Source organism: Podarcis cretensis (genome assembly GCF_951804945.1).
Source record: "Podarcis cretensis genome assembly, chromosome: 6".
In the NCBI taxonomy this organism is placed as follows: domain Eukaryota; kingdom Metazoa; phylum Chordata; class Lepidosauria; order Squamata; family Lacertidae; genus Podarcis; species Podarcis cretensis.
In genome coordinates, this window is record NC_137175.1 from 77113793 (window position 1) to 77185881 (window position 72089).

The following is a 72089-nucleotide window of genomic DNA, read 5'->3' on the forward strand; positions in this document are numbered from 1 at the left end:
CTTATGATGTTTAGATATACCCTGAGGGGTTTTGTGGGGGCTTTGTCAGTCTGATTTACTTCTATTTATTTGCTCTTTTATCTTTGTTAACTGTTTTGACAGTAAAGATATGTGTGTTTAAGAAGATTTGTGTTATTGCAGATCACATTGAGTGGAAGAATGGTAGAGTACAAATTTGTGTACAAATGGTAGAGTACAAATTTGAAGAAGAAAAGGTTAAAGACAATAATTTTTAACTGAATCAATGTTGGCATGACAGCATTCCTCTTGCTGGACACTCTCATACCTTTTGTTCTGCTCTAAGCCTTGTGGGTTTGCTGCTGCTGCTGCTGCTGCTTCAGCACAACAAAAGTATTTTGTGATAATAGGAGGAGTGTGACTTGTAATAATGCTTTAGTCATGCCACACCTTCAACAATACCTTGGAAAACTTTGAGATTCTGACAAGAAGCATTAAGGAGCATCTGAATCTACCTTCTGTTGAGTCAGATCATTGGTTCATTTACCACAGTTGTCCACCCTGACTGGCAGCGGCAGCCAAGGGATTCAGACAGCAAAACTTCACATTGAGCTTGTGACCTTCTGCATCTAAAGGAGATTCTCTACCACTGAGTTATGGCCTTCTGTTAAATAGGATACATCAGTATCAACACTCTAGAACAGCTGCTTTTATGTGTTACATGTGCGCAAGTCACTCACATGTAGTCATAGGATTGGGACTGTGCTATTGGCCCCACCCCCACAATTATGTGCACAAGCAAGCCCTACTCCATCATCCATGCTCAACATGTGTACATTGGAGGGTGGGGTTAGCCCCAAATGTGATGTCAGGGGCAGGTCTCTCCTACTAAAACAAGTGAGTACATTCCAAGCATATAATCCTTCAATAAGTAATGTTTGTTCTTTTTTTGTGCATTTATTTTACACACTAATGGAACTTACATGTGCTTAAATTTGAGTCGGATTTTGGCCGTGCTGTTTACAAGGCCTAGTGTTGGGAGAGCCAAAAATGAAGCAGGAAAACATTACCTGCGAGCCAACATTGACAAGGGCCTCCTGAGACCCTTTTTACGGAGCTGTGAGGAGAAAAAATGCTATAATGAACACAAGTAAGGATAAAGTGCCAGAAGACAAGAAACCTTGGAGAGTATGAGCAAAACGTCCAACCCTCTCCGTCCCCCAACTCCAGCTTCTAATTTGCAAGAAACCAGGCCAGTGCTCAGGTGAGACAACTGGATCCACGAGGCCTCCGAGAGAAAGGAGAGATTTAGAAAGTCCACTCCAGGGCCATTATATTGCTTTGAGCCAGAGAATTGCAAGTTAAGAATTTTAAAGTGTTATGGCACCTTTCCTAGGAATGTAGAGAAACCAGGCAGGAAGGCATCAGGGGAGAGAGAAGGAAGAAGCCTGTTTGATCCAGCGTACTTACAGCCAGGAAAAAGATGTGCTTTACAGCCACGGAAACAGAAGTTAAGGACTGGGTTGGAGTCCCAGCAGGATACGAGCTGTTGCTGCTGCTGCACACTGATTTAACTGGTGCGGGAACGGAGGTGTAAAACACAAGATTGGTTGTGTTAGCGATTCCTATTTAAAGTTCAAATCCTTATGGGGAAAAGTAAGAAAACCATTGGGAAGCAACTGAACTTTGTGTCACTGCCAGCCATTGCTTAAGCACCAGCATTCTTAAAATGGCCGGAGTGCCTTTTGCCTTTAAAGGTAAAGGTAAAGGTACCCCTGCCCGTACGGGCCAGTCGTGTCCGACTCTAGGGTTGTGCACCCATCTCACTTAAGAGGCCGGGAGCCAGCGCTGTCCGAAGACACCTCCGGGTCACGTGGCCAGCGTGACGAAGCTGCTCTGGCGAGCCGGCACCAGCACAGCACATGGAAATGCCGTTTACCTTCCCACTATAAAGCGGTACCTATTTATCTACTTGTACTTAGGGGTGCATTTGAACTGCTAGGTGGGCAGGAGCTGGGACCGAAAGACGGGAGCTCACCCCGCCGTGGGAATTCGAACCGCCAACCATGCGATCGTCAAGCCCTAGGCGCTGAGGTTTTACCCACAGCGCCACCCGCATGCGTCCCTTTTGCCTTTAGGAGGGGCAAAAAATGATTTATTTATTTTTGGTCAATTTTTTTATTAATTTTTAAATCTTTACATATAAATTCCAGATTCCACATTGGTTGTACATTTCTCTTTAAACTTTGACTTCCCATCTTTCCCGCCATGCTGTTCTTAGTTCCATCCCATGAATACACTGCATTGTTATAAACATTTCACCTAATACATATACTTCTATTTCATATATTATCAATTTTCTACTGCTGCTCCTATTTCAAATCCTGCTCGTGATTTCATCGGATTATGATATTTTTTCAGATATCTCAAAAACGGCTTCCATTCTTCCATGGACAGTCTGTTATGTTGGTCTCTTATTTTTGGTGTTAGTTTCGCCAGCTCCACATAGTCCATTAGCTATAAAATCCATTTGTCTTCTGTTGGTGTTTTCTCTTCTTTCCACTTCTGTGCGTACAAGATTCTAGCTGCTGCTGTTAATCATCTTTTGGGGGTGTCTCTGAGAAGGAGCGAAAATGATTTCGCTTTGCCTGGCCTTTGAGGACATGGCAAATGAGGGACAGGCCAATCAACAGCTTTCAACACAAACAAAACAAATGACTCTGCCCTGCTAGGACAGGACCCTGGTCAGGGTGAGCAGTAGCTCTTCAAAGTACTGCCGCCATTATGGCCCACTCACAATGCAGAAGGCCACATGGCAGATAACGTAAGCAACCATGTGAGGGCTGGCTGCCATATACATGGGCCAGTAGTGCGACTCATACAACACATTGGCAACTAATATGCACACAATAATTACCAAAATGATTATACATTCTTTATCAATCTTCTGAGAAAAATACAAAACCTTCTGCAAAGCCACAGAGACTTGCAAACTACCCAGCCTAAGATGAACTTACAGTATAATGTCTGATTTCAATGGATTTTTCAAGTCTTTTGTTTTCTTTATCTTTTTAGGTAAGTTCATGAAGATACCAACAAAAGGTAAGTTCGGTTTTGTCCACAATACCGAGAGATGCTAGTGAAGTTGTAGATGGATGTTAATGAAGTTGTAGACAGGGTGCTGGCGTTTTGCACCTGTTTCGCCCTGGCAGTCCAAGTAATCAAGAGACTGCTGTTTGCCCCCGATGGGGCCCTTTTACTGGGGCCTGCAGGTAGCACACTCCCAAGGTAGTTTTCTGGGCTTCTTCAGTGGTCTAATCGCAAAGCCTTGATACGTATATTGATACTCAATTTCATAGAGAATACTATTTCTTGGCTTAAGCTTAAGAGACTGATTTGCTTGCCTCTGACTTGTCATGGAAAGGATTTAAATACACCAGCATATCCACTCGTCTCTCACATCAGTCAAGTTAGTATCTCTTCCAGAGACATTTTGTTGCTTGGGGAAGAAAATTCAGGTTAACTTTTTGGGGGGTGGGGGTGGAGAAATGATAGTTCGTTACTTTTAATTGTATCCTGAAAGCTACTGCCTGAAGGAGGCGGTACCTATCTCCTGCCTGGTGGAAGGACTAGTCCTCTCCACATAATACGATTGGGCAGAGTGGGGCGCCAATTTGGACCCCACACTGTGGGTGCCCAATGTCGGTGTGCACCGCACACTGTCACGTCATGACAGCATGGCATGCACACACTTGGGCGCCACAGCGGCAACTGGACCAGGGCCTTCGCCCCCACGCACTGCCCACTGAATGGCAATGATGCCCACCTGAGAGATGCTGGAACTGAGATCCTGTGAGTTCCTCCTGAAAAACAAACCAACCCTGGTTGTGAGGATAAAATGGAGAGGCGGTGAACCAGGGTTTTTTTTTTCAGTCAGAACTCAATGTGGGCGCCATTGCCATTATGAAAGAACCAGGGAGACATTCATGGTGAGTTCCAGCACCTCTTTTTCTAGAAAAACAGCGCTTAGGAGGCCTGTGTAAAAAATAAAATATTGGCATTATAAAGAGGCCTGGAGGGGCACTTTTGGACCCAAAGGCCTGAGGTTCCCTACCCTTGGCATGTGAGAAAAAAATTTCCTGCACTGCCTCAGATAACAAAATGTCTTGGACAGGCTTGAAGAAAGCCAGTAAGCTTACTCTTGTCCTGTTTTACCCTCCCTTCATTTATTTTGCAGGAGAGGCCTGATGGGAAGGAAGCCTAGCTTAGAAGTTCTCTACACCTCCGAAAACTGAGGGTAGAAGCAGGAACGACACAAACGGTGGAATGAAATGAACTGAAATTGCCAGTGACAACAAAATAGGAAGCAGTGATAGACAGTAAAGGCTGTCCCTGAAATCTTTACAGCCTCTCTGGTGCTGGAGGGAACAGTGATTTTAAAGACAGTTATGGATCTGGAAAGGGGGGAAAGGGGAGGGAGAGAAACAATAATGCTGAAGGCAGCCATTGGTTGTACAGAAGGGTTATTATTATTATTTGACTTTAACTGCACACAGTACCTTTATGACTTGTAAGTGCTTTGGAAATGGAAAGTGGTTGGTGGTTTGTTTGGGGTTTTTTTTTGCTGCTGCGAAATTTCAAAATGGAACCAAAGATTCCATTCCTTTTTGGCAAGAAGGGGGCAGGCAGGTGACTAATGTTAATGGTAAATGCACCGTGGTAGAGGGGTGAAGATGGAAGCGAGAAAAAGCAAAGCCCTCACACACCAACTTAGCCGACATAACTCCAGAACCCAGTCAAGAATTGCATAAATTATCCCAATAGCTTGTCTGCCAGGCTATTTATGTTCAGATTATGAAGAAGCACAGCTAGCGCCTGTCAACAGGGCAATGATTAGAAGCTAGCAAATAATGGGCACTAAAAAGAAATGGCTTTTTCACATCCATAGCATGGGCTCCGACGAAGTCACATTTGCACCGTGACAGAGAGTTCAGTCGAATGAGGCGGCCTGAGTCAATCTGAGGTGCAGTGACAGTGCCTGTGGGTGTATTTGTGAAAGCACTACAGGTATGGATACTGAGTTGTGTCTGAGGTAATGTGGGAGAGGGGCCTGTGATTACTGAGGGGGAGAAATACTTGGTGATGGAGGGAACAGCAGCAGAGGTGGGTCTGCACCGGCACAAGGGCTAAACCTGTGGCGTGGTGAGGTGGCCTTGCAGTTGAGTCACTAGAGTTTACAGGCAGCAGAAGGCCAAGGTGGTGGAGAGGTTAGTGTGATGCAAATGCACATGTGGAGCCAAGCTGGTGTTCCTGCTAGTTCATTGGAACTGAGAAAAGATCAGGTAGCCACCTTCAAATATGTCTGTCACATAGAACCGGGAACAAGCTTGTTTTCTCCTACACAGGGGGTGGGGGGTGGGGCAGGGGTAGGACTCAACCCTAGGCTTCAAGATATAAGAAAGGAGATTCCAACTAAACATCAGAAAGAACTTTCTGACAGTAGGAGCTGTTTGACAGTGGAACAGTCTCCCTCAGGAGGTTGTGGGCTCTCCTTCCTTGGAGGTTTTCAAGCAGAGGTTGGATGGCCATCTGTCATGGATACTTTAGCTGAGATTCCTGCATTGCGGGGGGTTGGACTAGATGACCCTTGGGATCCCTTGTATCTCCACAATTCTTTGATTCTTTCATTTCCACCATGTTAACCTCCCCACTGCCTCACCCAGCCCTCTCCTTCCTAGTAAGTAGGGAGGTTAGTAGTAGTACCCAAAGAATAAGAGTGTGTGGTATCTGAACTTCAGCTTTTTACATCTGTATAGCTCTTCCCATTCCTTCCCCTTTCTGGCCTTTTATAGGGTTGCTGGTGGGGGGGGGGACACTTTCGTCTCAGTGTCCATTATTTAATCACATTTGCTTTTGTTGCTCGGATTGGTGTTGTTATGTTCTTGTTTGGTTTTTTTAAAAAAAAATTGTCACTTTCTGTAGTGGTGGCTGCCATTTTATTTCCCCAGAAGGTCACACACTTTGTTCCAGAACATTCTCAGAGAGCGGAGGAATAGTGACCACCAAAAAATAAGGCCACCAACCCTACCAGCTGCCACCATTTTTGTGGCAACTGTTACCTTTCTACTTGAATGCCCTGGAATGAGCCACCATCACAGGCATTCTAGGAAAACAAAATGGCAGTGCTGAAGACTGTAAAGAATGTTCTCTCCTCCTTTCTGCAGTTGATCTTGAGCTTGTCCCATATTGATTTCAATAATAATAATAATAATAATAATAATAATAATAATTTATTATTTTTAGCCCACCCATCTGGCTGGGTTTCCCAGCAGAAGATTAAAAGTACATTAAAAGTACATTAAAACATCAAAACGTTATCAGGGTGGAACATCACTCACACTCTCTAGGTACTATCATTTCTCTCAGCTGGTGGACAACATACAGAAGACCGACCATAGCTTGTCCACCACAAAGCTGTAAGTATTTTCCCATGCATTATTTACAAATTTTGCAGGTTTTGGTCCATTCTGCAGCTCCCAAAAACCATTTCAATACTTCATTGAGCTTTTTACAGTCAGTTTTTAGCCCTCTTCAGCCCCAATTCATAAAAAAGTGTGGAACGTACAGTTCCTAACTATGCACTGTATTTCATGAAGATAGCTTCATTTCAGAGGTTTTCATTGGTGGCTGCATTGGTGGAAGGACACCCACCCCTTATCCCAACACAAGGGAGATGGCGTTGGATTGGCCTGCCCAGAACCTTTACACTTTCTTCTAATGTCTTAAGTTTCTTCACATGGCTTTTGTAGGTGAACTGCTTTAAATGCATGTGGTTTTCCTACTCCATGCTATAAACGTTGCTCCATGAAATACATGCACCCGTATGCTAACCAGTTTTCTGCAGATGTGATATGATAAGTTGCAAGTACTTCCTTCCTTGCATTCTTCTGTTTGCCTCTTTTTAAAACCAGCAAGTGGCCAGAACCCTTTGGATCAAAGGCTTGACCAGAGGCAGTCAAGAGGCTGTCCTCCTGTGACATAAGGGGACTTCACTGAATTACACAACCAGCATTACAAAAAAATACACTGCCAAACCCGATAGATGATTTATGCCTGTGATCTTGATGGGTTTATCTGCAGATGTAATTCTTCATCAGGAAATTAGGTTTTTTGTTAACTGATGCTGAGACGCATTGCCCACAAGATACAACCACATTGGTTCAAAATCAGGAGTCCTGAGAAAAGCTCAGCATGAGAATAGTATGCTAATAGCATTACATGACATCTATTTTAGTTGTAGCTTTCCTTGAACATGGGCAGCTAAGGAAATGCCAACAAGCAAATATAGAATCTAAAGAGACTCTTATTATTGATAGCGCTGGAAACACAAATGACATATCCTGCTGTATTATACTGAGTGGATAATGGATATAGAAAAGATCACCTCTGTCACTCCCCGGCAATTCAAAGAGATTTGATGAGGTTGGGGGACCATTTATGGTGAAAAACGCTTTTGATCCATCATGCTGCTAGCCTTCTTCTTCTTTAAGAAACAGTGAGCGAACCTGTCAAATACCACAAGCATAAAGCCACTCCATTATCTACTAAGATTAGAGCTGAAACAATTTTTTGTTGTTGCAAATAGCCATTAACATGTCTAGTTGTGCCATTAAAATGGAAAATGCAGCATTTCTCCATTGGAATTCAAGTTCAGATTCTGAGTGTGCAACTTTCTCTTCAAAATGTGAGCGTGAATGCCTTATTAGCATCTCTTGATAGTTTTGATTTTGGCAGGCGTCAAGTATGAAATCTCATAAGCTGACAACTGTCAAATATTAAATATGTGTCATTTATCAGTAAAATCAGGTACTACCATTGCCAGCTGTTTTAGTATTTGACAATGTGTATGCCCGCTATCAAATGCTATATCACTGCTATAGGCTATGCAATAGAACAACCATTTCTAAAACCAAGCCAGAAGCTGGGTTGGAATGTATCAAGATTGTAGGTTTCCTCCAGGAAATTCTTGAGCTGGGAAGGCAGTCTAGTGAGTCATTCACTGTTAACAACCTAACAGGGTTGGGGTGAAGATAAAATGGGATGACCTCCATTGTATGCTGCCTTGGGGTCATTATAGGAACTAATAGATAATACTATGGCTTGGATCCAGACTTTGCTCCCACCAACAGAGTTTCACTCCATCTACGTTTCCTTGCATCTTCTCAGACATCTGCTCTGGAGGGTTGGGGTCCTCTGGAGCAGTTTGTGGTGGGCTTCAAGGGAGGCGAAAAACAGCAAAGTTTGCCTCTTCTCCCCTTCCACCTGGAAAGCTGGATCAAAAGTCCTCTGTGGGTGCAAGGAGCTGCTTATCTTGAAAAACTTTTTGCTGTTGCCCCTATTTTATGGAGGTTTTCAGGAAGAGCACCTATTGCAGCCTTTTCATCAAATGGACCTGATATATCCAAATTACACTTTGGCAAATGTATAGATGAACCTCATTTTGCATGTGTGTTTGTGTGGCAGAGTGTCCTTCAGTCAGTTACAACAGGCATAAAGTACGGAGTTACGTTTTGCTGGTCATATCTCGTGAGATTTTATCACACTTTAGAAAAGCACGGTACAGCATGCTCAGTAAAATATGCCTTTTAAAAAGGATAAACTCCGTGGCAAAAGAAAACCATCCATGAAACTGGAAACATGTTGAAATTCTTGCATATGTCACAAATATGTAACACTTAAGTAGGGTTGTTGGAGGACTCCAGTGGAAACGAAAGGAGAAAATGTTTGCATATTTTTCCCATATCCCCAATGGAAATCAACAGCTGTGGCTGTTGTTTTCAGTCTGCAAACTGAAATATTATGAAATATGATGTTACTACATTTCCCCCTCCCAATTTGCATTGTGTTTTATTTGCATTGAAATGGTGTGAAATAATGTGACAATAACGTATGTGGTTTTAAGAGAAGGGTAGTACCTCTGGTGGTGGACAGTTCATACACCTTATGGTGTCGTTTGTCCACTTTTAATCCTCTCCCAAGTCTCAGCTCTCACCTGTGGCTCCTAGAAGCTCTCAACATGCAACAGCAGCCATACCCTGGGAATGGCTTCGGCTGGCCGGCTAAACCAGGTGAAGGTAACCAATGGGTCTGAAACCTTCAGTGGGCTAGGGACTTCCCCTGCATGTGAAGGCAGGCTCCAGAGGATTGGGTGAAATAGACCAATAATGGATCCAATGGTCAAGAGGGTGGTTTCTGCATGTGTTGTAGAGGGAAATGAGGGGCAGATGAGGCTTGTCATCTTGGGAAGATAGCCCATCTAGGAGAAGGGAAACTCTGATCCCAAAGTTCCGCTTCCTGGCAGGATATCTTAATGACAAGAAAAGGCTAGATCTGAAGTCCCTAAGATGGTTGGGGACATCTTATGCACCTCCTTCTGGCAACTCCTGCAGCCAAGCTGATGCCAAACGTGTTGCTCTGCTTTCCTTTGGACCACATCAGTGGGGCTGAGTGGGGTGGGCTTGTAGTCTGGGGAGTCCAGAACCTTCCTACACACTGCCCGGGCTTGCACTCTGAGGAGGTCACTTTGTTGCTGCTAATGCAGCAGTTTGACTTCGCCCCCGGAGGTGCACTCTGTTGCGTCTCGAGACATACAAATGCAAAATAATAACAATAATAATAAGTAAAATTTCACTACTGTGGACAGTGAGCCAGATATGGTAGCTGAGTTGCAGTGGAATAGAAACAGCGCCGAACACTGGTTGGAATGGAACCGGATGCCTACATTCCTGCAATGTGGATTTTAAAAGTAGCAGTGCAAGTTGAGGATAGCTGTCATGCACTTATTTCTTGCTTTCTGTGTACATGCCAAGTGCCAGCACTGCTTTACTTTTGTGTGGGTGAGTCAGTGTAGGTGGAATTAGATGGGGGGGGGGGAGAGAGAGAGAGAGAGAAAGAGAAGGCCACACATTTCAAATGAGAAAATGCCGTGATTTTTAATCATCGGATAGAAATAGTAATTTAGAAACAGAGCATTGTGAGATCAGAATAAATGAATCCTCAGCAGCACATCATTTTTTACCCTGACTTTTTCCACTAGGTCTTACTTTTTTATTTCAAAAAATTCAAAGATGAAACTGGATGAATATGTACGGAATGCATACATGCCACTTGGAAAACAAAAAAAGCTCTGTTTAAAGAACACTGTACATGTGTCATCCAAAGTGCAAAGCCAGGCTCACATTGCAGGAAAAGGCTGCTCTATGACTTATCTTTAAATGCTATATCCATCCTCACCCTTTGTAGCCAGCAATCACCGAATGGAAACTGGTTTGTTTTGCAACCACACAGGTTTTCCAAAGAGTGAATCCATTTTGGGGGTTGGGGGCAGTAGGCAGTTACCTGGCCATTTTGTAATAGGAGTACCCTCAGACGACTATTATTACTATCCGAACTGCTGGCAAAACATTTTTACACCAGAGGTAATAGATTTTCTTCAATAAATGGACTGTGACCGCGTCTTAAATTTATTCAAGAAATACTTAAGTAATTAGGCTCTCCAGAGGTTGAGGTAATAAAGCTGTGTGATAAGAGAACCAACTGCAGCCTGATTGGACCGCTGCTAATGTTACCCCTAAGATTAAGGAGCAAACTCCAATTTCTACAGAGATTATTTTTTCACAGCTGGAAGAAAAGGTAGGATAATAAAATATGAAATAAATAAATATGAAATAAACATATGAAATGTGCCTTCAGAACTTCCGTCTCTTTGTTGATGAGCACTTCCCTTCCCATCAGCTGTGTGAGAGCCAATCCGTCTGTCCGGCTCTCACACATGAAGGGACTGACAGGTGGGAGAGGTTCTTCCCTGCCCATTAACTGAGCTGATACAAGCGACACCTCATTTTACAAGATTTGGTGTATGCATGCGGTGGTTCAGAACCTAACCCCCGCACAAATGGGGAGTCGTCTGTATAGTGAAATTAAAAGATATATATTTAGGGGAGAGGGCAGATTTTGTCCTTGCTCAGTTGCCATATTACCAAAGTCCACCCCTGTAGAACTTCAAGCTATTTTAAAATACTTCTTTGCTTTTCATTTTCCTTTGTCCTCCACATGTGACCCTTGCTTGAGGATGTGTTCTGGAGAACTTGTCACACTTTTGAGACATTTGGGCTGGTTTCAGTATTGCAAAACAACTGTGTGTGTTTCTTCTTCTTCTTCTTCTTCTTCTTCTTCTTCTTCTTCTTCTTCTTCTTCTTCTTCACCAACATGCATACCTTTGCTTTTTTTAAAATAATTTTTGAGCCTCTGAAATGGGCCAGGGACTCTAAGGTCACATCCACAGCAGATTTAAAGCATATATGAAGCATGTTTAAAGCACATGATTTACCCCAAAGAATCCTGGGAATAGTAGTTTATTCTTCACAGAGTAACAATTCCCAGAACCCTTAAATTCCCAGGATTCCTTGTGGGAAGCCATGTAATTAAATGTGTGTTTGCGGTACAGTGTGGATGTGCCCTATTTTTAATGAAATTGAGATTCCTGCATTTCACAGGGTTGTTGTAGATGACCCTCGGGATCGCTTCCAACTCTACAATTCTATGATTCAAAGTGTTGTTTCAGTGCAAGAAAAGAGAACTGGATTCATGGCCAGAAGTGGAACATTTTTGTTTTTACCATTATGCGGAATTTTTTTTTGGGGGGGGGGGTAAGTCATTGCCTTCAGTATAAACAATATACAGAAAAAGGTGTCATAGTCACCTTTATAAGGTAAAAAAAAAGTGGGGGAAGGGGAGGGAAGATCCAGTTCAGCTGTGCCCTCGCTTTGCCGCCCACGTGTAACCTTTCAAAGGAACCCTCTATTCATCAAAAGCTATTCATAACAGCAACATTCAAAAAATGTCATTTTGAATTGATGTTTTGAAAAACACAGATTACCATCAAAAGTGCAAAAGGGCAGCAGGGGCTTAAACAAATAATAACACAAAGATCCCCATTGTGTGCTCCGAGCTTATGATAAGTCATTTCATACCGTCCATGATATTTGATTCTGGGTGGCCAAACGATACTAGCATATTTAATTCTCTGGGGTCTTTTTTAGGCCACTTGTGAGATGCTAACGTCGTATTGTTCAAGAAAATGAACCGGGGGGAAAAGACAATCAAAAAAGAAGATTCCGTTTTCTAGCTCAAAACTTCTTGGCATTCCTCCCTGTCTCATATGAAAAGCAACATTTTCTGAGATTATGTACATAAAAGAGGCTGCTCTAAAGTTTCTTTTTCAAACAGGGTGTATGAAAATTCACAGGACCCATTGATTGCATCACTGTTTCAACATACTCACAAATAATATATCCTGAATCAGTTGTTCCCAAACCTCCTTCCTATCCATGGACCGCTTGAAAATTGCTGAGGTTCTTAGCAGACCATATAGAACTGGTGGATTCCCCCAGCCCCACACTCTACCTATGAGAAATTCGGGAAAATTCTCTATTCCCTGAATGCAATGTCTTCTCATTAAGGGATCAGGATGGTAGGGGGGGAAACACAGAATAATTTTTTTTGGCACAGTATGTTAAAACACCATGCTTTATATATTAATGAGATTTCTTGGGGTTCTTGGTGCATTTACACATAACCTGATTTGCATAAGATATTCTATTAATTTGTTTACTTAACAATTCTGTTACTCTCTTCCTCAATCAGTGCAAACAAATAGAGTTTTTAATACCAATTAATAGCTTAACAGGCCAAGTTCTCCCTTTTCCCTACCAAAGTTAGTATGCGTTTAATCATCCCCTGAACATGAGGAAAAGGAAATGAAATGTTATGCCAAAGTGCTTTAACATCTGAAATGGCCCTCTGTTCAATTAAATACTCACCCACATCATGTCTAATTACTGTAGTGATTAAGTAGTAAGGACCATAGTCCCATGTGGCCTTCACTTCTGAAGAAAATAGCACGCCATGCGTTAACAAGTTTCGTTTTCCTTGTAAAATTATTGTGGAATTTTCTACTTCTTGAGGCTTTCTCCTAACCTTGCTTTTTCTAGGTTTCTTAAAAAAGAGAGAGAGAGAGAGATTCATTTGCAAAGCATCAAAGGAAGTATTTCCCCAACTCTGAAGATGTGCATCTCTATGACAGTATCATCCGCTACCTTTTAAATATTTGTATGAATTTCTGAAGAAAGAAAAATAAAATATACGATGCATTTGCATTCTTTTGGTGCTGGGAGGAGGTGTTTGCCTCGCTCTGTCTAAAGAACAAACAGGAAGGGAAGGAGGTTTCGATGAAAGCCCAGAGACCTTTACTCAGCAAGGAGCTGCCCTAACAAACAGCCAGTAATTGATGCAACTTTGGTTTAAAACCTCAGTCCTAGGAGACACCCTAGTAGATCTCATTTGAAAACGCATTTTTCCCATAGCTCTCACAGTTTAACCATGAGATCAAGATTTATTTATTTTCTGGCTCTGTGAATTTATATATATATATATATATATATATATATGCCTAAAGTTCAGAAGCATGGAGCTTGCTTTGAATTTAATTTGCAGATTATGTTCAAATTGCCTGTCTTGATGGATCAAACAGCAAGATCAACAGCTTCTGTATATTTTATGATATACTTAATATTGTGACATTGGTTATCATGTTTGGTTTTCCCAGAAGTTACCTTTCAGAGGGATGTTGTCCTTTGTCCAACATTACACTGAGAGTTGAGGCTCCAGTCCTTTCATTAAGTGCCACTGATTTGCATGAGGAAGTACCACGGAATTCCAGTATTACTTTATATTTTCTTTATTATAATTATTCTAATTTATTCAACTTACATCCCAACCCTTCTTCCTGAAGGAACTCAGGGCTAGCCAACACAGCAATACTAAAATCATTTTGAAAAGCATTCTAAAAGCAGGTACTAAAAAAACCAAGCTTTAAAGCATTCACTCAACCAGTGGTTTTTGGGTTGTCAGGAACACTAGTGTTCAGACACCACATGCCTGGGTAACGTCGGTAAGCAGGGAGATGGGCATATCACCATGGAGGTCATTCAATAAATGGGGAACAGCTACTAAACAAAGGACCAGTCAGAGAGCAGCCCCACTGGCAGCACTTTCAACAAGGCCTCATTTGCCATTTATTGGGTTCAAGATGGTTGATACTGGGGAAAGTGCCCTTTGAGATATTTGGGTCCCAAGCGATTTTGAGCTTTATATGCAAGTCAACCTCAGCTACTGTCCACACTGGACTCGGTATACCCTGTTTACACAAACAAAGCTCTGAGAACCAAACTACAGAGGGCTAACTGTTTTAACTGGTTCCAAGGAAATATAGTTCTGTACTAAAATCTATTGCCCTGAAGGAAGAATGACCCATTCCAACCTGCCATTAGGCCAGCATGGAAGGTAAGTTCTAACACCTTCAATGAATCTCACACAAAGAGAACATTAAGGGAGTTGGGTACGTTTAGCCTGGAAAAGAGGAGACTGAGAGGAGATATGGTAGCCATTTTCAAATATCTAAAGGGCAGCCACATGGAAGATGGGGCAAGCTTGTTTTCTCCTGCTCCGGAGGGTAAGACCCAAACCAACCAGTTTGCAATTTTGATTTTGTTTTTTTTAAAGTCCTCACAAAAAATCATAAGCATTTTAATGTGATTTTCTGTTTAAAAGGCGCATTTGTCTATATTTTTGCCCAACACACACATTTTTGCAAAGCAATTTTTGTGTGTTATTTCTACCAATACATGCCTTTACTTATTTATTTGGCTACTTCATCTCATTATATGCAGTTTTGTCTACATTTCTTTGCAGGACAACCCACACTGAAAAATTCAAAAAAGTGTGAATTTTGAAGGAAGCCTGTTGATTCAGCTCTCACATCATTTCAGAAAGTGCAAATTAGTTTAGGTTCACTAATCAATATGACCTCAATCAGATTTATTCCCTCATCCCTAATATACACAATGTCACCATTCCCATGTTGTGGAATCCACTTCCCGCAGAGAGACGGTCCTCACTATTGACTTCCAGGTGTGTCCTGAAAACTTTTTTTATGCAGCAAGACTGTGCAGCTGTTAAAATGTTCTTGACTAGCCAGTCATTTTAAATAATATTTTGAGCTGCTTTTTATTGTATATTTTACATGAGAGGCCTTGATATTTTACATGAGATGGCAGTATAGAAACATTTTTATAAATGAATGAATGAGGGAAGATGTGTGTCTGCAGATGTACAGTTTTGACCCTGAGGCTACCAGTTGCTGATTCCTATCATATATTTAGTGAGTTGCCTTGGAGGATTTCAAAAGTATATTTTCTCAAAGAACAGAATGGCCCACACATCTTGAAGGGAATTTCAGTCTAGCTCCATATCTGTTTCCCAGTTTGTTTTCATGAAAAGCACTGTCAGAACAAAAAATTGTCCCCAAGTAAAGCTAAAAATGCAGAGCTGACAGTACACACGGTCCCCAATATTTATTCAGAAACAAGCATGCCCAAAATAAACTTATATTTGCAAAATATGAGCATTTGCTACACACTAAGTTTGGGGAGGTGGTCACTATTTGGAAGACTGTACCCAAGGCTGCCATCTGGTGGTGTCACCCATACACATTTACATCAGCAAGGAAACACAATGCAATAGTAATTTTCAAGCAAGGGCTTTTGTTTAGAGGGATAAATCTACGTTAATTTAGTTACCAAAATCCTTCCACTCTGTAATTAGCTTTTTATTACTTTAAACAGCCGTGCGTTAACAGATGAGAGTCATAAGCTAAAGTACCTTGTAGCATTTTCCTAAATGATCTGAATTCATCTAGAACGGTACATCAGGTGTCCTAAGCATCCGGAATAGCATTCATTCTCCTCCCCAGCAAAATAATTTCACTATGGAAAAGAGGCTCACTTTCCTTTCATATATATATAAAAAGATGTTATCCTTTATTTTCCAAGCCTGATTCATGAAACATTCATGATCTAGTATATATTTATCTTAACAAATTGTGATCACTCTTGGTTGAGAGCATCAAACCAGCAATAAGGGTATTTAAAGAGAATTTAATGGGATTTCTCCCCCCCCCAAAAAAAAGTTTAGAAATATGAATAGGAGAAAAGACATCAGGAAGTGAATCCAGCAGACCAGAAACCTTATCACGTAGTTCAATTCCATTTATATTATCAGAACTCTCCCAAATATGAATATTGTATGATATTGCAAAATGTTTCGGCTACGTGAGTTCCTTTCACTAAATAGCTCCGTGTTATCTGAGACTCATGCTGCATTGGCAGCCTCATCCTTGGAGCCAATGTGGTATAAAATACATGCAGGATTGGTTGCAAGAACCGCTGGACCAAGAGGCAGGGAAGTCCCTGAGTGCACTGTCCATGCACTGCCCAACTTCCATTCTGACATCTCCACTTAAAAGTATTTGATAGCAGCTGTAGAAAAAACCCTCTGCCTGAGATGCTGGAGGGCTGTTGCTTTTCTGGCCTAGATGGATGCATACTGTGATCTGCTATAAGGGTGCTTTCTAGGTTCCTATGCAGTTTGCAGCCATGTGGTTAGGAGCATAGGGTGTGCTTCCTTATACCAGGTCAGACCCCTGGCTCAGCATCGTCTACTCCAGCCTTCCACAACCAGTTGTTTTGAATGACAGCTCTCATCAGCCCTAGCCAGCACAGCCAATGGGCAAGGGTGACAGGAGATGCATTCCAAAGTATCTGGAGCGTTGGCCTTTTAAAGATATTTGAACGGTTCTTTAATCTGTTTCGCCAGCCACTTTTAAAATTAAAACAAACAATCAGCATAAAAAATAGGAGCGACTTCTTTGGCAGTTTTTAGTGAGCAAAGCAAGGCGGGGAATGTGAGAGAAGGTACTCCTTGAGATAATTAAGAGCCATTTAGGATAACGCCAAACATCATTTAGGATAACCCCTTGAACTAAGGACAGAAACAAACCGGTAACCAAATACAGTTGTTTAAAAATTGGTATACAGTGGTACCTCGTGTTAAGTACTTAATTCGTTCCAGAGGTCTGTTCTTAACCTGAACTTGTTCTTAACCTGAAGCACCACTTTAGCTAATGGGGCCTCCTGCTGCTGCCGCATCGCCGGAGCACGATTTCTGTTCTCACCCTGAAGCAAAGTTCTTAACCCGAGGTACTATTTCTGGGTTAGTGGAGTCTGTAACCTGAAGCGTATGTAACCTGAGGCATATGTAACCCGAGGTACCACTGTAATATAATCCCTTCCTATTGAAACCAGTCACCTATCTTCACTTTGTTCTTTTTTGTGCCTGTTACAATACATTTTTATTTTGTTTGCTTTATTTCCAGACATGTAGAAGCTGCATGGTGTGTGTGGGGGTGGGTGGGTGATTTTCTGATTTAGCTTATTGTTGATTTTAATCTGTGAATGTTTTTAAACACCTGCTGCTAATTGAGAATTTTAATGTTTATTCTATATTTTTGTGAACCACTGGGAGGTTTTCTCACAATCAAGTGGTATATAAATGTTGTCAAATAAATGAAGTAAAATAAAATCATGGTGCCCATCAGCTGGTTTTTCCGGACCATCTTCAAGGATGTTGTCTTGGAAGATAAGCATGACCTTGCTCTCTTATGCGGTCACTAATTGTTTGAGGGGGTTGATGCTAGTATGAGATTAAAAGGGATCAAATTGACCTTGAGAGTTCTCAGCAAACCAACATATGCTTTTGAGAGAAACTGTAGAAATGCACTGACATATTTTGATTAACGTGGGAAGAATATTTGCTGGTCTACACCAGTACTTTCTCAGCCTTGGGTCCCAAGGTGTTATTGGACTGCAACTCCCATCATCCCTGACCACTGGTCCTGCTAGCCAGGGATCATGGGGGTTGTAGTCCAATAACATCTGAGCATCCAAGGTTTGGTCTATGCTACAAAAAGGCCTAGAACATGGGTAGACAAACTAAGGCCTGGGGGCTGGATCTGGCCCAATCGCCTTCTAAATCCGGCCCATGGACTGTCCGGGAATCAGCTTGTTTTTACATGAGTAGATGTGTCCTTTTATTTAAAATGCATCTCTGGGTTATTTGTGGGGCATAGGAATTTGTTCATTTATTTTTTTCAAAATATAGTCTGGCCCCCCCACAAGGTCTGAGGGATAGTGGACCAGCGTCCCCCTGCTGAAAAAGTTTGCTGACCTCTGGCCTAGAATGTATGAAAAAGTGTAAAGAGCCTCCACAAACACCCACCCACTTCTCTCCTTCTCTCGCACACACACATATATCATTGTCGTCTTCACCACCATCAGTTTTGTTGCTTTCATTGGTTACAGCTGATTCTTTTTCAGGATGCTAACATTTGCTCATATCTCATTGCACACCCTGTCAAGGAGGGCAGCCTGTGACCCTCCAAATGTTGTAGGACTACAACGACCATGGGGAAGTGTGGGTTATTAGGGGAGCAGTGGTAACTCTGGTGAGGGACAAGTCATGCTCCTTCTGAGGTAGTTTGTCCACCTTTACACCCTACACTCAGCAGTCAAACCCAGGGAAACCGCTTTGACTGGCCAGCAAACCAGGTGACACTAGCTGATGGGTCTCAAACCCTCAGTGAGGTAGGAACTCCCCCTGCATGCAAAGACAGGTTCCAGTGGTATGAGAGGAGAAAGCCAATAGTGGGTCCAACAGCCAAGAAGGTGGCTTCTGCACATGCTGTAGAGGGAAGTAAGGTGCAAATGGGGCTTGTCAACCTGGGAAGGTAAGAAAACTCAGATCCTAAACTCCTGCTGTGTTGTGGGATATCTTTGGGAGAAGAAAAGGCTAAGGAGTAAACCCTACACAAACCTGGCGTCCCTAAAATGGTTGGGTGGCATCTTGTATGCCTCCTTCCATCAACTCCTGCAGCCAAGTTGGTGCCAAACATATTGTTCTGCTTTCCTTTGGACCACATCAGTGAGGCTGAGAGGGTGGAAGGTCATTGTCTGAACAGCCCAGGATGTCCATACACATTGCCCAGACTTGTGCCCCAGAGAGGTCACTTTGGTGCTGCTGATGCAGTGATTTGACTTCATCCCCAGAGGCACACTCCATTGTATCTCAAGACAGACACCAATAACAATGACCATCAGCCCTGGTCATTGGTCATACTGGCAGGTGCTAAGGTGAGTTAGATTCCAACAAGAGCTGGAAAAAAACCACAGGTTGCCCATCCCTTGATTTTACAATAGTTCCTCGAGATGAGCATGACAAAGGACATATTGATTACTGACATGAAGAGGACATTTTGACTACTGAGAAAAGTTGAAAGGAGATGGAGATTTCCCTTCCTTATTCTTGCTAGTTCTTATAGTTACACAAACACACACACAAAAATTGTATGTGGGTACAGTATATGTGTGCATTTGTAATCTATATAAACATTGTCACCGGTTATTGCTTCAGGGTGACCAGCTGTAATTTCAAAACATTTCAAGGTTGATTCCCCCCACCCCCAAAGTGTGAAATTGTTGCACAAACTGTATGTAAAATTTGGGATGATTTCCACCCCGCCCCCTTTTCCCCTTTTCCAAAGAGTCGATTCTGTTTATTACCTTGAAAAGGGCACTAAATGCATTTATGACTGACTAGGAGAATTATTCTCCTTGCTGCAGTCTCTCAGATTAAGCTGTTGGCCTTTGCTACGATGTTAAGCAATGTCCTTCATGGTATTGCAATTCACTTAAAAATAGATTATTGCCAAACTGCTTGTACAGATTGAAATTTTCACGACATGCTTCCTGCTGGCTTAACATTTTGTTATATCCTGTAGCTTGAATATTTTGCAAGACATATTTGCAATGTGGCACCGCTTCTTTCAAAAGATTAGAAAGCTCACCATTCCTGTGAGACTTGTGTCAGCATCTGATTTCATGCACAAGGTAATCTTTAAATATTAATACGGAGCAAGGTCATGCTCCCTTTAACCCCCAAAATGGAGTTAGTAAATCATGATATGGCAGTAAAAAAAAGTAAAAAAATGCAGGCCACATAACTCTTTGTTTAGGGCAGAATCTAAATTCAAATTAAATGATATTGGCTGCAGTTTGTACGTGTGTGTGAATGTTTGTGTGTGAGAGCTCAAGAGATATAATGCAACACCCCAAGAAAGCATTTGGGGGATATATTTGCCCCATTAATTTAAAAAACCATTAGGAAATGTCCTACAAGAATGTGAAGTAGATGTGAGGATTGCTGTGTGAGCCAGGAATATAAGCAGGTTTTCACTGCTAGATCTGTTTGCAGCTGCTATGCAAGATGAACGACTGAACTGCAGGTGGCAGCTTCTCCCGACTGATTCTGTCCACCCAGGCTGACCATTGGCTCAGCAGCAGAGCATATGCCCACACTCCCAGGGTGGGCACCCTCCCAAGGGGTGTGGGGTGTGGAGGGTGCCCTCCCAGGTGTGGGATAGCCGCTTGGGTGCACGGAATGATGTGCGGCCCTGCAGCCAGGGGTGGAGCAAGCTGCCCACAGGGGCAGAGTAAGCCGCCAATGGTGGACATTTGGTGCACTGCCCGCCTACAACTGCCAAATGCCATCCCCCTCAGCGAAGACACCCGGGGCGGTCTGCCCCCACTACACACCCCTTCCTCCACCCCTGCATTGGCTCCTTCTTGGTGGGAAGGAGTACAAAAGGGATTATTTTTCCAGTTGAGCCTTGCTCAAGGTCTTCCTGAGCTCTGCATCCTTGGATATTTGTCAGTCCCCACTTGGGCCTTTCTCCTGGTCTATCCATTGTTTTTGGTTTACTCTTGCTTCCCAGTTCCTGGCTCACCTCAGATGGCTCAGCCCTGACGCCACCGCATCACCAATGCAAGTGCAGATGAGCATTAGGATTGTACATTCCCCGTGATCATCCCAAACCTGTAGAATTGGGTTGGTATTTGTTTGGAAGCAAATAAGGATTCCTTGGGGACAGCCATTTGTTAATGCACACCTATTTACTTGTCGAAAATATACAAGCATGAGATTATCATCTCTCTTTCAGCCCACCAAGTCCTTCTTGGGCCCCACAAAATCATAGAAAGAGGACTGGCTTAAAGGGATGCATTATGGGGAAAATCCCAATGTACATGTATAAAATGGAGGAGGTGGACAGATACCTGGCATGGGAGTAGTATATCACGGAAAAACCATCTCAGGATTGCAGCCAGTCATAAACTGCAGGAACTAACTCCTAGAAGCTGTGGGGGCTTTGGCCTCCACAATATTTTAGTCAAGTTGGCACCACTGGGCAATAGTGTGATGTGGCTGCAAAAAAGGCTAATGTTAATTTGATGCCTTAATAGAATCTTAGTTTCCAAGTCTATTGCAGGGCCACTGACTGAAGACTAGTCAGACCTCATCTCAAGTGTTTCCAGTTCCAAGTACCGCACATTGAGAAGGTTATAGAAAAATTGGAATGTGTTCAGAGGAGAGCAATGAAAAAGGTCAGGGGTATGTAAAAAAAGCAATCTTCTTTGAGGAACGGTTGAAGGAACTTGGCATACCTAACCTGGAGAAGAGACATCTGAGGAGGAGCATGGTCACACTTTTCCAATATCCGAAGGTCTGTCACACAGCAGGTGGCAAAGACATGTTCTATGCTGCTACATCCATTCAAAGTGCATTCTTTCCCTCAAAGAATTATGGCCCCCTGAAATTCACTCCTCACAGTTACAATTCCCAGCATTAACATACTACAGTGCCCAGAATTCTTTGAGGGGCGAAATGTGCTTTGAATATGCATTAAAGGTATAGTGTGTACATAGACTTCTTGGCAGTAAGAGCAGTTGAACAACAGAGCCCAGTTACCAAGAGGAAAGATGGTGGGCTCCGTCTTGATAGAGGTCTTCAAAGAGAAGCTGGACATAGGCTTTTCCTTCACCTCAGTCCATCCATTCCTTTCACCTCCTTCCTTTCAGTTCTTTCTCTTCTTTCCCTCAGACTCCGACATTCACTCTGTCTGGTTCCCTCTCCTTTCCTTTCCTCCCTTTCAACTGTGATGGATTTTAAGGAGTGACAGATTCACTCCTTAACCAGATTCCACGTCCACACATGTACGACATATGTAGGGAACTGTTATTGGTCCAAGAACTTATGCTTGGGAGATGCTGAGGCCCACTTCTGGTACCCAGCCTGCAGACAGAGAAACATAGCCTTACAGCCTTGTACCCTGTAGAGAAAATAAAAATAAAACAAAACTCTGCAATTTTCACAATCTACAGTATACTAGTTGCATATTATTTAGAGTTTTGTCATATTGCACAATTACAGGCCATGTCACGTCTACTGGGTGAAAAGTTGTATTTTTTATCAGGTCAGGAGGAGTGATTTAGCACTGCTGTGGAAATGTGCTGTAACTTTTATTTGTATACTATGTACAAGGAATGAGATTTGCAAAGAATTTGATTGCAAAAGAGATGGGGGAACTAACCAAGTATTTTAAAAGGGTAAACAACCTCTCTCTATGGACATCAGAGTAAATCCTTCCAAAGGCTGTAGAAATGAATGGGATCCACCAAACATCCAAAGGAGAACAGGGGAAATTAGAAAGAAACGTGGACAATGGCCACTAGAAAAGGATATATGAAAACCCAGTTCAGCAAAAGGAATCTGCTTGAGAAGAGCAGAACTGATCGAAAATAATTAGCAGGATTTTAAGTATCCTCTTAAAATACATTGCAAATTTCTCCGCTCCCCAAGAGAGCAATACGAACTCTCTGCAAGTAAAACAATGAATCCTACAACTTACTAAGTAGCAGACAGAATTATTTAGCAAGTCCTGAGTCCTCTAGGCTAAAAGGGGGGGGGATAAGCGGGGTGGGCAAGAGCTGTCTAAAGTTTCAGTCAATATTTACCTATTGGGTTAATAAATTGTGATCCTGACCTTCAGCAAAAGTCAATATCTCCTGATTATTAAATGTATGCACCCTCTACACCTTTCTTATTTGCCCAGGTTCATCATATAATGAGTCAACAGTTTGCAGCGGCAACTTTGCCTTAATTGCAAATGTCTGGACAGAGGAATCATACATCTCTCAAAGACTCAACTGAAATGGCTTTAAACCAGGCACTCAGGTGCCAACTCTGAGCTGGTATGGGGGACTTAAAAGGAATGGGGGGAAAGTGGTGTGTGTATCATATAAATAGATGATAGATAGATACACACACACACACACCCCACAGCCATTTTTAAAATCACATTCTGCCTTTATGATGAGAAACCAGGGGATAGTATCTTCTAGGACTTACAGATTGAGAATGGCAGTAAGATTTGCTTAATTTGGGGTAGAAAGAAAAAGAAATGGCTTGCTTTGAATGAGGTAAATGTTTGATGGCATGTTGACATTGTATGTTTTTCTTCTATGGATGCTGGAGTAGTTTTTCAAGAAATATTTTTTTGTGTTATGTGTTTTGGGAAACAGGTTGTTTTACATTACGGGGAAAGTCTAGCATATGCTCTTTACCCATGAGTTATATGACATATTTATGGAAAGATTGGGCAGAAACCATTGCCTAGCCACAGCAGAATAAGCAAGTCCATTGACTAACACTGGCTTATTTTGCTGTTGCTAGGCAATGACTTCTGGCCAATCTTAGCCTCCGAAACAACAAAAGTTTGTTATTGCTGAGCAAGATGCTTGGAGACTTGGTGTCAACCTTGTACAGTTCAGTTAAGTCAAGAGATCAGACATTAGGTGTGAAAGGTGGCAAGGAGAAGAAATCACAGAAGATGAGTAGAAATAATTTGAGAGGCATAGAGGGAAGTGGAAAATATCTCTGAGGCACACAGTGGCATGATTTCTGATGGTAAGTTTCTGAAGGCATAGGAGAGCCTTTAGGGGGAAAAGGGAGAAAGATACTAGACTTGTCAATTGACCTGAAAACCCCAAGGTGGGCCTGTTCCTGAGCCTTTTACAACTGCACAACGTACAGAAATTATCCAGGGTGTTTGTAGGACATGGCAACCAGCATGACCCCCTGCTAATACCACCCAGTGAACACAGCAGCCTAGTTAGGAAAATAGTTGGCAACCCTTGTTTCTAAACTTACTTCACCCAAGAAATTTGACACTCAATCATAGCTGTCAACTTACAGATTTGAAAATAAGGGACCAGCAGCCTCAAAAATAAGGGATCAGCAGCCAAAATAAGGGATTTTAGTCAACCAGCAGCCAAATGAAGCCTCAAGCGGTGGTTCCCACAGCGCAGCAACCCGGCAAAGGGGATGCAGCAAGGAAAACCACCATCACCTCTCTACTGGGAAGCGCTGAGCAAAGGCGAGTCCAAAGGCAACGCGGCTGATTTGATCAGCACAAGGCATGCAAGCTCCACCCCCCAGTTGTTCTTAGACTCCTTATTGGGTGAGCAACGTAGCCAAGCAACACAGTTGGAGCCTCCCTCCTTCCTGGATGGCAGGGAGGGAGGGAGAGGAGCTGCTTCCTTTGAAACCCCGGAAATTTAAGGGACATCATCAATCTGGGACAACAGCGGGAAACGGCACTGGGATAAGGGAGTTTCCCGCCAAATAAGGGACGGTTGACAGCTATGCACTCAATAGATATAGGATTAGCGGGATGTGACTTCTTCCTCTTCTAAATGGTGTGTGATTTCTTATTGATGAGCTATTTCTCCCTTTGTAACTTTCAGTCTCAAGTCTGCCTGATGAGAGGGTTGCAGGCTTCTCAAGAAGTAATCAGATTCAGTTAACAAACAACCTTCTGGTTTAACACATCACATTAAGGGCTTTCCATGTTTACTTGAGCTCCAAAATGCCAGGAAATTACAACTGTTAAATTACTGGGATCCCACTGGAATCAGCTGTGCTATTGGGAACTCTGCAGTGCAGCTGAACTCTGTGAACAGCAGGGCTTGAAGTCAGCACCAGCCACCTGATAGGCTGATCCCAGTGGAGAACTCTATCGCACAGCTTTCTCAGCTGAAAGCAGAACTTGAGGTCAGCACCAATCCACTTGGATTGCCCTTTGCAGTGTGGTTTGAATTCAGAGGAAAGAGTGGGTCACCTGACCTCATGCTGACATCAGGTGACTGACAGTTGGGCAGCCTTGCCCACCTATCAGAATGGCCCACCAGGGGATAGGGCAACCCAGAATCCCATCTGTGGACTGTAAGATGTCTCCCACTCCTGTATTAATGTGTACGGGTTTTTGGTTGTGGCTTTGTTAAATTGAACTACATTTATTTTATTTTTTGCATACTTATCTTTATTAAAGTTTTTTTTTAATACAACAAGAAAAAGAAGGGAGAGAACAAGACAAAGAAGGGAAGAAGGAGGAAGAGAAGAGAAGAGAAGAGAAGAGAAGGGAAGGGAAGGGAAGGGAAGGGAAGGGAAGGGAAGGGAAGGGAAGGGAAGGGAAGGGAAGGGAAGATGGGATTTTGATTCTCTGTCAGTTGCATAAAAAGAATTATTCAAAACATTTGCAAATTGAGCTACACTTAGAAGTACTATTCAGGTACAGCTGGAGACAAGATGGCCCAGAAATTATGACAGGGGTAGCTAGTAAGATGTCCTACAGATATTGTTGGACTGGAGTTCCCATCATCCCTGGCCTTTGGCCATGCTAGCTAGGACTGATGGGAGTTGTATTTCAACCATGTCTGGAGGGCAGCAGGTGAGGTACCTCAGGTTTATGAAATGCTAAGTTCAGGTTAAAAAGCAAAAAAAAAGCAGAGACATCACCTTACCAATAAAGGTCTGTGTGGTTAAAGCCATGGTTTTCCCAGTAGTGATGTATGGAAGTGAGAGCTGTACCATAAAGAAGGCTGATCGCCGAAGAATTGATGCTTTTGAATTATGGTGCTGGAGGAGACTCTTGAGAGTCCCATGGACTGCAAGAAGATCAAACCTCTCCATTCTTAAGGAAATCAGCCCTGAGTGCTCACTGGAAGGACAGATCCTGAAGCTGAGACTCCAATACTTTGGCCACCTCATGAGAAGAGAAGACTCCCTGGAAAAGACCCTGATGTTGGGAAAGATGGAGGGCACAAGGAGAAGGGGACAGCAGAGGACGAGATGGTTGGACAGTGTTCTCAAAGCTACCAGCATGAGTTTGACCAAAACTGCGGGAGGCAGTGGAAGACAGGAGTGCCTGGCATGCTCTGGTCCATGGGATCACAAAGAGTTGGACACGACTTAATGACTAAACAAGAACAACAAGTTCAGGTTTAGAAATTTGGGGAGTGCTGCCTTCCTTTCCTGCCTCCTCTGCTTCTCATCAGAGTGTTCAAACGAGGTTTGAGAAAAGAGAGACATAGATGTGAGGGGAATACATGAATGGAGCTCAGCAAGGAAACAATTCTCTCATTAGCTATCCATAGTTCAGACTGTTGCTAAGGAATTGTGCCATCAAAGGAGGGGAAAAAACCAATGCTGACGAGCAGAAGTTAGATAAAAATGGGAGGCCATGTAGTTTTGTGGGTTTTAAATAAATAACTCACGGACATGTCAGTCACTGCAGCATCTGTCTAAGTAGGGCTGCACACAAGACTTGTCACATTTATTTTTAGGTCACTCTCAGAATGGAAGACTTGTGGATAAATAGGCTTGTCAATGTATTATTTAAACATTAATGGCAGAAGCTTGAAATTACTGGCTTTTCAGACCCAATACTGCCTATTCAACATAGTTTCATTTGCTAGCCCTAGGATGGAGAACCTGTGGCCTTCAGAGGTTGTTGCAGTACAAGTCCCATTGTCCCTGACCATCTGTCATGGGGATTGGAGTCTGACAATTTCCAGAGCGCCACAGATTCCCCATCCCTGAAACAGACAAATAAGATATAGGTTGGTAATTTCTACTTGGGATGCCTCTGCCCAAATACTTAAAGTAACATATTGATACTTGTGTTATAGTTGATTAACATACAGGACAAATGGCTTAGTTATCCAATCGGTGGGCTGTTTCTAAGCCAGGGGTTTGGTATGAGGGAATTAAAAAATAATAATGCTATGCCACATAATTGCAGTGAAAAAGGAAGAAGCAAATGTCTATACAGTACAGCAGTGCAGTTCACTGTACAGGAAGACCATGAAGTTATTAGTTATTTCCAGTGTTTCCAGTAATAGTAGTAGTAGTAGTAATAATAATAATAATAATAATAATAATAATAATAATAATAATAATGTAATTATTTATATGCTGCCAATCTGACAGGGCTGCCCCAGCCCCTCTGAGCAGCTTCCAACACATCTAAAAACATAATAAAATATTCAAACATTAAAGGGCTGTCTTCAGATGTCTTCTAAAGGTTATAGTGTTATTCATCTCCTTGACATCTGATGGGAGGGCATTCCACAGGGCAGGCACCATACTGAAAAGGCCCTCTGCCTGGTTCCCTGTAGCTTCACATCTCATAGTGAGGAAATGACCAGAAGGCCCTCAGAGCTGGACCTCAGTGTCTGGGGTTTGACATCAGAGGTTGAGGCGCTTCTTCAGGTATACAGGGTCAAGGCATCACCTCAAAACGTTTTGATGGTAGGTTCTGCTCATTTAAACATTTGCTGGACGATATCACTTTGGTTATATTGGATACATATGAAGTGGAAGTTTCAAAGAATGAGGGAAGGAGGACAGCATTCCTAGGTATTTTGTTCTCTAGAAGTTTAAAGTTGTAATGAAGTGCACGTATATGAAAACTGAGTGAACATCTTGTCAATTCACTAGCCAAGAACTAAAACCACAGAAGCAAAGGAAAACGCAGTTGCAGAGGAAATGGGTTGTACAGTGTGTTTTTAACTCCAGTGGAGAAACACATGGAGGGTGAAGGAGAAAATGAGTTAAGAAGATTTCCTGTAGAGATACATATCTAAAGGCAAACCTCATGTTGCCCCCTAAATGCAGCTGTTACGGTTCTAAAATGTCATGATGATAGTCTCTTAATTAAAAAATATATTTTTTTGGAGAAGGTTGAAGTACCATTTGCCTGTGTGCATGCTTTAAAAAGAAAAAAGAAAAGAAAATATTCTGCATTTGCTGTATAAGTAGACCATAAGGCAGCTAGGAAATCGATATGCAGCATGCCATTTAGAGACTTTAGAAGAAGAGTTTGGATTTGATATCCCGCTTTATCACTACCCGAAGGAGTCTCAAAGAGGCTAACATTCTTCTTTCCCTTCCTCCTCTGTGAGGTGAGTGAGGCTGAGAGACTTCAGAGAAGTGTGACTAGCCCAAGGTCACCCAGCAGCTGCATGTGGAGGAGCGGAGACACGAACCCAGTTCCCCAGATTATGAGTCTACCGCTCTTAACCACTACACCATACTGCCTTAACACAAGGAAAATAAGGGAGTATACCAAAGAATTTAGAATTAGCTGGGGAGATGGTTTGGAGAGTGTCTAGCCCAACTGCATGTGGGACATCGGAACTTCAGCATCTGTGACCTACGGTTGTCTAGTCTCTGCTAAAACACCTCCAGTGAAGGAGATTCCACCATCTCAGTCACAACCACATACACCCATACATTTAAAGCACATTTAAAACCCCCCACACCCAAGAATCCTTAGAACAGGGTGCTGGGAATCATAGCTTTGTGAGGGATAAACTACTGTTCCCAAGATTCTTTGCGGGGAAGCCATGACTGTTAAAGTTTAAAAAATGTGCTTTAATGTATGGTGTGGATGTGGTTCCAAAGCAGTCAATGCCCCTGTCACACATTCTTAGTATTAGGTAGTTTCTTCTGATGTTTATCCAAGATCTTCTTCCACCCCATCTGTAGTATCTACCCATCAGCTGTAATCCTCCTTCCTGGAGCAAAAGAGAACAATTCTGCTTTGTCTTCTGCATAGTAGCCCTTCAGATGTTTGAAAACAGCTGGCATGCTTTCCCTTAATCTTGTATTCTCCAGGCTAAAAATTCCCAGCTCTTGTAGGACTGCCTTTCTAGATTACACACCATGCTGGTCTCCCGCCTCTGGGTACCCTCTATAGGGAAGGGCAGACCCCTCAACTGTTCTGATTTCAGCATGATGTCCTGGAATTACAGAAGCCATCCTGGCTTCTGGTTAGATCCCAGAATGCCCTGTTCTGGTGTGAGCCAGCTGGTTTGTGCCAGAGCAAAAGATGCTTGCTTCTTGGTCTCATAAGGTAAAGGTAAAGGGACCCATGACCATTAGGTCCAGTAGTGACCAACTCTGGGGTTGCGGCGCTCATCTCATTTTATTGGCAGAGGGAGCCGGCGTACAGCTTCCGGGTCATGTGGCCAGCATGACTAAGCCACTTCTGGTGAACCAGAGCAGCGCACGGAAACGCCATTTACCTTCCCGCCGGAGTGGTGCCTATTTATCTACTTGCACTTTGACATGCTTTTGAACTGCTAGGTTGGCAGGAGCAGGGACCGAGCAACGGGAGCTCACCCTGTCGTGGGGATTCGAACCGCCGACCTTCTGATCGGCAAGTCCTAGGCTCTGTGGTTTAACCCACAGTGCCACCCACGTCTTGGTCTCATGCTCTTGTGCAAATCACCTGGCTCCTGAAAGAGTCCAGGACTCAAAAACAAGCACCCTGATTATGATCAGTGGTTTGTTGGAGGGTATGGAAGGAGTGGGGAGGTCTACATGGCTCAGAGGTCTGGAAACTATGGAGTATATTATGTACTGTGAACATCTCTCTCTCTCTCTCTCTTTCGCTGCCCATTTACAGCATGAGGGACAAGCTGGCCCTAATTTGGCTTTTCTATTATGCTTCGCCAGAAAATTCTGCCATTATAGAGAGAATTGCTTCCTCTGCAGTTGTGACAGGAGACAGAACAACCCTGCCTTTTGGGATGTTTTGTTCTTCCCCAATCCGGCCTAATCTGGGAGCCCAGCTCTCGTTGAGGAAGAGGTGTACATTAAATGTGAAGACAGAAGTTGCAGTTCAGGTCACATCTCCTTGTTTTGGTTACCAATGTGCACAAGCTCATCCAGGCATGGATTCAATGCTCAGAGCAAAAAGTACTGATGCAACGATGCTATCAGGGCAAGATCAAACACAAGAGAAGCTTCCCGTCCTTCTTGCACCATAGCACAAAGGCAGGCAATTTCTTTTCGCCTTTCCTCTTTGCCTTGCCATCACCCCGGACATTTCAAGTACAGTGGTACCTTGGGTTACATACGCTTCAGGTTACATACGCTTCAGGTTACAGACTCCGCTAACCCAGAAATAGTATTTCAGGTTAAGAACTTTGCTTCAGGATAAGAACAGAAATTGGACTCCGGCGGCGTGGCAGCAGCGGGAGGCCCCATTAGCTAAAGTGGTGCTTCAGGTTAAGAATAGTTTCAGGTTAAGTACGGACCTCCAGAACGAATTAAGTACTTAACCTGAGGTACCACTGTACTCAGGTTGCGCAAAATGTAATAATTTCTCATGTAGTTATTGTGGTAACATGACTTTTTTTTCAGAGGCGGTATGTCAATACAGTGGTACCTCAGGCTACATACGCTTCAGGTTACATACGCTTCAGGTTACACATTCCGCTAACCCAGAAATAGTGCTTCAGGTTAAGAACTTTGCTTCAGGATAAGAACAGAAATTGGGCTCCGGTGGCGCGGCAGCAGGAGGAGGCCCCATTAGCTAAAGTGGTGCTTCAGGTTAAGAACAGTTTCAAGTTAAGTACAGACCTCCAGAATGAATTAAGTACTTAACCCAAGGTACCATTGTACAGCTCTTTGCCAAGGGTGCAAGGGACCCTAGATACATCTCCAGTTGCCTAGCCTAAGCATGTTTCCACATCCAAACTGTATAGCAATGGAAACAAGGGCATAGGATTTGAAATCTGTTCAGAACAACTTTATAGGTAGAAGTGCCTAGGGAAGGAAGTCCAGAAAAATCCTGTCTTCCTTCCTTAGTCAAATGGCATAAACAACTCAGCTGTCCAAGCCATGTTAGCACAAAGTTTTAAAACCCACCCTACCTTTATCATCTCCAACAAAAAGAAAAATGTTTATAATAATATATTTATTGATTTCTGCTTTTTGGATCAATAGCAAGATTTACTGCTCTACTTTTGAGTCAATTTTAACCTCTTCGGGTCACCAAACCTCCATATTGATCCTAACAGGAGCCAATATCTGCTTATTACTTACCTCCGTGTTTAGACACCTGCCACAAATTCTTACGAGCGCTTTCACTCTCACCTTCCCCACCCGCTTCTGTACAAAATAAGAGTTATGTTTCTTTCACATACGCAGCCAGTGGGGGCCAGACTTCTGACTCTGTGAATTTCACGACTTCTTGTTTTTTTAAAGGGTTTCATTAAGAACTCACAAGCTCACCCTCTTCAGTGATTAAATATCCTTGCCTAAGTAAAAAGTTTCTGATCAACATGTTATTCACCTGCCAAATGGTGGAGACATTTACAAGCAACACACAAGAACAAAATTCTGGAGAATTCATATAAAGGCTTCTTAGTGGCATCTTGCCAACTTTTAAAATATTACTTCTCGATCTGACAAGTGGAAAACCCCAGCCCTATCAGAATTTAACATTCCTGCACCTTTGGGGTCAGAAATGACCCCCAAAGGTTATAACAATATATAAAACATGTTACCCAAACTGATGCCACATAGCCACGTATTCCATATATTGTAACACAGTCAGATGGGTGGGGTACTAATAAATTATTATTATTATTATTATTATTATTATTATTATTATTATTATTATCCCCAACAATACAGGTGTTGTTTTGAAATGTTTCTGACCTCACTCCACCCTCTTTCTCTCTGTGCAGATGAGCCAGCCAATATCTTCGCTCTCCATAGATCAAGTCTATGATTTAATTGAAAAGGGTAGAGTTGGCAGGTATGTCATGTCAACTCTCTAAAAACAGAGACTTGAATTGATGACCATATGCACCCGAGGTGACAGTTTTCTGTGTCTTAAAGCAGAGGAAAGAGGGAAGTTCTGGCAAATGCACCACCTCGTGGTTTGGGGGTAAAATAAAGATAAGAATGGCAAAACAAACAAAAAGAAAGAAAGAAAGAAAGAAAGAAAGAAAGAAAGAAAGAAAGAAAGAATTTCAGTGTTACCCAGCAATTCACAGGTGATGAGATATAGGTTGAGTGGATGTGGCTTGACTCCCCCTGCACACAGTTAAGTCATATTTTGAACTTTCTGATATTCAGTTGCATTGTAAGGTTCCATAATTTAATTATGTACTGTGTGAAGAGGTTCTCATATCTTTCCTTAGAGTGCCACCTGTTATGGAAGGTTTAGAAGACACACTAGATGGGAAGCAGGCAAAGAACTTCATTGATTCTCTTAAGCAGAGAGCAGAACAGATACAACAAACTCCTGGTTTCCCTTGGCTACAACTACATCCTGTGCCACCCAGTGACTAATCTATATAATGGGTCAGAAGTTCAGCGCTTCAAATCCCTGCAATGGGGTGAACTCCCGTTGCTCTGTCCCAGCTGCTGTCCCAGCTCTGTCCCAGCTCCTGCCAACCTAGCAGTTCGAAAGCACACCAGTGCACGTAGATAAATAGATACCACTGTGATGGGAAGGTAGATGTTGTTTCCATGAGCTCTGGTTTCTGCCACGGTGTCCCATTGCACCAGAAGCGGTTTAGTCATGCTGGCCACATGACGCGGAAAACAGTCTGTGGACAAATGCCGGCTCCCTCGTCCTGAAAACGAGATGAGCACCGCAACCCCATAGTCACCTTTGATTTATCTTAACCGTCCAGGGGTCCTTTACCTTTTTACCTTACAACTAAATCCTGGGCCACCTAGTGACTAATCTATATAATGGGTGGTATCCACACACCACCTTTCTGAAGCATCCCAGGCTGGCTTTTGAATGCCATCACTGAGTGACAAGTAACTCCAGAAAGTTGCACCTGTCTCCTCTGATTAGCGTCTTCAAGTGTTCTTCAGTACAGATCTAGAGGGTGGGCTTGACTGCTTATATAGCTCTGGTAAACCTAATAGACAGGATCCTGTTATGCATTCAGTTCATTCTGTGCTCGGGAAAATATTGTGCCTTGTCATCCTTAGCCAAGTTTAAATTGACATTTTTATCACACGACTGCTGGCATGGTGCAGCAGATTACTTGCTTGTGTCTCATGATCGGTTGGCAGTAATTTAAACAGAGGTTGCCTGATTAAAAATCAGATGCCAAAAGCTGTACCAACAGCAAAATTGCCAAAGGCAACTCAAGTCACAAAGAGAGGAAGGAGAGGGAATTAAAGCTAGACCTTCGCAGAGGAATTCAAGTGTGCGGAATGTGTATCGCACACATGTGTGTGCAAAAATAAAAACAGGCACAAATCATGCATTGTCCTTTTATACCGTATCATAAAAATGCTACTAATTAAAACTTTGCAGGTTCAGTTGGTCAAGTTTCATGGCTGGATGCCTTCTGCTAGAGCATGCTCCAGCCGGCATTTATGAGATTAATTTGTAAGCTCTTCAGATTCTGAATCTCCAAGGTTTATGCTGTCTGTGTGCTGTTTGCATAATGCAGTTTTATAGTGCTAAACTGCTATCTAAAAAGGGATTATTTTCATATTCAGCACATTAAAGATCTAGTGCAATTCACAGATACCACACTGTGCTTATGCCAGAGATAACAGGTAAAATGCCTCTTGTTCTGATTAGCTGCAAAGCTAACATAAGATCATGGATGTCTTGAGAAAGAATATTGCCCTGCTGAAATTAATTCCCCAATGGTTTTATTAAAGTCTGCAAATTGCATTATTTCCCCATCATATTTGAAAGTCTTCACTCCCTTAAAGCCTGTTCTAACCCATGGCTTGCTGTCTTCCCTGGAGTGTCTAGACGTGGTGTCTTAGATTTATGTGTGTGATCTCAGTGTGTTACAACATCACTCCTGACTAATGCATTATTACAATACTTACATATACTCCCAAGTGCAACAGTATTGATTAGAAAATCACCAATCTGCATATTCATACCATCTGTGCTAAAGAAAAGCAAAACATTACATGATAATATTGGTCTTGTTTGGAAGAAAAATTCAGAGGATGCTAATAGAACAAATGGGGATTCAGTTTGAGTGTACTTGATTGTGTGTGTGTGTGTGTGTTTGTTTGGAATAGCAAAACAGATTTACACTAATACCTAGGAGGATTTAAAATGGCACTGTTTCCTTGGAATTTACAGCATTGAAGGAAGGTTTGGATAATAAAGTGTAAAGAGAAAATGTAAGTGTTCTTGAAATTGGATTGGAACAGCAAAAGCAACAAATGAAAGATACATTTTAAGAGCTTGTACTTTGAGTAGTATTTAATGCCAAGAAACCCACAATCGGGAGGAGTTCCCTCTTGGTCAGAAGCTAAAGTGAAGCTTGCAAAAGATGGATGAGACCTCACTTACTGGGCCAGAATCCTTCTAAAAGATAGGAATCTGCTTATCTTTTGATTGATTGCTCAGCTTGATACTTTATTTATAAAGTTTGACTACAAACCCATAAATCAAAGAAAAACACATCACAGGTTCAATTTGGGGGGCATTGACATCCTGCCATCTTTGCAACAGCACAGAATCCAAAGGTCAAGAGATGGGCGGGGGAGCAGCTCTGGCAGCTGTGTAAGTATGACAGAACACTTGAATGAAAATTCCTTCTCTAAATAAAGGAAATAGTGTGCTCCCCAGCATATAGATTTTCGTGCATGCCAATTTCACAACTATGCATTCTGTTATCTGCTCATGAGCTGAGAATTTGTGGTCAACCATTCCTCTATGTCCATGTTCGTTCTCCAGGATCTGACAACTGTGGCTAAACATGTTGCTCTCTTTAAGGAATTGATCCACTGGTTCTCAATAGGTTCTCAGGATGGATTCCTGGTATGCACTCTTGTGATGATGATCTGCATATTTCCTCAGTGGATCTACTGAGTGGTGCCTCAGTTTGGATCTACAGTGGTACTTTGGTTTACAACCATAATCCATTCCGGAGGTCCAGTTGTAAACCAAAACAGGTTGTAACCCAAGGCGCGCTTTCAACAATGGGGCCTCAAAAAAAAAAAAAAAATGGGTTGTAATAAAAAAGGGGGCGGGTTGTAATCCAAAAAAAGGGACACGCACTTCTGGGTCTGACATGGTTGTAATCCAAAATGGTTGCAAACCAAGGTACCACTGTATTCCAATCCAGCTTTAAGCCAGGTTGTGGACCAGAAACAGCCTTGGTCACCCTGGTGGATAACTTATGTATTGTTGTTAGTTCTCCTGAACTTCTTAGGAGCAACTGATAACATTAACCATGGTATCCTCATTGAGTGACTGTCTTCATCTCTCCCTGCCTTCTCCATTATGCTGCGTCCCCCCTCTAAGTTGCTTGCTCTCTGTGGGACAGAGGAAGAGGTGGGCAAGCAAGCAGGTGGCAGCAATGATGCACCTGTAGAAGAAATTCCTGTATTCTGCTGTCTTCAATTCAAGCCAATGATGTACAGGGTTAGTTGTGCTTCCAGCAAGTTTGCTTGAGGCAGGCATTGGCTGTGGTTCAAAGTTCCTGACAGGGAACTCCAAAGCACAGCCAATACTGGCAGGATTGGTATCGTCACCAATCGGTGCTGGCAACGGGCCTTTGCAATTGTTCCTTAGTGGTTGTGCCTCCACCTTCCTCACACTTGACATGACCTGCAGCATCAAGTGTGATACTGGTTTGCACTGTTGGAGTCAAATCAGGACCAATGCCAGGCCTAATTTGGTCTGTTGGTCAGAGGTTCCCCACTACTAGACTGCCTGAACATTTTGTCTCCTCCCCTTAAAATTCCCACTTATCTGACTATTGTGGGCAGACGAAGGGGAAATCAAGGACTCTAACTTGTGCAACTTTAAAGTATTTTATTTTAGTTATCTTTTATTCTTCAGGCTATTTTTCTCCCTTTCCTTGGAACCTACAACTGCTGGAGGAAGTGGAGAATCCAGAAAAGCAACAAAAGAAATCCTAGCCTGCTCTTCAATGCAGTTTCATGCTGCCAGGTCAGTGATTAACAAAGACAAGGTCCTACTGCAGGGAAGCTAAATGGAGTTCATTATGGGCAAAAGAGCTGCAGAGGCCAAAAAGGTGAGGCGACGTGAAACAGGATGAAATGAGAGACTAATAAGTGTGGGTTTCACTTCCTTAATGTAACCGTAAGGGTGGCTTTTAACTATCAGACGCTCGTAAGAATTATGGATAACAGCAATTCAGAGGAAATATTTTACACCATTATGAGCCTCCATCATAGATAACGGCGACAGAAAGCAACCTTGGCAACAGTGTTGGGCTAAAAGAACAGACAGCAACTTTCTTAACACTCATCTCCATGTAGGAAAGATAGGCTAGCTTAACAGGGCTTGGCATAGCCCAAACTCTGGGATTACCGTACAGGGTATTGCCATGTGCATCCAAAGGGAAAATTGGAGGACCATACCTGGCGTGACTGGCAAAAAACTCTTTGCTGAACTCCTTTCATCAGCTTTGGTTGGCGTGCCAACTGTGGTCCTACTGAGAGAGCTCTGATTTGGCCACAGCAACCCCTGTGTCTAGACACATCCAGGCTTGATTTCTGTGAAGTGCTCTACTGGAGACTTCAGCAAGTTATTTTTGGAACCTCAGTTACTCATCAGTTGTGAAGGACACGGGTTATGTGCTGCTTTGTGGAAGCTGCCCTTTGAATTTTTGGTTAAGTTTAAATACGGGATACAAATAATACATTTTTAAAAAAAGGAACTTGAAGTTGCAGCACTTCATAGCAGTGTTGGTTGGTCATGCTATTGCTCATCTGTTCTGCAGCCTGTAAAACCATGCTAAAATAACAAAAAGGGGAGACAGATGCCTTATATTGAATCAAACCAATGGCCTTTCAAGCTTAGGACTGTCCACTCTGACTGACAAAGACTCTCCAAGGTCGTAGGCAATAGCCTTTCCAAGGCCTGCTACTTGAGATCTGTAAATTGAGATGCTAGGGATTATACATGGGATCTTATAAAATGGTTAGCTTCACACTAAACTATGGCTGCTCCTCCTAAATCACCCCTTGTCAACCCATATAACATCTGTTCATCCAGTGACTCATCTTCAGCCATGTAGTCTTCTCTTTTTCTGTTAGCATGTTTCTTTAGCCAAGAAAACATCATAATCCTTGAAATGGAACTGACATTCTGGTTTATCCCTCAGTATTTGGGGGAGGGGGGATTCATTTGAGAGGACTGACATTTTCAGCCTGGTTCAAGATCCCTACGAAAACAAAAAGTGGACTGATTTGCATAGTCTGATTCGCAATTATTATTATTTTCACAATTCTGCCACACTTCCTCTAACTTCCTCTAACTGCATCTGCCCGAGGTCCTTTATGGCCAATGCCTCAGCTCGGAAAGCAATCCGATACATTGACTTCTGCTACCAGCCAGCTGGAGGCCTGTTGTAATCAGGAACAGGAGATCTAGAGTAGACAGATGACTAATTTACAACGCTGTGTAGATGGATTAGGCAGCAGTCTGTTGAACATTTGTCAAGATAATTTGGTTTCCATGGAAACAGTTTGTCACAGAAGCTCACATGACAGTGATGGGGAATTTAAACAGGTGCTTGTCTTCAGGCTGGATGGGCCCACAGGCAGTGGAAATTGGAACGGTGTGCTGTTAAGATTCTTCAGTATATTGGATAATATCCAGCTGCCTGTTGAAAACTGAACTGACTTGGAACTACATTGCAACTACAGTCCTGTCACTTCCCCATGTTGGAGTTGGCGACAGTCGGTTTTCAGAGTTTTTCTCACTTTGTCTAGTTTGGCACTCTGCTCTCCCCATTTCCCCTTTAATCTGGCCCAGTTAACTTTCACGATGCATAATTAAGACCAAGTTTGGTGGATTAAAACACAGCACTTTCGTGTCCCTCCCAGGACTTTTGCAACTTAATTAGGGCTTCACGACGTGTAACCACTTGAACAGCTAAAGCAACACATTTTGCACAGATAAAGCTCAGCTCTTACATCATGATACATGCTTTGACTGTCAGCTGCCAGATCAAAGTAGATCTCATTGCAAGATGACTTAAAATAATCAAGAGTCACTTGCTATAGCAGACGAGCTGAGTAGCTCGGCTCTAAGGTCGTACAAAGAGAACTCACAGGAAGTGGACAGCTCAGAATTTACAAGCAGGGGAAATGAGGTTTAAATCTACTGATTAGTCTTAAAGAATGGGTTCTAATGGATGTTTTTGCTTATGATGCATCTAGGAATGGTGATTTAAATCCCTCTAGGAAAACAAATTAAATGAAAACAATTATTAAAATGCCAAGCCTGATTTTTATTTTTGGTACTGAATTAATGTATTTTTTAAAGTAATGAAAACTTGAAATGGGGGCTTCAGGTCCTAAACACATTGAAACACTGAAGTGCCACTGGACAAAGTGGAATTTACTTCTGAGTAAACATGCATTTTTACACCTTTTTTTCCCCTTTAGAGTTCTTTTAATAGGCAGTTAGGGTTTCCCTACCAAGTCTCCCACATTTTTTAAATCTCCCACAATCCTCAACCAGGTATGTGCAGAGAGAGAAAGCCATTCTTTCACAGTAATTTGTCAAGTCCTGTGGCCGAACCACATTAATTTATGAATCATTCCTATTTCATTTGCTGCAGAATTAAGTTGCAAGAAAACTGCATAAAGCTTGTCGCATTAGTGGTTGTGAGCTCCCTACAGCCGTCACCTTTCCCCATCAATATTGGCCTGAAATGCTATTAATCTCAGACTAGAGCAAAGCACAGAGGGTCCTCAGTCAGAGTTGAAGATGCCTGCTTGGAAATGAAATCCCAAAATGTCTGTGTTATTTAAGGCCTAGTTCTCCCTTAGGTCATGAACCTGTGTGATCTATGTGGTGAGTCTGCATTGGGTTTGGGGAACCTTTGACCTCTCAGATGTTGCTACAGTTGCAACTCCCATCAGCCCCAGTCAGGGTGGCCAATGGCCAGGGTTAATGGGAATTGTAGTTCAACAACATCTGGAGGACTAAAGGTTCTCCACACCTGGTCGACATGATATTTAAGGGACACGGGTGGCACTGTGGTCTAAACCACTGAGCCTCTTGGACTTGCGGAGCAGAAGGCTAGAGTACATGTGATGGGGTGAGTTCCCATTGCTCTGTCCAATGTTCTGCCAGCCTAGCAGTTCGAAAGTGCAAATAGATAAATAGGTACCACTGCGGTGCGAAAGTAAATGGTGTTTCCATGCACTCTGGCACTTTTCACAGTGTCCTGTTGCACCAGAAGCAGTTTAGTCATGCTGGCCACATGACCTGAAAAGCTGTCTGCGGACAAACGCTGGCTCCCTCAGCCTGAAAAGCAAGATGAGCACAGTAACCCCATAGTCACCTTTGACTAGACATAACCATCCAGGGGTCCTTTATCTTTAACCTTACATGATATATGTATGCATGTTTTATTGAATATTTGTATACCACTGTGTCGTGTGTGTGTGCTGTTTACAACAAAAGAAAAACCCCAGACAAGGATAAAACCGTACAATAAAAACCATAAAGAAGAAATCAATTAACCATTGTGGAAGGATGTATTCTTAATTGATGGTATAGGCTTGGCAGAAGACCAAAGTTTTCAGCAGGTGTTTAAAAGCTGGCACAGAAGGCACCTACTGAATCTCTATTGGCAGAGCATTCCACAGGACTGGGGCTGATGGCACCGAAGGCTCAGTTTCTTGTTATTGTCAAATGAGCCTCACCCAATTTGGGGAAGGACCAACGATGCTCCTGCCAGTGATCTCAGTGATCAAGGTGGGATATACGGGTTCAGGTGATAGATATGCAGTGTAACGGAAGCTGCCACATGGAAATGTTATCAACCAGCCTCCACATGACTGACATAATGGGTAACACTGGCCTTTGTTTCCCAAGGATAACATGTCTATGCAAATATTTCTGGACTACAAGCTAGTTGGAGCAACCTGAAATATATAAACTGAATTATTTAGGGGTAACATGGGTGAAGGAAGGCAGGAGACAGTTGACATAGGAAATAATTTGGTCTCTGACATATTGCTCTGTCGAAAGGGTCAGACAAACCAAAAATATAGCCAGAGTAGAGGACAAGTTGGCACCGTGGGAAATATTATTCCCCAAATTGAAGACAACATGAATGCTGTCTCCCAGAGGTTCACGTGTGGTATGATGGGTAGACATTTCCCTAAAGTGATTTTTGTTTTAATTGAACCGTTTGCACTCGATATTCCTCTGCAAGATCAGCCATTGAAATAGGTTATTTTAGGGGAAATGAAACAGCAAACCTGAATGGGAAGGCATTGGGGAGATAATTGATTTTCAGATGTAAGATAAGTGCAAAGAAAGAAAAGGAGAAGGGAATCCTAAATAAAAATTAACAATTTCTACCATGGTTTAAAATGGCACTTGAAGGTTGTAAAGAGAGATACAGCTCTTTACTAGTTAAGGAGACTTGGAGAAGCTTCAGAGCAACAAAATGCATATACAGGAATCTGTGTGTCTGTGAACATGTACCATATTTTTCGCCCCATAGGACGCACCTAATTTTTTTTGGGGGGGGATAAAGAAAAAAATTATTCCCCCCCCCCAGGCACGGGGCAGGCGCGGGGGAAGCCCGAGCTTCCCCTGACCCCAGCCCCCAGAACAGCCTGCTATCCGCAAGCCTAGTAAGCCGCGCCGGTCTCCCCAGGCTTGCAGAGGGGTGCGCAAAGCCCAGGCGCACTCTTCAGCGCGCACCAGGCTTCGGAATGCAGGCAGCTCTGCGCCAACCTCCGGAGCCCCGCGCGGCTTCGCACCAGGCTCCGGAGGGTGGCGCAGAGCTGCAGGAAGCCCGGGAGCGCAGGCAGCTCTGTGCCACCTCCGGAGCCCTGCGCGGCTCCGGAGGGTGGCGCAGAGCGGCAAGAAGCCCAGGAGCACAGGCAGCTCTGCGCCACCCTCCGGAGCCCCCCGTGGGTTCGCGCCGGGATCCGGAGGGTGGCGCAGAGCTGCAGGAAACCCGGGAGCGCAGGTAGCTCTGCGCCACCCTCCAGAGCCCCGTGCGGCTTCACGCCGGGATCCGGAGGGTGGCGCAGAGCTGCAAGAAGCCCAGGAGTGCAGGCAGCTCTGTGCCACCCTCCGGAGCCCCACGCGGCTTCGCGCCGGGATCCGGAGGGTGGCGCAGAGCTGCAGGAAGCCCGGGAAAGCCTGCATTCGCCCCATAGGATGCACACACATTTCCCCTTCATTTTTGGAGGGGGAAAAGTGCATCCTATAGGGCGAAAAATACAGTAAATCTGTGATGGATACTTGAAAGTTTGTTTATCTCTGACTATGCTGTTGAACTGTGAGCATAATGTGATGTATCACCACAGCTCAGCTGCATTACATTTTCAGTGACCAGGATTCCTATAATTTCTTTTTCAATTAAAAAAGCATTATACAAAGCAGTACTTTGATCCTTTAAATGGCTGTTATTTCAATCTTGCAACTGTAGATTTTATTTTTATGTACATATTCTGTTTTATGGTAAAATGACATAGAGTATTGACTTTAAATGCTAAAACAAATATTGAACACAGGTTTTTTTTCAAGCTTATTTTATTTTTATTTAAAACAAAAAACAGGGTGGCAGCAGGGAGGTGAGATGGAGTCAAAGATCTAAATGATAACAGTCTTCAAGTAGTTTGCCCTCGCCTGGAGTTGAACAAAATTGAAAAGATCAAAGTTAGTGCCATCTTGTTCAAAGGTGAAAAGGTGAAATCTGAAGTGTTTAGAAGGATCAGAGAAAATGGAAATGCATGATAGTGTTTTGCAGTGCCTCCGGCCCATATCTATTAAGATACTTCATTTTCATTTGATATCTGCTTGTTTCTCATCTTACCACATCGATACAAAATTGGCCAAGGCTATTTCCCAGCCCAGATACAAAAAACTTGCAGGTGCTGAAAAGTAAACACCAGCAGAGGATAAAAAGGTTTTATTATTTGTTAAAAATGACTAAGATTTGCACATTAGGTGTGATACTCCTCCACAAAGTAGCATCCCATTAATGAGGGAGAAGGAAGCATTAACACATGTCTCTCTGGAACATTAGCATGCTGTTGGCAAATGGAGATGTGAAGGTTGTTGAGGGCAGGGCTGGTTGTAAAAATATCTGTACTTTGGACAGGGAAATGTAGATTTTTATTTGGGGGCCTTGCTCCCCTCCTCCCCCTGCACTCCATAAAAATGTCCGTATGATTGATCTGCCCTGACTTATTCTTTCACAATGAAATGCAGCTAACCAACCCCTCCCCCCAAAAAATGTTCAAATGATGCTGTTTCTCTAGGGGGAAATATAAGAAAAATAGGGACCTTTTCCGCAAGAAAAGAGGAAAGAGCAATGCAAAGGGGGGAAAGGCTTTTAAAGCTTTAAAGATACAGCAACCAGCAAAAAGCTTTTCAGGTGAAGGTTTCTTTCTTAACTCAATTTTGTCTAAGTAGATGAAAGCTAGACAGAGGAGGAGGAAATCCTGATGGGATATGCTACTCCTAGCTTGCAAAAGACTCAACGGTCCCTGAACAAAATGATGCCTTAATGGTTAGAAATGGCAAGTGGAGACTTAATATCCATCTCTCAATACAATTTTGAGGCATGTTACTGTTAGATAGCAAAACCGAAGGCAGAACATTTTTATTTATCTCTCCCTCCTGCTCTTGCACAATACATTGGGGTTTTTTTGTTGTTGTTTCATATAGCAACATATAATAATTTTCAAGGCATGGGGTTTATAGCTCTCCAAAGGAATGTCCCGTGTTAATTATCCTAAGCATGTTTCCTTTTAAGTAAGCTCCAATGTTTTTAGTTAGATGTAATCCCTACTAAGAGTACTCCGGATTGCAGCAGTATATTGTCAATCATAGCTCAGCAGTTCCCCATAATGTCAAACTCACCTTTAAAAAAAAGTCATGGCTTATTATTTTTATTTATTTAATTTTTATACCGCCCTATACCTGCAGGTCTCAGGGCAGTTACGATATAAAAACACAATATAGAAACACCAAATACATAATAAAAACAAAAACAGGAACAACCCAATAATGCACCCCCTCCCCAACACATTTAAAAAGGGCACTGGATGTCAATCAGCCAAAGTCTTGGTTAAGGAGTGCACACCCCATATTTACAGAACATTAAAATCAGATTTAAAGCACATGACTTCCCCCAAAGAAACATGGAAACTGTGGCTTGCTAAACGTTCTGGAAATTGTAACTCTATGAAAGGTAAACTACATCTTTGTCGGAAGCAATGTGCTTTAAATGTGCAGTGTGTCTGCAACCGAGGCTGCAAGCAGCTACCTCTTACAAAAAGAAAAGAAAAAAGAATGAAGTCTCAATTATTCTGCAAGCAAATGAACCAATATGGCTACTGGGTGACAATGGAAACTTAGACATAGGGCATTTCATACAGTCTGTTGGCTGATGTGCAAACACATCTGCACAGCAGGGTATCATAACAAAAGAAGGCTCATTCATTTGACTCATTCAGACTACAAGCACTACTCACAACGACATTAAGGTAATATCATAACTAAGTTATTTCTGGTTTTAGACTATCTGCAGTCATATCTAGTGATTTGTTTTCCAGGGGTACTCAGGAGTACACAGTACCAGCACCTCCCCCCCCCCCCCCCCGCATGTTAAAACTGTGGCACTTACCGTAACAATGCCAATCCAATCCAAATAACTTTATTGTGTTAGCCATTGGCCTTGACAAATCCAAAATAATCCAAAATAAATACAAGCAAAAGGGGTGTCATGCCACAAATAATGGTATCTATTTAGATTTTTGTGTCTCCCGTACAGTTCACTGCTATATTGTCCCGTGTCTTCTTGCTGATCTTTTTGGCCGCCAAAGGAAAAAGGGTGACTTTATTAGTCACTGAAGCATTTACATCACTAAGAAGCCTTAAGACCTTCTCTGGCAGGGAGAGACATCTTTCCTGTTTGGACGGAAAGGTGAGAAATCATCTCCTGGGTCCAGTGTAGTAAATAGTGCAAATGTCTTCCACCTGCGGTTGCCCACATATACAGAGTCTGTCTTCATATCATTCGTCCAGGACGGCAGAGGGCATAGCTTGGAAACACAGCTCAGTAAAAGTGGATCAAAGTGAGGCTGGCAGGAGATTCAACAGGTAACTGGCTCTAAAATGCACTGTTTTTAGAAGGGGGAACCAAGGAGAGCATTGAGTGGTTTTGCTTGCTTGCAGATCACATGGTGATTCTCTCCAGTGGCACCAATTGCTACAACTTCATGGTGAGTACAGTGGTACCTCAGGTTACAGATGCTTCAGGTTACATACGCTTCAGGTTACAGACTTCGCTAACCCAGAAATAGTGCTTCAGGTTAAGAACTTTGCTTCAGGATGAGAACAGAAATCCGGCTCCGGCGGCGCGGCAGCAGCAGGAGGCCCCATTAGCTAAAGTGGTGCTTCAGGTTAAGAACAGTTTCAGGTTAAGTACGGACCTCCGGAACGAATTAAGTACTTAACCTGAGGTACCACTGTACTGACACCTTTTTTTTCAAAAAAAAAAAAAAAAGAAGCACTGGTTGTATCCATATTTAAATGTGGGAGAAAATCTAAGGAGACAATGATGAACTTTTTTGATGTTGTTATTTTGTCATGGTTCCCATGGCATGCAGTTATAGTAACTTTCCTCTCTATCTTGCAATTTCTGCAGCCACAAAGCTCCTTTTTTAAGGCTCAGGATATTGCTCCTGGGTCCTTTTCCCCCCTTTACTCCCTCTTTTCAGATCACTAAGAGTGAACACACCGAAGTCTCATTCAGTTGTTTACCAGCTCATCATGGGCAAATTATCCCCCATTGACATCTAATACCCACATATACTAAACCATCATATTAAAAAAAAAAAGAGTGCTGAAAGCTTCAGGTGTACATATTACCTTGAGATCATTTCAGTCACTGTGTGAAAAACATAGCCCTGTGAATCCTTCCATATAACTTGATAACTTGAACACGCTGCTCATTTGTTCTCTTTTGTGAAAACAGGATGTTGATAGCCACAGGGCCAAGGTCAGACATTTCTAGCCAGCGAGTTGCTATTCTGCAAGACCCATGGCCAGTTGGGTAGTAGGTGAGTCATTTCTTAACGATATTGTTCCTTTCTGTACTTGTATTTGTTATGGGCTACAAACTCTGATGATCTAATAAAGGCCTGTGACCATGAATTCCAACTGGTCGCCTACTGGTATTTCATGGAGGGACAAATGCAGCTGTAATGAATCCCCTCGATATAATGAAAAGTAGTTTCACAGCATTGCTCCACTTTCACAGAACCCGGAGAAGGCAAGCGAGCATCCTGCCGTTGTAAATTCAAACACATGCAATATTAATATAGCTTATGGAGCCTTACATCTCTGTGAAATGTCACCAATATAAATAGACTGATCATGTTGGTTATTTGCTGGCAAATAATAATTAATCATGAAAAGTTAATCAAACACATCCCTAAAAAAATATGTGACAGCCATAATATGACGCCCATTCAGCCCACAGACAGACAGACAAATGCACACACTCACTCACATGTACTCCTTATTCATAGCTGCATGAATACAAAATGCCAATGATACTTCATCTTTAATAGCTAAGGGATTTATAAGCATATTGCTTCAATAAAACCTGGTTCATCTGTACAGTGTGCAGCTCAGATATGCATATTTAATTACTCGGAAAGTAATTTACTTGTACAGATGGTGGTATTAGGGGTCTTACTTCAATTTAATTTACTTCTGCTGGTGAGAAATGTTATTTTGCTATGAATCTTTGCACAAAGAACACACTTTTATCATGGATAAATAATAACGCACAGTTTGTAATTAATACGCATGATTAATCAGATACATTCCCAATAAAGATTGAAACTGAAGTCGAACAGCCCAGACGAGTTTGATGAAAGGGAACGTTAGAAGCACTCTAAATCCTAAGTAGTGACTTCTTGAAATATCACAGGAAGTAAACTCTCCTGGCACAATGAGGATACAATGGAGGCAGCAAAGCATACCTTCCTCGCAGCTTTCACTGCCACAAGGTAGGCTCGATGATGAACCCTCACCAGAATTGCGCTGCATTCAACTGCTGGCCCTCCAAGTGTCCCGCTTTTCCCCAGGGATGTCCCTGATTTAGAGAAGCCATCCCAGTTTCTGATATGTTCCCAGAATGTCCCACTTTTCGGAAGGGCATCCCTATTTTCATTCAAGAAATGTTGGAGGGTATGGTAGGATGTCCCTATTTTCACTGGAGGGTATGCCTCCAGACATCTGAAGGCAAGCCTTTATAGGGAAGTTTTTTAAAAAATTTTAATGTTTTATTATGTTTTTATATATGCAGAAGGTTGCCTAGAGTGGCTGGGGCAACCCAGTATGATGTGTGGGGTATCATTATGGAATGGGACATCCCTATTTTCATCAGAGAAATGTTGGAGGGTGTGCAACTGGTGTTTTCCTCCACTTGTCTTCAACCCAACACCCAGTTTGTTTCCTCACTCTAAGCTCTGGAGTATACAAGGAAGCCAAGCAGGAAGGGGTTCTGTCTGAGGTAGACAACACAGAAATGAATGCTAATTGAGGTAAAGGTACCCAGAAATAGATTCTGTTTCTGACTCTGAGGTAGATAGTCACAGAAAAGAGTTCTGTGTGGGGTAGGCAGCACAGAAATGGATGCAAAAAATTTAAAAATGAAGCATTTCACCTTCCTGGGCCCGAATCTGCCTCTCCCTATGGTTCTACAGCACCAACAGAAGGATGATAAAATCACAATCTGTCACTATGGCTGCAACAAAACTGTGTGGTTGTGCTGATTCCATTGAACAGACAACCTCTTTTAACACCACTAAACAAGACCTCCCAAAATGGAAAGTAACACAGAGAATTAATTATTATCTATGCTCTCTTTTTTTTGTATTTACTTGGTAGGAGGAAGTGCTTTGTTGAGCAAAATTGTTTTCCGGTGTTAAAAAAGAAAATTATCACAAAAAGTATTATTGGGTTCGTTACACTCTCAAAACTGAGCATTTTTCTTCTATTAAATGCTGCATCCCGCATCTCAGAGGCAGCATCATACCACATGCCACTGCGGTTGCTATGGTAAGTGTTCATGTTTTATTGAACAGTAAATGGACACAATCCCCTAAATGACTCCCATATGGCCCTAACACAAGCAACTACTTCTTTCTTTTCTTTTCTTTTTTTGTCCAGTTTCCCCTCAGTGTTATAAGGAATATGGATTTTCCACCAACTGAAGAAAAACACAGCCTCCTCTCTCTTCTTCATAGCACATTTTCCCTCTAGTTAGTCAATGTTTTCTTTTAAAAGATTAAAAAAGCATTTCCAAAGAATTATGAATGGGATGCACCGAGGTACTGAGTAGCCTCAAATCTCACTGAAAACTAATCAGCTGAGAAGAAGAAGAAAAACCACTTTAGAACATCAGAGACAATGGATGGCTTCTTATTATTTTGTACTGTGGTACTGATAGCTAATTACAAAATGTGCACAGATTCTCTTGCCCTTCAATGCTTTCATTTCAGCCACAGTTTATGAACTGCTAATGCCTCTACACAGAGAACTCAGATATATTTTACCTAGAGCCCATGCTCCCCACAAAAAGATTAACAAACCTCCCTAGAGCCACTTTCTGATGATAGGCAAACGGACTGACCGCCCCAAGCTGAAGGGGCAAAGCAGGGAGAAAGGGCCTCATCCCAACAGTGTGCAGCTTGTCCAAGCAGTTTGGAGCAGCTTCTCTGCCACCTCTGAGATCTGAGAACAGGGGTGCCAACTTGAATAAAAAATTGGGGAGGGGGAGAGAGAGGTGAGCCTCACCTTGCATAATCAATCACATGACACAGTAAAAAAAAGGTAAAGGGACCCCTGACAGTTAAGTCCAGTCACGAATGACTTTGGGGTTGCGGCGCTCATCTCACTTTACAGGCCAAGGGAGCCAGCGTTTGTCTGCAGACAGTTTTTCCGGGTCATGTGACCAGCACGACTAAGCTGCTTCTGGCCAAACCAGGACAGCACACAGAAACGCCGTCTACATTCCCGCTGGAGTGGTACCTATTTATCTACCTGCACTTTCAAACTGCTAGGTTGGCAGGAGCTGGGACCGAGCAACGGGCGCTCACCCTGTCACAGGGATTCGAACCGCCAACCTTCTGATCAGCAAGCCCAAGGCTCAGTGGTTTACACCGCAGTGCCACCCACGTCCCCACATGACGCAGTACACACACGCAATTTGAATGGCAATGCCTGTGAAATTGGGGGGGGGGGTTGGCCCCCTCAAATATTTTATTGAGGGAGCCCTCTAGGAGCTAGCTGAGAAATAGACAAAGTGGGCTTCTTTCTTCAGAGCTGAGCATTCTGGGTGAGGTGACCAGGAGAATATTTGTGCAACCACTGTGGTTTGCAGCAGTGGCTGGCAAGATCTTTTTAAAAAAATACTTATTTTTTATAAAAAGCTGAATGGACTCTCTTGAATTCTGATTCCTGGCCAGTGCCTGACTGGGCAACCATTGGTGCCAGGCCTGTCAATAGGCCTCAAACTGCAAATTGTCTTTTTTTATGCAGAGGTTGGGTGGCTATCTGCTATGGATGCTTTAGTTGAGATTCCTGCATTGCAAGGGGTCGGACTAGATGACTCTCGGGGTCAATTCCAACTCTATGATTCTTTTGTTCTCTCTCCAACCATTCTTATCCAGGGAACCTTTATCCACATGTGCAGCTTCCCTAAGACATTATCAGTTTCAAAGCAGAACAGAAACCCTCATGTGCAGATTGGCCTGTCCCAACCTAAATAAATGGGATGGGGAAATTTCCTGTGTGACTCGGAGCATATTTAGATCTGCACATGAGAATGCATGTATTTTTGCCATGCATTTTTATTTTTATTTTTAGCAGCTTTGGCTTATAATTGTAATATGCACCATCCTGTCTTCCCCACTGGCAATCATTTTCAGTAAAACCAGGCACTGAATCGTATTATTGCAGATGGGAAAGAGAAAAACACACATAATCACAGCGTACCACTTATCTCTTGCTTCCTGACACTGAAGTCTCTGGAGCATGTAATAATTTACAAGGGGAGGAACAAAACAGGATCTTCCTGCTATGATGGAAGTATATGAAATGCTGAACACTGGTAGGACTCTAATTTTTGCTTAACAGCGGTTTTCAAAGTGGGAGTCCGTAGGCCCCTTCAGAGTTTATGGAGATCTTCCTGCGGGTCCATTTAACAAACCACCCATCCCTGCCAAACTTCATAATAATAATAATAATAATAATAATAATAATAATATATTATTTATACCCCGCCCATCTGGCTGAGTTTCCCCAGCCACTCTGGGCGGCTCCCAATCAGTGTTAAACACAGTACAGCATTACATATTAAAAACTTCCCTGAACAGGGCTGCCTTAAGATGTCTTCTAAATGTCAGGTAATTCTTTATCTCTTTGACATCTGATGGGAGGGCGTTCCACAGGGCGGGCGCCACTACCGAGAAGGCCCTCTGTCTGGTTCCCTGTAGCCTCACTTCTCGCAATGAGGGAACCGCCAGAAGGCCCTCGGCGCTGGATCTCAGTGTCCGGGCTGAACGATGGGGGTGGAGATGCTCCTTCAGGTATACAGGACCGAGGCCGTTTAGGGCTTTAAAGGTCAGCACCAACACTTTGAATCGTGCTCGGAAACGTACTGGGAGCCAGTGCAGATCTCTCAGAACCGGTGTTATGTGGTCCCGGCGGCCACTCCCAGTCACCAGTCTAGCTGCCGCATTCTGGATTAATTGCAGTTTCCGGGTCACCTTCAAAGGTAGCCCCACGTAGAGCGCGTTGCAGTAGTCCAAGCGTGAGATAACCAGAGCATGCACCACTCTGGCGAGACAGTCCGCGGGGAGGTAGGGTCTTAGCCTGCGTACCAGGTGGAGCTGGTAGACAGCTGCCCTGGACACAGAGTTAACCTGCGCCTCCATGGACAGCTGTGAGTCCAAAATGACTCCCAGGCTGCACACCTGGTCCTTCAGGGGCACAGTTACCCCATTCAGGACCAGGGAATCCTCCACACCTGCCCGCCTCCTGTCCCCCAAAAACAGTACTTCTGTCTTGTCAGGATTCAACCTCAATCTGTTAGCCGCCATCCAACCTCCAACCGCCTCCAGGCACTCACACAGGACCTTCACCGCCTTCACTGGTTCTGATTTAAAGGAGAGGTAGAGCTGGGTGTCATCTGCATACTGATAAACACCCAGTCCAAACCCCCTGATGATCTCTCCCAGCGGCTTCATATAGATGTTAAAAAGCATGGGGGAGAGGACGGAACCCTGAGGTACCCCACAAGTGAGGGCCCAAGGGTCTGAACACTCATCCCCCACCACCACTTTCTGAACACGGCCCAGGAGAAAGGAGCGAAACCACTGTATAACAGTGCCCCCAGCTCCCAGCCCCTCTAGACGGTCCAGAAGGATGTTATGGTCGATGGTGTCAAAGGCCGCTGAGAGATCCAGCAGAACTAGGAAACAGCTCTCACCTTTGTCCCTAGCCCGCCGGAGATCATCAACCAGCGCGACCAAGGCAGTTTCAGTCCCATGGTGAGGCCTGAATCCCGATATCTTGTTACCCAGTTCACAACCTTTCAGAGGCAGCTCACTTTAGCACAATGGCTGCTGTAAGGGTCGTGCGGGTGTTACAACCCCAAACGAACGTAGCCTTCACAAAATTGCACGGCTGTTCCTATAAGCCAGTGGCAATCTTATTCCTCAATTTTTGTGTATGCTAAAATCCTCCAATTCCTCAAAATTTCCCCTGCAAAACAACCTGCTCGCCACCCCCTGTTCATTAAGAACAGAAAAGGCTGTTGTCCAGGATTTAAGGCAGGGGTCTTTTCTGGCTCTATTTGGAGAAGCTGGGGTTTGGACCTGGGATATTCTTTGAGAAAGTAAATCCAAAATTTCTCTCCTGCGTTTGTCTGTCTCTCTCTCTCTCTCTCTCTCTCTCTCTCTCTCTCTCTCTCTCTGTGTGTGTGTGTGTGTGTGAAAGAGAGAGAGAGAGAGAGAGAGAGAGAGAGATCAGCCCTCAGTAGAAAAACTCAGAAGGTTCCAAACAGCTGGGCAGCCTACAATCTGTCAAGAGATTCAACCTGTCTATTGATGGTCTATCATAATTATTTTTATTTTTTGGAAGGAACCAGAAGAAGAAGAAGAAGAGGAGGAGGAGGAGGAGGAGTTTGGACTTGATATCCCGCCTTTCACGCCCCTTAAGGAGTCTCAAAGCGGCTAACAATCTCATTTCCCTTTCTCCCCCACAACAAACACTCTGTGAGGTGAGTGGGGCTGAGAGACTTCAAAGAAGTGTGACTAGCGCAAGGTCATCCAGCAGTTGCATGCGGAGGAGAGGGGGGCGCGAACCCGGTTCACCAGATTACGTGTCTACCGCTCTTAACCACTACACCACACTGGCTCTCTAACAAGGGAAGGCCAGTGATGGAATACCTCTCTCACTCTCTCACTCTTTTCCATCACTGGGTAGTTGATTTCAGCCCAAGGAACCTTCAAAAGGAAGTTGCTGCCACAGCCATTATGTGCATGTTTATTTTAATGAAATGAACAAAGATTATGAGTCATGGGAGTGTGGAGCGTGTGTGTGTGTGTGTGTGTTTGAACTTAATGGTGCTTAGTTTATTTTTTTGGTTGCTCTTTTGTTAATGCTGTTATTATTGTATTATATGTTATTAAGGCTGTATTTTGGGCTTTTATTCAGCCAGAACTCGCTGGAACTCATTTCCGGCTCCTCTCAGATGGGTGCCACTGTCATTACAAGAGAAAAAGGGAGGTTTCATGGTGAGTTCCGGCACCTCTTTTTCTAGAAAAATAACACTGGCTGTATTGATTTGTTAATCATTTAATATTACTTTGGCTTCAATTGTGTTTCATAGATTGTAATTGTTTCACTGATGATTTGTTAATTATTCTATGTGAGTTATGCTGTACTTGTGATGTTCTACTTTGTAGGGACGCGGGTAGCGCTGTGGTCTAAACCACTGAGCCTCTTGGGCTTGCTGATTGGAAGGTCAGCAGTTTGAATCCCCGTCACGGGGTGAGCTCCCATTGCTCTGTCCCAACTCCTGCCAACCTAGCAGCTTGAAAGCATACCAGTGCAAGTAGATAAATAGGTACCGCTCTGGCGGGAAGGTAAACGGCATTTCCATATGCTCTGGCACTCAACTCGTCAATGCCTCTTTGTGCCAGTAACGGTTTAGTCATGCTGGCCACATGACCCAGAAAACTGTCTGTGGACAAATGTCGGCTCCCTCGGCCTGAAAGTGAGATGAGTGCCGCAATCCCAGAGTCTCCTTTGACTGGAGTCCAGGGGTCCTTTACCTTTCTTTTTACCTCTATTATGTCCCTTCATTTTATTATTTTTTATTGTTGGTAAGCTTCTCTGGGATTGTTTTTAATTCAACATTTAATACTGTACTTAATGCATTACACTGTGTTTCATGTACTCTCTTGGCTGGTGTGTGGGTGTGTGTGTGTGTGTGTGTGTGTGTGTGTAAGAAAAGCAGCATAGAAATATAAATAAATCAAATCAATCTCATTCTCACTCTCTCACACACCAATCAGACCGTGCCTACAGCTAAAATTAGGCCAGGTACAATGGCATATTTGTTCATTATGTAGACATTTGGTTGGCTTTGAAATCTGCAACAAAATGTCAGGACAAAAATGCTTTTATCACAAGTATTTTACATTTATAATCTCCCCATGTTAAATTGTATTTCCCATGAAGAGGCGGAATGAATTTTGGTTTATTTTCTGTTGGCTTTCAGATTTACCTGACAAGTGTTGGCCTTAACTGTCATCGGCCTCCTTAGGTCTAAAGACTTGCAAATACACTTGTAATCAAGGTCTGATTCATATGGCAGATTAGAAGCCTCGGTTTCTGCACCTCTTTGTGTGCTTCAGTCCATTTCCCACCCCCTCTATTATTATGCTAATCCTTTTAGGTCAACATATCCCCCCCACCCATTTTTCTTAAATCTGCTGTATGCAGTCATAGCTAGACCTTCCTCTTGCTTCCCTCCTCCCGCTTCTAACTTCTCTTCAATCATTTCTTGAAGTAGCCCCTCATTTCGGGAATGTGTTCCATCACAACTGATTTCATCTTCCTCACACTTTGCATCACTTCGTATCAACAGTTCTGCCCAGCGTTTATTCATATCCAACTCCGTTTATAAATTATTTTCCAACTCCCCATTTCACACACCTTTGGTTTCCTTTATTCCTTTTCCTCCCTGTCACCCATACTTCATATTCTTAAAGAGCGATACCTCATAGGTTTGTTTTTAAAGATAAATTTCTTTTTCACTTGTAAATCTATTTGCCCTGCCAGTAAATGTTTCTTTTTATAAAATGTACATTTCACCAGGCATTTTAAGTCTTGTGAAGCCACATTATTCTGTCCACACACACACCCCCTCTAGATTTTCTAGTGGCTGCTCAATGCCCTGGACAAACCAAATTTATTTTGTTGAATATGTTCTGCAGCTTTCCTTTGACATCTGAATACTAATATACTATCCACAAAACGTATTTAAATACCTATTGGCCACATCCTTTGCAGGGGCAGATGGGGGTTTCTCAACCTTGGAAGGTAGACCATCTAGGAGAAGGAAAACTCTCATCCTAAACCTCCACCGCCTTGCAGGATATCTTCAGGAGAAGAAAAGGCTATGGAGAAAACCCTATACAAATCCAGAGTGGAGTCCCTAAGACAGTTGGGCAACTCCTGCAGTCATACTGGTGCCCATCATATTGTTCTGCTTTCCTTTGGACCACTTCAGTGGGGCCGAGTGAGGTCTTGTCATCTGGGCAGCCCAGGACTTCCATAAGCACTGTCCAGGTTTGTGCCCCAGGGAAGCCACTTCGGTGCTGCTAACACGGTGGATTGACTTCACCCCTGAAAATGCATTCCATTGTGTCTCAAAACAGATGGATGCCCACGACAACAATATCTTCTGCAAATACATTTGCACCATCAATTCCACCACCTCTTCAGATGCTGCTTTCAGCCACAAAGTTCTGCAGAAGTTCTTGGGATCATCCGCCTTCTCTTGCTACTGCTTTCTTACATCCCATTTGTCAGCAATGCCCTCTGGGGTCCACAGCAGGAGCTGTGGATTTCTGTTCACTAGGGATCCCAGAGGACATTGCTACCTGCCCACGTTTGTGGATTTGTAGTGTAGCATTAGTCATGTCCCAGTTACCGTTTCTCCCACTGTCTCACATGTGGGAAGTTGTAGTTAAAGTTTCCAAGTCTCCAAGGGGTCTTTGCTCTCACGGTATCTCCTTTTGGGTCTGCCTTTGGCTGGCCAAGTGTTTTCACGTTTGCTGTCATTTTTTTCCCCTTCTAGTGCATTTTTGAGTCATCCTTTCCTGCCAGTCTGGGAATGAAGGGGTTTCTCCTCCTATTCCACCTCAAAATTCTAGCAGCTCTGCCTGTTGGTTCCAGTAAGAAGTGCCAATATAGGGGCCACATTCCCCATACCAGCCTGCTTGTTTCTTAAGATCTTCTGTAGAAGCCCTTTTTTCAAGTACCATCTTTAGCGAAGGTTTCTTCAGTGGAGCCCTGACCTTCCAAAGAGTCACGTCTTGTCTTAACATTACAATATGTTGGGTGCTAGCTTTTGTTTGCCTAGGTACTTTAGATGACAGTGAATTTTGCCTTACACTGTTGTTCAGCTACTATTGGCCACAAAGGGATGAGGGTAGCCCTGTGGTCTAAACCACTGAGGCTTGCTGATCGGAAGGTCGGCGGTTCAAATCCATACAACAGAGTGAGCTCCTGTTGCTCTGTCCCAGCTTCTGCTAACCTAGCAGTTTGAAAGCAGGTCAGTGCAAGTAGAGAAATAGGTACCACTGTGGTGGGAAGGTAAACAGTGTTTCCATGCACTCTGGCACTCATCTCAGCCCTCCGTGTGCCAGTAGCGGTTTAATCATGCTGGCCACATGACCCAGAAAGCTGTCTGTAGACAAACACCACCTCCCTCAGCCTGAAAGCAAGATGAGCCGCAGCCCATAGTCACCATTGACTGGACTTAACTGACCAGGGGTCCTTTATCTTTACCTACTTTTGGCCATGATATCTGGAGCTAATAGGGGTTGGAACTGGACAACATCTGGAGGGCCACTACTTCCCCAATCCTGCTATAGTTGTTATCTGTAGCAACTTTGTAGTAGTAATAGGACATCAAATAATGGAACCACATTTAGTTTGGTCCCCATTTCATCATGATCAAACTATAGTTGCTGTCTGTACTGGCTCCTCCTGCATGATCTTACTGGATTCTTAAACTGATTATTATTTAATCCATTTGCTGCTTTCTTGCATCTCCTCTTCTTTCCCAGGTATATCTTGTTTTATGTATCTTAAATAACATATTTGTTACCTGAGAATTTCATCAAGCAATCAATCTCCCTTCTCTCGTTCCTTTCACTTAGCTCAAATAATCTGTTTTCTCTCCCATCCTTTCCTTTGCCAGCATTCCAATCTCCCATTTTACGATCAAGTTATCTTTCCCCTTTAGTTGTTATCCTCCAGTTTGCTCACAGATATACTTAAAAGGTTTTCAAGCAAAATCTTAAGCTGATCTTTGATAGATGGAAGAGATCAAGCTTGTTAAATATCACACGGAAAGGTAGACATTTCTTATCTTGAGCAATATGTTTTAGACTTTGTTTTTTAAATACTATTTTTCTTTTTTAAGTGTGGGACTGTTGGAAAATCAGCTGCAGGCATTCCTGGACCTCCTGTTCCTTGAGTCATTGCTGCGAAGGAAGCTGTAGGCCTCCAGAAACCCATAGCTTTCCCAGTGCCTTGCTCCACAACCACCCATTCCTGCCCTCCAAAAAAACCCTGTCAAAGCATCTTTGTGCTGGTCAAAAACTCTGCTTCTCTTTTTGTTCCCGGTTTGCTCCCTGGTCCTCTGCCCTGCCATTCTTGCTTCTAGTTTGTCTCACTGAAATCATCTCCCTAGGTTGTCCTTCACCTCACTTTAACCTCTCGAAGGGCTCATCCACACTTCCGTTTGCCCCACTGCTTTCCCACAGGGATACCGGAGGTTTAGCCCTGGATGCCATTTGTTCTGATTCAGCACTAAAGAGTACGTTTTCTGATGGAAAATGGCAGAGCAAATGCAAAACTGCTCAGACCCATACATTGAGCTTGTCTCTTGTTCAAGCACCTCAACCAAAGCACTTCAGTGGAAAGGCCACATTCTACCCAGATCAAACCATACCTGACATGAGAAAACCATTATTATTTCTTTCTTTCTTTCTTTCTTTCTTTCTTTCTTTCTTTCTTACTTTCTTTCTTTCCAGATTTAGGTCTGGGTTTGGGCAGCAGTTCGTGTGCAGCGGACTAACAAAGTGGCTGTATTTTACCTCCGTAGCCTACCAACAACTTGGGTGTGGTAGATTTTGGTTGGGAGAACAGCAAACGGACAGATGGTGAAACACCTTCACCAACATGGTGAAATACCAGCACCAAGTGTGCAAAACAGATTTCCTCTTCCACATATGGGCTGATCCTGAGAAGCCCCGAGCTGGCATGTGGGAATCTAACTAAGACATGTGAGAAGCTGGGAAACTAGCTAACCATGGAGAAAGGTTCTAAGCTAGTTAGCCTGTGACTTGCTGCTTTTCTACTTGTCATGTGTGTGTGTGTGTGCGTGTGTGTGTGTTAATGTGGAGGAACATCACAAAGCTGATCCTGCCACCCACCTCACAGGTAGTAGTGGTAATAGACTTCATTGTATTTTTAGCAAACCAACCATCATACAAGTTCAGGGGGCTATGATTCATTTTTAAAATATATTTTAAATGCCCTCTGACCACTTAGTTGCATACGGAGTAATAATCCAGAAAATAAGATCATGCACCCTACAAGACACAAAGGTACAGAAATAAGTAAAATACAAATGAACATAATGGAACAGTCTAGTTTATACTTCTCACAATTACATAAAGTGCAGAAAGAAAATTCCTAGCTAAAAATTTGATAAGCACATACGTATCTAGATCCATTAAATTTTGAGTGCTTTTTTAAAAATACAAAGCTGCTACAATGAATTGTGCTGTTCTAAATGTGATATACCTGTTCATCATGTGCCATTTGAAAATGGTACTGTTACTGAGGCACTCTGCCTCGCTGTCATCCTTAACCCCTTGTGTCCTAAAGCTTTACTCTCCAGCCTGCAAGCGAGGGATTGAGCCAGAGTCAATGCGGAAGGAAATTTGGTGTACATGAACTATCCTCTCTAATAGGAGTTGCTCTCATTATTTGCAGATAACTTACTCTGTCTCTTTTTTGCCCATACCCACCATAGGAAGGGATGTTGGATTAGAAATGTGGATGGAAATCCACACAATTTGCTTGTCTATTGGAGGTCCAGAACAGAAATCACACAGTGATCTTTTTTTAAAATCGTTCTTCATTTGCAAATGTTACATAAATAATGACATTATTTACTGCCTTATTTACTCCACTGAAATTAATTGTGTGATTAATTCATAAGCTTCGTCCACAGCAGATAACTAGATGGGTAATGAAGGGGTTTAGCAGAAGCTGAACTGCAGCAGAACAGAAGCAGTACTGATTGGGATGTACCCAGGATGTGAAGGTAGTCACTGCTTCCTTATATCCCTACAATTACACTCTTCTAATTCATAGAATCATAGAACTGTAGGATTGGAAGGGACCTTGAGGGTCAACTAGTCCAACCCCTGGAATGCAGGAATCATTTTGCCCAATGTAGGACTCAAATCACTGACCCTGAGATGAAGAGTCTCGTGCTCTACTGACTGAGCTATCTTCAGCCTTTTTCATACTACACCAACGTCTGGGAGGCACAGGGTCAGCCCACTTCTTACATGCTCTGTGGCTGAAAACTTAAGGTTGCCGTGTTTATTATTATTAGAAGAGTCTGAAGAAGAGTTTGGATTTGATATCCCTCTTTATCACTACCCGAAGGAGTCTCAAAGCGGCTAACAGTCTCCTTTTCCTTCCTCCCCCACAACAAACACTCTGTGAGGTGAGTGGGGCTGAGAGACTTCAGAGAAGTGTGACTGGCTCAAGGTCACCCAGCAGCTGCATGTGGAGGAGCGGGGAATCGAACCCGGTTCACCAGATTACAAGTCCAACGCTCTTAACCACTACACCACACTGGGGAAGCTCTCCCTTTAGAAAACAAAAGCAAACCAGGACACCACAAAAGCTGAGCAAAAATAAGGTCACTTCTGCCTTTGTAATCCCGGACATATGGCAGCCCTAAGGGGATGGGATTTCTCCTAGAGAAGATTGCTCCAACCATAGCCATCTCTTCATCTCTGTCCCCTCCACTCTGTACCTTCCTCTCCTTTTTGTGACTGTTCTTTCCTTGAGTTATGAACCAGATGTTCTGCCTTTTAGTCATTTTTTTTTTAACCAAACAGAGTGGGTAACATTTGTAGAGCATTGCAGCTGGTTTCCTCTCCATGATGGGAACATAGTTTGGCAAGTTTGCAGCAAAAGTAATATATGGATTGTGGCGATTGGCTACTGCCTATGATGTAAACAAGACATCGCCATCCCAAATTCCAGGGGGGAGGGGAATAGCGATTTTTTTAAGTGCTCATTTAAAAAATGACAATAGATGAACTTATCCATGTCCTCCCCCCCCTTTTTTTAAAAAAAGAGAAACAGCTTGCTCAAAGTCTGGGGAGTGCAAAGACAGACGTTTAGCCTGTGGTTTGATTTCCTAGGATGCTTGTCTGTGATGCAGATTGTGAGGTCAGGAGAACACCAGGCTCACACTGCAGGTGTGATTTGGCTTTAAATACCACATCTGTTTTCGTTCTCAGTTGCACGGGCCACGTAGCTCAGGCATGTGTGAAAGTGAAAAATACTGCGGCTGACTTTTGCTTTATAAAAGAAATCCATCAGTCCAAATGCCTGGCCTTTATACACACAGCAGGCCACAGTTTAACAAAAAAAAAATAAAATGGCTGTGCCAGGTTTTCCTGGGTCAATTGGCAGCACTGCTCTGTTACTCACAGGCCAGGAGGCTGTCCTTGTAGTCCGTGTGGAGACCACATGAATCAGAGCAACTGATGAGTGAACAATGAGAACTTTAAAACACACTCACATCCATCTGGCTCTGAAAAAGGCAATGATGTCACATCGGAGGACGCAACTACACACAGTGCAACTATTGGCCACAGGAGAACCTATTTAATTATAATAAACATGTTTGTAGATCTGTGGCGTTTGTTTCTAAAATGAATACCTATGAGAACTTTTAAAAAGACAATCAGAAATAGGGGTCAAGTTCTTCCCAGGAAATCCACCTTGTAAAATTATCCGGAATGTAATAATACCCATGTTATTGACTTAAGCACAGTTTCTTGTGACATGCTGCCGCTGACCTGTAATTTTTATCCTACATGTTGCCGGCACTATTAAAATGACACTTGTGAATGTAAATTAAGCTCACAAAGGGGACAGATTGTATGATTCTGGTTTCCCTCAGACGCCTGTAGGCTATCACAGGTTCCATATGTGAAGTAATTATGTTCACTGAAGGAAAGAATAAATGCTGTCAAATTGTGTACGGTGAAGAAAAGGCAGCTATTATATTTCAGTAGTCAGTGGAGCATTGCCACAGACAGTGGCAAGATGTATCAGGAAATAAACCAGCAACAGTCCTATACTGAATACCATCTTTAAATGAATATATGCTTTTGAAGACCTAGTGCACAGTTGTTAAAAGTATGCGGGTTACTTAGCAATCTTTCCTGCTGCGGATTTTGAGTGGATGCATGCTTTTTTGATCAGAGATATCAGACTTAATTCATAGCCATTGGACAACTCCTGCTTGACATTTTCTTAACATGGGCTGAAAGAGAAACCCAACAAATAAATGTTTTTAGCTTCATCACTCCCTATAACCATATAGGCAACCTGGAAATTTCAGTTGCTTCAGAATGAAGATGCCAGGCTCTTGCCTGGAACTGGTAGATTACCCTGATCCTTTATCAACTTCATTGATTCCTGGTGTTTAATTCAAGATGGTTGTCTTGGTATCACAAGGACTGCTTTCCACCATATGACAGACCCTCCAAGTGTCCATATTTTCCAGAGACAGTCCCATATTTGTCATAGGGTTGCCATATGTTCTCTTTTTCCAGGACACACCCTCTTTTTCATGGGTAGAGTCAGCATAGTGTTCCATAGTTAAAAGTAGAAGTCGGCAAATGTGTCCTCATTTTTGCTCTTCAAAATATGGCAACCCTAATTTACAGAAGGGACATGGTTGGCACTGTGGGTTAAACCACAGAGCCTAGGACATGCCGATCAGAAGGTTGGCGGTTCGAATCCCCGCAACGGGGTGAGCTCCCGTTGCTCAGTCCCTGCCCCTGCCAACCTAGCAGTTTGAAAGCACGTCAAAGTGCAAGTAGATAAATAGGTACCACTCTGGCGGGAAGGTAAACGGTGTTTCTGTGCGCTGCTCTGGTTTGCCAGAAGCAGCTTAGTCATGCTGGCCACATGACCCAGAAGCTGTACGCCGGCTCCCTCAGCCAATAAAGCGAGATGAGCGCCGCAACCCCAGAGTCGGTCACAACTGGACCTAATGGTCAGGGGTCCCTTTACCTTTAACTTTAATTTACAGAAGCCATCCCACTTTCTGATCTGATCCCATAATGTCTCATTTTTCCTCATGACATCTCTATTTCCATCAGAGAAATGTTGGAGGGTATGGAGTTATGCGACCCTCAAGGCAAGGAGATAAGTAAATATATAACCTTTAGAACACATCTGAAGGCAGCCCTGTTTAGGGAAGATTTGTTTAATGTTTAATGTTTTATTGCGTTTTTTGTATTTTGGAAAATGCCTAGAGTGGCTGGGGTATAAATAATAAAATTATTATCAGGGTTTTTTTCAGCTGGAACTCACCGGAAATAAGTTCTGCCCCCTCTCAGGTGGGTGCCATTGCCAATATAAGAGAACACAGGAGGCATTCGTGGTAGGTTCTGGCACTTCTTTTTCTGGAAAAATAGCACTGATGCTGATGATTGAATAGGACATCCCTATTTCCATTGGATAAATGTTGGATGGTACGATGAGCCTGCCTGAGTACTTTGCCTCACTTCTCCTGAGATCTTGCTATGCACCCATGTCACCAGTTTTTTGATCTCCAGATGGGCAACAAAAGCAAGACCTTTTGGTTGTGGCGTGCATAATCTCCAAACACCTCCAAAGACTCTGTATTTTTAGATAAGCAATGAAAAATGGTTTCAAGCAGCCCTTTCCATATTACTGATTTTCTGAAAAGACTGTGCTGTTGCTTTTAACTTTGTTGTAAGCCGTTACTTATTGTTGCTGATTGCTGTATTATTATTTCTAAGTAGATTTAGTTATATTACTATATAGAAAGGGAACGTAGAAGTGCCAGAAATCAGTGAATAAAATGAGAAATACAGCATGCACGTCTCCGCCAGAAGTTCTGGATAGATGTGGTCCCTTGAAACTCAGAGAACAGAAAATGAGAAAAATATGCAACAGAGACTGGCCAGGATGAAACACAGGCATGATCCCAGGGTGAAAGTGGTGGGCAGTCAGGCAAGCAGGTAGATGAACTAGAGGAACAGGTGAGGCCCAGGGGAGCCAACTTGGGTCCCAGGTTATGGGTACCCAGTGCAAGTGATGTCATGATGTCACATGTGACATGACATCATGACAGTACCAGGTCAGGTTTTGAGACCTCGCAAGGCCTCGGAAGTTGTGTTGGGGGCCCTGCGGTATGGGTGCTGAGCACCCACAACAATTTTTTGTGGGTGCTCAGGCGCCCAGAGCCACTTATAATTGGCATCCCTGGGGAGGCCTACAGCCAGATTTTTAATGACCATTTTCTAAACTCAGAAAGTGGAAGCAACACAGCAGAAAGGATGCTCACCTGCCATTGGTTCACAACTCCTGGTTTCTGATTCAGCTACAGTTATGCTGAACATGTCAAAAGTTGCTTTTTCAGCTGTTCATTTTGGGTAAAATGGAGCCCGCCTGAAAAATCATTGGTGGTGGATGTAGCATACTGAATATACTGCAGAGAATTTGTACAGAGGTGCAAGCCTCTGTGAAGCTTCTGAAGTGCATACAGACATCCAGCCCAACTTCCCAGATGATTTCAGAGAATCAGTTTTCTCTCCTTTTGTGTGTGTGTGTTTAGTCAATCTTTATTGAGTTAAAATGAATACATCCACACAGTATTTGCCACTACAAGCTTACAACTTAAGAAAGAAAGATAAGAAAAATGCAAGATAAGGACAAGTGTATAAAAATCGGGCAGGGAGAGAGCGAAAAAACATAAGTAATTATGGAATTCCTCAACATTTAGTATTTTGTTAATGCAATGATTATTCACACAATTAGAAGTAAAAAGTGCTGCAAACATTTTAAAAGACTTCCAAGTATTCTCATTGTACTTTATCTGTTATATACATTATACCGCACAGTTACCTGTTTCTTGTAATTTTTCATTATACCTCAGTTACCTTTTAGTTTTCCCTCCTTGTGTTGACATTTTCAGTTGCCAAGTGCTAAAAAATGACATAGAATCATAGCATTGTAGAGTTGGAAGGGACCACGAGGGTCATGTCGTCTAGCCCCCTGCAATGTAGGAAACGGTTGCCCAACATGGGGCTCGAACCCATGACCCTCAAAATTAAGAGTCTCATGCTCTACCGAATGAGTTATCCCAACTGACATGGAACTCCTTTGTTTGAAGGTTCCAATAAGCAGTAGACCCTGCAAAGACATCCTGTAGTCTCTAGGGTGCCCTTACAGGGGCCACAGGATTTCAGGGCCCATGTGATCAAAGCTGCCATGTGGTAAAATGTTTGGAAAGTCATTTACATTCCGTTCCTCCAAGTATTTCTTCTGTCATTATTTGTTTTGATGTAAGATGTCCTCAGCTTTCTTTTCTTTAGAAAATCATTCGCACAAAACAGAACCCAGAGAGAAATTTCAGAGTGTGGCTATATGATTATAGCCGTATACCAGAAATGGCGATTAAAAAAACCCCATATAGTTTAGAAGAAAGGCAAATTGTTTCCCCCACCCCCATTGTATAGTATTTGCTTTCAGTGAACAGGCAGGTTTCATCTGTGGCTTGTCAGTATTATTCCTAGACACTGCATCTCTGCATTATTATTATTATTGTTGTTGTTATTGTTGTTATTATTAAAAAACCCACCAAACTTGGGCAGCATCTTCTTAACAACAAAAGCTTCTCCTCCACACCTCTCAGCTCTACCTACAGCATCCACCTGTCAGCTGCTGTCAGAGAATCTGTTATTAGTACTGCTGAGGGTACCAGAAGCAGATGTTCCGGCCAGCAGGATTTACTGCTGTAATGTTTAGTACACACACAGGAATCTGGCAGGTTGGAGAGAATGCACATTGCACAACACAACCACAGTTATTAACTGCTTTGGGGCTGAATTTAGACAAAACCTCAGAACATCACCTGTCCTTTCATCCTCACTCCGTGAAAAATATAGGCAGGTTCCTTTTCACTCTCATTTGCTCCCAATGTAGCCGAGAGCTTTGAAGAGAAAAGGGTTGTTGGGAAACTTCCTAGGATGAATTTAAACCTTAGCATAAGAATGTAAATAAACCTCTGGATCAGTCCAAGACTCCATTCAGTAGACCTTGTTTGGATAATATGACAATATTTGGAATGAGTTTATACAAAATATTTGGAATGAGTTTATACAAAATGTGGTAGGCTATTAACATTTACATATGTATTAGGATAATAATATCAAACTTAGAAAAGAATGTATGGATTACGGCAGTGCTTTTTTCTAAAAAAAATGTTTAGGGGTACTCTCATTTTCCTACTCATATTGAAATACTGCACCTCAATAAGGCCAAACTTAGATTCACAAAATGTTTAGGGGGGTGCGTACCCCCACACATACCCCCAGGAAAAAAGCACTGGGTTAGGATATTTTTCATATTTATTCACTTTTTTTCTCTATGTATTTTTGTTTCTTTTTCCTTTTTTGTTTTCTTATTTGAAGGTTTTTCAATATAGTAATAATATCAAAAAAGAGTCCATTCAGTCCAACATATGGCGTCTTAACAGTAAACAGTATGATGTTTCCGAGAAACTAATAAGCAACTGATATTTAGAGGCAGGCAAGAGGTAGAGGTAACCACAACAAAGTGGGGTTGAGATTATTATGATCAAATACACATGTGCCTATAGCTAAACACAGGTAGTGCAGAATGGTGCATACCTACATTAATTTAACAACAGCCATTCCAGCTTACATTGCTGTACTTAGATAGAGATCTGTGCTGCAGAACAGGAAACGTCTGTGCTATTCAGTATAGGGATATTATTAATTGCATCTAATGCACACACATTATCTGGAACTCTGTATTTGCTTTTGGGAGCATGTTACTCGAGCTTCCAATGAGGCAAGATTTCAAACATCCCATGTAGTACGTCTGTAGCAGCTGTAGGATTTACAAACATCTGCGAAGTCCAGAAGGAAGCGCTCTTGGTGGCTTGACCAGTATCCTGCATCGCATCATATCAAAGCATCTGTAAAATTTCTGTTGGGCATGCACAGATGGTCACCTTGGCACGTTACCAGGATCCTTCTCCTACTCATACCATATGATGCTTCTTTTTTCATGGTTCACCCTGCAGTGTTAATGAAAAGCAAGGGAGCTTTTATGTTCCCAGCCCTCCAACGGAGGTTGCCATGTGTGTTAAAAATATTCATGTAAAAAAGTATGGGGAAATGAAAGAAACCTGCAAATTTGAACCATAGGACCTGTGCAAACAAGTATTTCATAAAGTTTATAGTGTTTGATTAGTTTTACTGACAGTAAAGTTTGGCTTGAAACTAGGTTATAAAGGGAGGGGGAGCATTTATTCACCAGGCTCTGCCAGCACTGCGGATTAAAAATGTTCAAAAGAAAAGCACTAACAAAAGAAACAAATCTTCTGAATTACACCTTGTCTTGCCTTTAGAAGTTTCAGGCAAGCTTTCTAAATAAATCCTTAATAGCTGCTTTTAGTTTTCCATTCTTCCCCAGTCAAACATTTGTTAGCATATGCAAGTAGGTGGTTCGCTTGTTTAGAGCCTTGATGTAATCAGGTGGAATGCAAAGCTCAAATATTGGATTGCTTGACAGATTGTTCTGTAGTGAAGATGGAATCCTCTTCCAGGTCAAAAAGCAAGGGACCTCGCTTCCCTGTGTTGTAAAACAAAACAACTCTGAAAAGCCTGAATTACTGAAGTAATGTTGGGCCATTTGCGTGGCAAGGACCCGGACCCCTTAGCTCCCCCCGAAATAAATACACCAACACAAATATATTGGGTTAATGGGATAAATAAGGCCACAACTTTATTGGTTACAGATGTGAGCGGTTTGGCTTAGGCAATTGGGTGAAGCAAGATTATATCCTGACTCCTGCCCGACTGCAGGAAGTCCCTTAAGGGTCAACCATGGCAAGGGGGAGCCCTATGATATACATCAATTAAGAGCTCTCCCAGAGTCACCATTGAGGTCGTGGTATGGCCCTAGCCCAGGCCCAGGCTTCGGACAGGAGCCACACCCCCAGATCCCTTTAATGCAGTGGTTCTCAACCTGTGGGTCCCCAGATGTTGTTGGACTACAACTCCCATCATCCCTGAGCTCTGGCCTTGCTAGCTAGGGGTGATGGGAGTTGTAGTTCAACAACATCTGGGGACCCAGAGGTTGAGAAAGGCTGCTTTAACGGGATACCCTTAACGTGGAGGGGCAGGCAGAGGAACAACCTCCCTTTCTATAATAAGGCTTAACCAGTGCCTAACCTTACAAAGTTGTGACGATTGCTACTAGGTAGGTGAAAACCCAATGGCTAGTGCCAATTTTGCCAAGTGGAAAAATTCTTACCCAACTCCGACAACCAGGCGACCGACATAAGTCATAGCAAGGCCATAGTCAATCCACGCAAGAAAAGAGGGTAGGTGAGCTGGGAGATCCCACGAATGGAGGCAAACAAGGAGGCTGCTTCCCTGTCTGTGCCGCTATTTAAACAGGCATAGCCACGCCCCCAGGCAAACCCGACTGGCTGGCCAGGAGAGTGACACGGCCAGGGTTCCTGATGACATGGACAGCGTTCCTCCGCCCACTCCAGGGTATCTGGAGGACCCGGATTCCCGCCCACAAAGCAGCCCCTCCTAAAAGGAGGAGCTAACTTCCCTGAAAATAGTATCACCCTGTGAAAAACAGGGACATATTTCCTGCTGCTTTTGAGGGGAGGCTGGGAGGATTTCTCTGAAAGGTGGCTTTTGCTTAACTATACTGGGTTTTGTCAGAAAATGTAGGAAGCCTTGTACTTATTCTGAACAGCCAGACTTCGTGAAATGCAGGAAAAAGCATGGAAAAAGGAAAAACTCAAAGGCTATGTTGTAAGGTTAAGAGGCAACTCAATCCGAAAAAATTTGAATAAATTTCTTTCCCCACTCAGACTCCAAATATTTTTTTTTTTTAAGGAGGTCATTTCACCTCCATTAACCCAACAAATGATTTAAAAAGAGAAATTTTCTGTTCAGCTCTCAGCTTTTGTTGGTTCAATGGTTCATGTGGCCAAAACAACAGCTGTTTTGATATGCAATCGCATCCTGAAATAAAGGGCCCTGTAGATAAAATGCATTGTATACACTTTGGGTGGATCTAGACATGGGGAGGAATGGTATAAATATGTAAGAAATTAGATTGTTATAACAAAAGAAAGAAATTTCTATGGAAAACTGTGTTTTAAAATTTCCTGCTCTCTGGCACCATCTGGTGTTGCATGTTTATACCACATTCAAATCGCTCTATCTTTACTTAAGTACCTGAGCCCTTCATACATAAATTAGCTCCTCAGTAACTCTTAGGAATCTAGGAACCCCCTTCAAAAAAAAAATATGTCAATTTAAATAGGTCTTTCATGACTAAGGGACATAGGTGCCAACTCCTGGGGGCCAAGGGGTCTTTGCCCCCCAATAAAATATTTTTTAACCCCCAATAAAATATTTGAGGGGCCCAAGCCCCCCCAGTTAATGGACATTCCCATTCAAATGGTGCCTGTGTACCATGTCATGTGATCAATTATGTGAGGCACGACTGTGCCCCTCCCCCATATTTTTTTCAAGTTGGCACCCCAGCTAAGGGAGTGATCCTGGACACAAGAAGCTGGTGTAAAGCAAGCCAGTATAAATGAAGCCAGCGTAAAGTTGCACTGGCAGAGGGGAAGCAAGCCTTCAAAATACTATTCTACGCTGGGTTGCCTGGTCACATGACCAAGCTGAAAAGGGTTGGGATCCAGCCTAATTCCCCTTCTTTGGTCCTGCCCCCCCCCCATGCCTGGAACACCACTGGTGGGCAGACTTACGCCTGTTAGAATTCCTGATCTATGATTGCAGTCATAGGATTGTTGTCTTTCACATGACGTGATATGTTTTGACTCCAGAGTGGGAAGTGATGAAGACAGGATGTTTGTGTTACTGTGTTCCGTGAAGTGGGTTTATTGTCTCTTTTTCCCCCTCTTTGCTATCTGATGCTAGAGAGAGAGAGGGAGCCATGTTGCAGTGCTCCGTGTGTGTTTATATGTAAATAAAGTAGATTAGCCAAAATGCTGAGTTGCTGGGGTTCTGTCACGCAAGGTGCGCAAATTCTGCGTATCTCTAAGTGTGCCGGTGTCGGCTGGCATCAGTCGCTGTGATGTTCGGGGTGAAGAAAGCTTTTGAAGCTCCCGAACGAAAGACAAGGAGGGAGAGAACATGCCAGTCGGGCATGTGTCTCTGCCAGGGTCCTACTCGAGTGTAGGCTGAACTCCTGAAAACGCTACCCTTGACTCAGTAACAATGAGAAGCTATGTCTGTGTATCTTCAGCTGTGCTGGGGTCAGGGTCTGAGTGTGGCTGAGCCAGGAATGAGCCAACTGATGTCCCACGACATCCTCAGCTGCTGCCCTGGTGGACCTGGCCATAGGACTGCCCTCTAACCCATAGCTTCTGCTGCCGGTCTCCACCTAACCCAACTCAAATAATTCCATCGTGCAGAATATAGCTTGCAGTAGATCATGGATGAACAGATGGCCAAATGCCATATTGTCTTTCAATCAAGTGTTAACATTCTACAAGGCACTTTCCACTTTGCAGAGGGTTGTTATTATGGTCGCTATTGTTATCACTGTTATTTCCCCCCAACCTTAGAATGAAATCAATTGTCATTTCCCAGCGAGAGAAAGCGGTTAAACAATTGCTTGCGAGGCGGTTTGTGTGCCACGGCTTTGTGGAGGCAGAATGTAATGTAGAAATGAGAGGGGCTTTCTAGTTCACAGCACTGACAGCAACCGTAATGTATGACTCTTTTGAATGCACTGTGGCAGAAGCAGAGTGAAGATCATCTAGCGTTATTTGCCGGAGAAATTGTTACATGCAGAAAAAAGTAACAGAAGAATGAAAAACTGTAGAATTAAGGAGAGGGTGGGAAAGCAGGATGGTGGCGGCAGCAGGCAGAGATGCGCTTTGCCGTTGCAAATTTTTTAATGGGAATTGGTAGGGTAATGTTGTGTAAAGGTAATATACTTGGATATATTAATAACAAAACTGAACTCACCATGTTAACTGACCTTTACATATCACTGTCCCTTTCAGTTTACAAAAAAAAGGCATTTATTCCATGAAAGGAAGGTTCCATTCAATACTTTTCCATATCCGGTAGGCTAAAATATATGCTAAATTGACATTTAGAATAATCACAGAACTCCCCTTTAAAATAAAATAAAATAAAATGGGGGGAATGATAAATTGAACTATTTCCATGTGATTTAAATTTGAGATTCTGAAAATGCTTTTGGGAAACCATTTAAAATAATAGCCAGATATTCGGTGGACATTCAGGTTATCTGGTAATGATAATAGGACCTTTTTCAATGACTGAGTAATTACTTTCTCACTGTGCTCAGGGTGAGTTTGAACTATCTGTCTTGTTCACAATTTAAACCTGCAGTGTATGAGCAAAGGGGCATTCAGTATGACATTTTACATTCCAAGCTAGCTTCCTATAAGAGAAGAGAAACTGCTTGCCGTTCTGTATTTCTAATCTTTGAAATAACCAAAAAAAGGGGGGGCGCAGCACCAAAAATACTCCAAAGTATATGATGGTGGCGGAAGATCTGCGGTAAATGCATGCATATTAATATATTGCTATGTGTCCATGTGTGGATCAACTGTCAGCTAATGTTTATAGAGAATTTCACAGCAGGGCAAGAGGGAATAATTAAAACGAGGGTTCTTCCAGCAGAATAAATACGTATGGGCTATTCAGTTCATTTGTAAGTCAGTCATTGAATACCTTCTTTCTGTAAAAAAACAACCCCAAAACACAGTCTACTGCTCTAATGATCAGAGATGTCAGCTCCATGTTGACGGTCTGATAGGCTGAATTGTCGACAGGGTGAAGGAGCACAGCAAGAGGACAGGAATGGAGATGGCAGCGCAGGCTGGTGAATTGCTTGAGGGAATGAGCCATCGCAAGTCAAACACCAGAACTCTCCTATCACCTCACCTAAAACACAGTGGAGGCAATTCACTTCCCCCCCCCCCCATTTCAGGCCAGCTGCACTCATGTCACAAATGAGGTGGCAGAGGCCTGAGGTGGTAGAATGAAGGACTGTAGCGCTTTAGACGACAACCAGGAGATCACATTTTTTAGAATATTCTGCTGAAAACTCTCTGCTAGTAGAAAATTAGCACAGCGGTGGGACAGGCAGGGCTACAACTTATTGTCAGCATCGCCCTTGAGCCAGTGTACCAACTGGACTCATGCACTACAACCCCGACTGGGCTAGGCGAGCTGGGTAGCACTGCCAGCGACCACCTTTCTCACAGGGACAGGTCACAGTGCTGTGGACTCACAGCTTAGAGCTGAGAGCACCGGATTCACTTGCACAATAATACAGTCGTTGCGCAGCAGAGTTTTGCAGAGTCTTGCAGAGTATAAACCACTCGGAGAGCAGCTCTGTAGAATATCTTCCTTTTATTCTATAGCTACAACTATGATACAAAACTATATACAGAGCTAAAATATCTAAGCATAAATCAATGCTACACTGAGAGTCTGCAGCTGCTCTTAGCAGCAATCTTATCTCTAGACACGATCTCTAACACTTTCTCTCTCTCCGATACACTGACTGACTGACTGACTCACACACTGACTGATTCACTCACTTGACTAAGTAGAAAGCAGAACATTGCTCCTCCTCTCTGTAGAATCAGCAGGCTCCTCAGGAGATTCTTGGATATGGGATATTGGATATTGGATATTGGATATGGGTGAAATCTCCTCACTTATGTGCCTTATGCGCTAAAGCAGGGGTAGTCAACGGAGTGCTCTCTGGATGCTGTGGTCATCCCAAGACAGCATGGTCATTACTTGAGGTCCAGCAACATCTGAGGGGCACCAAAATGGCTACCCTGTGCTAGAGATGGGTGGAAGACCCTGTCAGTTTCAGTTACCTTTGTTTCTCATTTTTCCATATCTTAAATTCAGCTCTCTGCCTTTCTGCTGCGATTTGCGATTAAAAATTTTAAAAATTCATCACAAAAATTCATCTACATTTTTGCAAATTCCTCCTATGCTTTGTGCTCAATTTTGACTAATGGACGCACATTTGAAAGCGATCTCCCCTAGGTTAATGCCCTTTTGTACATTATTTTCACCAAAGTATTCACTGTATACACACTTTTCCTGATATATATGTTTTTGCAAACAACGTTTGGTTGAAGAACTACATCTTGAAACATGGGTGAGTACAGATTTTGAAGAGCAGCTGTGTTTTGGAACGCATATTGTTTCAGAAAATGTGAACAAAACTCACTGTCTCTCCCCCCCCCCATACCTATCTAGATGATTTTAGGGGGTTTTTTTAAATAACAACAACTTGCAGCAGGGTCTTCCCCCACTTTTGTTTCTAGTTTGAGGAGCATTCAGTGATGGATCCCACACCTACAACTTGAAGTTCTACCACCTCAGAATTCTTATTATCTCATTCTGTTCTACAGATGAAGGGCGGAATAACAACAACTCCAATAACAGTCCTCAAGCTGAGTGCCATTAAGTGCTCCTGAGAGTAACCTGAATATTATTTTAGCATATAGGTAAAAAGGTAAAGGTAAAGGACCCCTGGATGGTTAAGTCCAGTCAAAGGCGACTATGGGGTTGCGGCGCTCATCTCGCTTTCAAGCCGAGGGAGCTGGCGTTTGTCCACAGACAGCTTTCCGGGTCATGTGGCCAGCAAGACTAAACTGCTTCTGGCACAACAGGACACCGTGACGGAAACCAGAGCGCATGGAAACACTGTTTACCTTCTCCCCGCAGCGGTACCTATTTATCTACTTGTGCTGGTGTGCTTTTCAATTGCTAGGTTGGCAGAAGCTGGGACACAGCAATGGGAGATCACCCCATTGCGTGGATTCGAACCACCGACCTTCTGATCGGCAAGCCCAAGAGACTCATGAAGCACAGCGATAAATTAATAACACAGCCTTCTTCAGTAAAAGAATAAAAGCTTTACTGAGTTAAAACTTGTTTGCAAATAAACAGCATAGTGAACAGAAGATTAAACTAGCTTCAGAGCATACACAGAGTTACAGGCTTCACTTCTGAGTCAGGCTCCAAACACATACTAACTCCGCCCTAACTCATGGCTCCACAGCTCACAGGCTCCAAACTGTCTGCCTGCAAGCAGATACAATACATTTATACAGAGAATGAGTCATCCCCAAGATGCCTCACAGTGAATCAGCATGCTGAACGATTGTGCAGCTTTTCAGCATTTCACAGCATTTCTAGACTCCTTTACTGCTTTCCTTTACTGCTTCTGCTCTCAAATGCCTTTGTCACATGACAGCTCAGTGGTTTAGACCACAGAGCCACCTGCGTCCCAATTGTAGCATATTTTTAAATAAGGCCATGACTGGAATTTGATCTGGGCCACCATTTGCGTGCCTTGATCCTGGCTACAAATAATGGTTTAGACCACAGATACAGCG

At 43.0% G+C, this 72089-nt stretch overlaps 1 long non-coding RNA gene across 2 annotated transcripts; it reads left to right on the forward strand.

Annotated features, from left to right (window-relative positions):
* The first annotated feature begins 22930 nt into the window (after positions 1-22930).
* On the forward strand, positions 22931-47235 carry LOC307218967. Of its 2 annotated transcripts, none has more exons than XR_013840204.1 (4): positions 22931-23057; positions 35795-35905; positions 44949-45033; positions 47156-47235. It is a non-coding gene; the product is annotated as an uncharacterized lncRNA (long non-coding RNA). The 2 variants fall into 2 exon arrangements; XR_013840205.1 differs by lacking the exon at positions 47156-47235 and adding an exon at positions 46874-47038 and having other exon boundaries at positions 35795-35990.
* Positions 47236-72089: the final 24854 nt, after the last annotated feature.